Raw genomic sequence first — 70,929 nt, forward strand, 5'->3', positions numbered from 1 at the left:
TAAGATAATATTCCTTGAACTTTTAACAAATTACAAGTAATTCCATTCTTTTTATTTTCCTATACTAATTTTTCTTTAAATTTAAAAAATTACATTAACATCCCTTTATATATGTAGAAAACTTTAAACTACCGCTCCTCTGACACTATTTCAAATCTTACATTAACACTAAATATGTGTAGCTCTTTGAATGAAAATTTGTATTTTGCTTTACTATTTTACGAGAAACTAGTCCCTTCCGGTAGTTGTACTAAACTAAACTTGATTGGTAGAATTTAAAATCTCGAGTATACCAACAGGGTTTATGTAAATTACGTAACGTGATACATATATTGAAATTGAATGAAGAAAATTAAATTTATTCTGGGACAGGACACGCAATAGGGAAGAGTACGAAGAGAGAATTTGGGATGGGTGGGTAGGGTCCAAGGAGAACACGATAGGGCTAGCGTGGGGCCCAAATGGGAAGAGGTGCCTTCACTCCAACCGACTGGGCCTCAGCCGTAGGGGTCAAGCCCATAGTTGGTGGGTCGTGATAGTGACACCCATTAAACCAAGGAGAACCATCGAACAGCGTATCTTTCTCGATCTCAAGGATTGTGAAAGCTCCACAATTTTGAAATACAACCTAATTCACTTCCACTTGGGAACATTATAGATACATGTAAGCAACACAACCTAGCCTTCAATGTTTCATAGTGAGAGAGATGTGGACAAGTACCGGTAGACCTAAATTGGAGCCCCCCCACCGTCCCATGTGCATGTGAACATGTTCCCATCACTCACTCCACTGCATGTCTCACACTCTCACTTCCTCCTATTCGCCAATTATTTCATTTGACCAGTCACCTAATGTGCATTACCATTTTCAATCTAGTTAATTTCCCTTGCCTCCATTGCTGCCTAATTCAATCTAAGCCATAATTAGAGGTGCTTAATTGTTTGATATTCGTGTGTGTCTCTCACGCACTTTGTCAAATAACTTTGTTTCCATGTGGTCGCATTTGCACCCAAATAGAGTTTGCAGTAGTCAATGGACGGCTGTGTAGATACTAATAATTAATCACAACACTTAACACACAGCTAGTCATAGTTTTTTTTTTTATTGACAAGTGTTAGTTTTGCTAATAGAGATTATCAAACATCCAATTCATCTTATATCTCCTCACAACTAGTCATAGCTAATCTCGCAGTTGTAGTAGGGCCTGCAGTGTTACGGGATGATGCTGTGATGAAGAAGAGCAAATTAACTTTTGAATAAATAGCAGGCATATGTTGCTGACCAGGATGATAGGGATTTATAATATGTGCAGTGAAGTGCGATTATAGTTTTGGCTTAGCGGAAAAAAAAATTAATGGGGTTTAATTAGCAAGGTACAGGGGTCCATGAATAAATTTTTGTCCAACCAAATTAGTTGGAATAGACTAATTAAGGGGGTGTCCTATGTGTTTAATTAAACGGTTGAACTGTGCCTGCCCCTACTACTATGCCAAATTGCCAATCACATAATCATAATAATAACACGAACTAGCATTTTTGAATCTATTCATCAACTCGAGGGTATGCATGTGTACTCGATGGTGCTTGTCTTTGATGTCAAACTGATTTGTCCAATCAGTTTTCGTTAGGGTAATTTCACTTTGATGTAACCACTTATGCTTGGATGTGGTGGTCCTTCTTGCCTGCTCCTTGAAATAACAGGCGGAAGGAAGAACGGCCATAGTTTCAATTTGCAAAACGATTCCAAGTTTTAAATAATAATCCATATGCATATCTTAAAAAAATGTTCCAAACATATTCTTATTTTTCCTTCTACTTAACCTTGATTTCAACTTAACTATTAATTTTTTAAAAATAATATTGTCCTTGATAGTCGTATAGAAGTTATTCTCTGACCTAATGCAAAACAACATGAATACTAACAGATCGATTGACTAATGAATCAATTGATTATGAATCGATAAGAATATACAATTCAGTAGTCTTAAGTGCGTAAAAACATGAAAAAATTACATAATAAGAGAATCGGTCCACTAAAAACAAATTCGAGATGGATGAAGAATTTATCTATGGATGATCCATGGGATACACAACTCTTTAATCTCAAATGCTTTAATATCTTTTGCATGTCTTTTTTTTATTCTTCACAAAAATTCAAGTTAGAACCAAAATATAATCTATTACTATACTTGTGGGTGTGAACTTTGAACTTCTCATATTGCACGCCAACATGCCTCTGCATGTTTTTTTTTTTTCCTCGCAATAAAATAGTTCCTCACCACACCTTTCACTATCTTCATTTCTTCACCCTTATCACTTCATAGATTTTCTAACTTACAAAAATGTTTTTGATGTAAAATCTAGAGGGTAATTACATTCACTTCTATTGATATTAGTAATAGTTGTAAATTTTCTATTTTATTTTAAAATGTAAGAATAATATATATTTAAGAAGATGCACATTATTTTTAATTATATATAGGTTCAGGTACCAAAAGTGCAACCAATACACTCTCTAACATATTTTTCCTTAAACATATTCTATCATTGATTAGAATTTAACATTTTTCTATATAGTACTTCCTCTGAATTTATATATAAGTAAAAATAATTAATTTTACATTAATTAATAAAGTTAGTTGATATCATTTAATTTTCTTAATTTCAAGTAAAAAATAAGGTCATTTTTAAAATATTTTTCATTGGAATTTGTTATCATAAATAAAAGGGACTCATTAAAAACAAAATTAAAATTAAATGAAGAATATTTTAGAAATAATAACATTAAATAAAATAAAATAAATTTATTTATATTTAAATTTAATCGTAAAAGATTATTTTTTTTTTATATATGAATTAACAGGAAATATATGTAGTCACACTTATCTCCATTGAATTTTGTGGATAAATTCCTTCTCTTGGACCAATTCCCTCAAGCAAGTATTGACCAACTAGTTGAGGATATATTTTATAGATATCCATAGACTCTAAGTAGCTGTTATCTCTGCTTCAAAATCATGGCCAAGCAATGCTCATACATGGGTTGGACTCAATTAATTAGTTATTGTACTCATACGATGCCTGAGACCAACAGGATATAATCTTAAATATGACATTTAAATTAAATACTTGTAAAAGTGAATAATTTTATCATAAATTGAGGATAAGTTTGATTATGAGAAAAGAAAATAGAATGAAACAAAGTAAAATAGAAGAAAAATATTTGAATTGAAATTATTTCATAGGTAAAAAATAAAAAGTGTGAAATCCACGTTGAAATCCAAAAAATTTCACACAATTCTTCCCAACAAAACACTTACACAATTCTCTTCCTTTGTTCTCTTTTTCATCGTAACAAAACAAGGGATGATTGTCTGTTAAAAAAAATGTTTTTTAAAAAAATTATTTATTAACTTCTTAAAAAGATTTTTTATGAAGAAAAAAACAAAACTCCGTCGTATGCATGCATGCTCTAAGAAGAACGTTAATGAAATGTAATATATGAGGAGGCTTCAATAATTTTGTAAACATAGGAGGAGAAGCGAACGAGAAAGGTACATTTTACGAAAGAAGGACATGTGAGCAATAGAAAGAGGCAACGTGGGAGAGGCTGCACCATTTGTTACACAGAGACACAGTCAGTTATGTTATTATGGATAGATAGATATGCATAATGCATAATGCACACATTTCACAATATCAAATATACGACTCACTCACTCTCACTGCGACCCAGGGTGGCCGACAACACAACGCAATGGGACAACTGGTTTTGTGGATTACACCTTCCAACCACCCCTCCCTTTCGCCCCTCAAATTCAACTCTCTTCCTTTTCATTCTTATTCTTCTTCTTTCTAACTTAGTACTCTACTTAAATATATATTTTCACTCTTTTTTCTTTGATTTCTACGATAACAATAACAATATATATATATATTCCAGTCTTGAATATAGAAAAAAAATAAAATAAGGTATACACTAATAACTGAAACAATTTTATATAATCATCTACTAACAAGTTATCAAATACTGTTTTTGTCCTTTAACATTAATAATTATCCTATAAAAAATTATCTTAAAATAATTATTATTTTTATTTTTTAATGTAATATTAATTCTTACGTGGGCTCCATACTTATTTTACTTGGTTAAAAATTTTGTGGAACTCAAAAAATATAAATATATGTAGATTTTGTACCATCAACAATTCCTCTTTCGTGGAAAGTGTTCTTCTCTCTAACGGTGTTATGTGGCTCTTTGAGTTGCTCTCAAAGTGTTAATTCAAGAACAACTCCTGGTTGAGTTGGCCTTAGTACACCCATTAAGAAATTTAAAGTAAAAACAATCTTATTAAGATATACAAATTTAAACTATTCATGATTATTTTTCATTCTCATATGATTTTTAAAATAAATACTTCATCTTTATAGTCTCTCAATTAACAAGTGTCCTAATAACACTTATTTTGTAAGCAATATCCATATATTATTTAGCAGTAGTAAATATTTGTATCAGTTAGAGTTTAAGGTTGGGGTTCTAATATCATTTTAATAGTTTGACAATTTATTCTTCTATTTTAAGATGTTATATCCTCACAGCATGTCTCTATGTTAATACTTCTATCAGTGTCATGTTAATATAAATTGTTAGATTGAAACTTGACAAAACAAAATGGTACAATTACCATACTTAAAAGATAGAAACACATAGTATTATTTAAGCCTAATTTGTACATAAATATTTCATCGTTTTTTTAAGAAAAAAAATTAATTTCACACTTAATTAGTTTATTTTATTAAATTGTGTCAATTTTAATAAAAAAAACAAACTTTTTTCTTTTAAATTACTCTTCATTGGAATTAGATATTAAACACAAACCACATATTAAATCAAAAAGTATATTGAATATAATCTCATTAAATAAAAAAAATCAAATTTTGTTTATATTTAAGAAAAAAATTTGATTTTTTTTACTTTGAAAACAGAACGGAAGGAAAGGAGTACTCATTATACATCAAATATTTATTGCAACGAGTGTTTAATTAAATTACTCAAATAGTAGTAATTCCTTCGTTTTAAAATATAGGACTCTTTTTATAGTTTTATTTGTTCTTTTTTTATGATACTTTTTTAAGTTATCTTTTTGCATTAATTATTTTTTGACACAAATATTTTTTGTTATTTTACAATAAATGTTATATATTTAAAAGATAAATACATTATCTTTCTAATAAGGAATGGATAAAAAAAATAGCATACATTAATTAATTAAATGTAAAAACAATTAAATGGAAGAGAGATTATAAATTCCAATAAATTTAAAGATAATTTTGATAAAATAATATACATTGTTAATAAATTTAATTTTATTAATTATATTAATAATGTTTCTTAAAAAATATAAATGAATCTTATGTGTATCAACCAGGTAAAATAAGTATTTAATTGGGATATTAAATGAGTTTAGAGTCCCTTATTTTCTACTCGTTAACTCTTGCGTAAACTTTTTTTTAATAGGTTATGGGTAAATTTTATAAGCTCTAAATAAATTCAGTAGACTTTCAAATTTATTACTGAGTCAATAAGTTAGCAAGTCAAAAAAATTAGATCAAAATATAAGTTAATTTTTTTATTATTTTTTATCTATTTAATATTCAACATATATTCATTTAGCGTGTTATTCTCAAATATAAAATTCTTAACTTTACTAATATGAAATTTTTGTTCTATAATAACATTAGACTATCAATCAAAATGATATATCATTATTATAACTTCTACAAATTATTATCTAATAATAATATATTATTATTATATTTGATTATTTAAATATTTTACTGTTTTACTTTATTATATTATTAAAATATTTAATTAATATATTATTTATATATATTTTATTATTATTTTTATATAAAGTAGATTTTTGTACGAGTAAATATGTGGAAGTCTCCCAAATAACCTTGAGTAGAGTAAGTAAAGGATATTTAGGTGATATTTAAATAAGTCCCTGGGTTCGGCTGCGAAAGTAGTTACGGCTATGTTAAAGGGTTCGTTGGGTCAATTCACTTCCCTCCCCGACCCAACCCCAAAACATAACATTAACATTAGACAATAGAGAGAAGTACGTTGTTGTTGTTGTTGCAGTTGCAGTTGCAGTTGCAGCGCAAGGATATTTGTTTCTCACTCTCTCCCTCAAACCCCATTCGCATTTCGCATCGCAATTCTCACCTCTCTCTCTCTCCGTACGCTCTCATGTTCACTCCAACAACACACTCACTGACATAAACACTAGTTTCAGGTGCTATCTCGTCATTCTCATCCACCAAATGCAGGAAATACACACCATGGGCGGAGGGAGGTTTTTCTCCGGCGACCGGAGGCTCCGACCCCACCATCAGAGCCAGCAGGCCCTGAAGTGCCCTCGCTGCGACTCCCTCAACACCAAGTTCTGCTACTACAACAACTACAACCTCTCACAGCCCCGTCACTTCTGCAAAAACTGCCGCCGCTACTGGACCAAAGGCGGCGTCCTCCGCAACGTCCCCGTCGGCGGCGGTTGCCGCAAATCCAAACGCTCCTCCAAACCCACCAAAACATCCTCCCAAACCGCGTCACCGGACCCCGACCACCACAACAACAACACCAACTCTCACTCCAGCAGCGGGAGCTCCAGCCTCACCGCCGCGGCCGCCACCGCCACCACCACCACCACCACCGAGGCCGTGTCGGCGCCGGAGACTCTAAACTTGGATTCCAACAACAACAACAACAACATGCAAGAGTCAAAGTTGTTGATCCCTGCTTTGGAAACAAATCCTCTGGAGCACGGAACAGGGGACTGCGGTGGTATCTTCTCTGAAATCGGTCCTTTCACCAGTTTGATCACTACTACTACTTCCACTAACGAGCCATTGGCGTTCGGGTTCGGTAACTCCACTCTCCCCGATGCGTCGTCGTTTCAGTGGCTCCACCAGAAAGTTAGCAGCAGCAGCAACGAAGAGTTGAAGTTACCCGAGAGTTCCTTGCTCGATCACACCGTTGATTTTCATAGTAAAATCAGCCACGGGGGAGGATTCGGATCGTTGGATTGGCAGGGCGGTGCAGATCAAGGTTTGTTTGATCTTCCTAACACCGTTGATCACGCTTACTGGAGTCACACTCACTGGTCTGACCACGACAATTCTACTCTCTTTCATCTTCCCTGAAAATGCCTTCACATATCTCATCTCACCTTTTTTATTTATATAATTTAACTTTAAAGAAGAGTAAAGGAAATTGGAAATCAAAACCAACGTTAGAAAAGAAAGAGAAGGTGGAAGGACTTGGTATAATTAATAACGAGGTGTATATTTTTTTTTAATTTATAAATTTGGGGGGTGATTGAGTTTGATTTTAATTAGTGATGTGCATGCACAACTAACTTCCATGTTAGTTTCTCTCCTTTTGTTTTCTGGGAGTTCGGCGTTTTAATATATATATATACACACACATATGTATGTGGAATTTGATTGATTAACAGAGAAATTATAGCAGGGTGTTTTAATTTTATTATTATCCACCCGTACTTGTTTATTTAGTTGGTTGTTTAGATTTGTAATCGCATTTTTTGGTTTGTTTTGTGGCGCTAATCACTCCGTACCATTACTCAACAGCAAGATTATAGCAACACTAGCTCTTCAATATTATTATATGATAACATGTTAATAATGAATTAAGAAATGAGAGGATGAGGTAGGAAGAAGACATTGTATTGGTTGTATGTTAGTAAATTTCTAATCTATGTCCATTATTTATTGGCTTTCTGTTGATGCGAGTCTGGTATGTGGGGATTTTATTAATGAGATTAAGATAAGATGCAGAAAATGAAAGTAGTAAGAAAATTTGGGATTGGGAGGGAGAGGGGTAGTGGGAGAGGAATGCAAAAATGTGGGGACAGGTGGGTTTGGGTGGCAAGACAAGAATGTGATGGATCATAAGAACAAGAAATATAGATGGAGTGGTGGAGATGGAAGATGTAGCTAAGCTAGTACATTCATAGTGGAGTATCGACTCAACCACAGTTGTGTTGTGGGGATATGCATGGAGACGCTCTTCATCACTTGAAGGTGACGCTGGTGGGGCCATGCTGCAAGCAAGTGGCAGCGTGATGAACAACCACTCCACCACCATTCCCCCTATGCTTCTAACTTGTAAAAAAATTACTGTTGTTTTTCCCCTCTACAAGGCTTACCGGATTTGTCACATGTGGTATTTCCTTGCACTTTCCCAATACACTCACAAAGCCAAACTAGTAAAATGTATATTCAAATTGATCTAGGTAGGGCTAGCGGGAGTCATTGTCAGCTAGGTGTGGCTTCATATACTTGATAGTATAGTAGTATAATATTGTTTGTTTGCATTCACAGTATTGCAAGTTGCAATCTGACTCTCAAACATTAACAGTTTGAACCCGAAAGTCACCGTGAATGATGCAATACAATTAATAGCCAAACCACCGACCAATTTCGCTGTATCTATATACATACCATTCAACGTCGATGTTAGTTAAATGAGGAGGGTAAGAAACTAACCAACACGTACTTACGCAACGCAAGCCGAATGGTTCAAATCAAAGTGATGGGCAAGCAATGCTATTGTTACGGGTTTGTTTTGCAGAGTTAGCCCATATTGTTTGCCAAAATAGGTAATGGAAGAATGGACTGGTCCATGGCGTGGCCTTTTAATGTGACAGAGCAGCGTGGAATGATACTGCACCCATGTTAGGGCCTCAGAACTAGGCACATGGTTTTCGTGGTCCTTCTTTCCTCTCCTCGCCATTGTGTTGTGTTGTCATATCTGCTGCCCCCCTATTCAAACCTTTACGTCTCAACTCTGAACTTGTGCATTGCACCATTATTGCTTTCCTTACACCCTCTTACATCAAACTTCAACCAATATTATATTGGACTGTGGAACTGAGTCAGAGTATAGACCATATATGTCTGGGGATGAATGATTTTAATGTTAGGAATGTATTCCTTTCCTTCATATTCTGCCAACAGATTTGCTACGATCTTTGCCCTTTATAATTAATTACGTTGCGTACAAGTGCGGCTACTTATCTTATTTACACGTACTTGTGTGCTCTCTGTAACAATCCATTGAGAGTGACTTTACTCAACTGGTGTGGGCTCATTTGGACGAGGTTCTGTGGCTCAACGACAAATCCATATTTGGCAGAAATGGCATCAAAATCCAATATTATTAATTCTATGCTTCACCCTGTTGAGCATGCATATGCATACTGCATAGACTCTCCACTCTTCATAAATTGTAATACCTTTAGCTCTTACAATATGTGGCATTGAATTTGAAGGAAATAAGGAACCGGAGTTTTTATGTACCGGCTATCAATTGAGCTATGAAAACATTGCACGGGTTTGGTTTAGTGGTGGGAGTTTAAGTGCATATTTGGTTTGTGGTTGAAATTATTGTAGTTTTCACCAGATTTTCAACCATGCTATAAAATTGCTTGTTTTATGTGGAAAATTGGATGCCATGCAAGTGCTGTTTGATAGGCACCGTGGAAAAAAATTAATGGATTACAGATTACAAATGACCCACCGCCACCCCCAAACACCCCAAATTGACAGGTGGGTTCGGAGAATTTGTAAGCATGTTTTACTTCTGGCGGGCCACTTTCAAATAGCTTTGGGTGTTTTTTTCCTTCAAAGTTCAAAGGGTGGTTCAACGCCAATCCAACCTTTTGCTTCAGAGTTCAAACACATTCAATTGGATGGAAAGATGTGCAAATCTTTAACAAGCACATAAAAAATGGATTTAACTCTTCCTAAAGGGTAAAAATGGATTTAACTCTTCTTAAGAGAAGGAGATTCATTTTAGAGGATAAAATATAATAATAACCATTAATTAAAGAATCAACATTTGAGATTATGATTAATTTTAGATTTTGTTAAATATATGTTTGATTTCACCTTAAATTTTAACCGTTAATCTTCTAATGGACGATTGTAAGAACACTTTATCCTCTTAACAGTTAAATATATTTTTTTCACCTTGATCTTTAAATTTCTATTTGGTGGATTAATTAGATTACCCACTAATCAAGGTAACATGAGTTATTGTAATCTCTTTAATATATGTTTTCAATTTCTACTAATAAAAAAAAAATAGATACCCACTATTGTGACTAGCACCATAGTTGCATGACGAGCTCCAACCTCCTGCATAAAACGCCATATCAAGAGTCATAAATATGGTAACGCCAAAAGAAATTACATGACCACTAGCACCCTGACACCATGAAAGTGAAACATGGAACCGCAAGATTTTCTGCATGTCGCACAATACACAAAAGATAGATGTCCACGGCAAAAGGATGTGAAATAACTCCCCCCTCTGTGTTAGAAGAATAATACATATTACTTCTGGTGTAAATGACCACCGAGATTCAAGAAGATCTATTGCACAAGAATTCTAGTGAATAAATTGAGTTTAGTGTAAAAAAATTATAGTCGTTGCAAAAATAATTAATCTCTTGGTCTAACGAGATCAAATGTAGAAGCATGAGATCAACATGTTTTCGTGGGGTGGTTATTTCTTCTTTCTTAAATCAAGCTACTTCTCCTTCAAAATACTTAAACTGTTCCGAGATTAATTAGTGCTTAATTCTCTGTAATTCACAAAGCTAGGGAGCAAATAATATGCAACTAATGTGAACGCGGAAGGAACCTAACCCAAGCATTTTAATCCCATTGCTGTGGCGTCATGGCCTATGAATTTTATCCAAGCCCAAATAGAATTGGACCACTCAAGTTAATAAGAGGGCTTGCTTGCCTTGTTGCACCTTCATGTATGAATTAGTCAGTTGCTTATTCATTCCCTCTAAGTATATAAAAGGTGTGTTTGGTTTTCATTTGTTTTTATTTCCTGTTTTCATTTTCTGAAAACTATTTTTATTTTCAAAAAATTAGAATTCTGACAATATGTTGGTTTGACTTCTTATTTTCTGTTTTCATGAAATAAAAATACTGAAAATTTATGATATATTGACTTCTTGTCTTTTTGTATTTTTAGATTTGCTTAAAATTACATTCATTGTCATCACAATTTCATTTTACTCGAAATGAGGTTTCTGTTCTCAACTGAAAACAAAAATTTATTGTTTTCATTTTCTGGTTGTTTCCTGTTTTCATTTTCACTGAAAATGTTTTCAGAAATCCAACCAAACACATTTTCATCACTGTTTTCTGTTTTCAGTGAAAATGAAAACAGAAAACAACCAAACCAAACACCTCTAAGAGAGTGCATCTTTTGAAAAACAAATTAGAAAGGAGAGTGGATAAACAAAGAAAGGAAGTGAATATAACAACCCCAACAATAATTGATCGTGATCAACAAGAATTAGATCATTCTAACAAATCCTACAACTTAGTCTTCTAAGAGACAGTTGCCTTTACTAACTTTTTTTTTTTGAGTGTGCAAAAGGGCAAGAGGCCCCAAGAAAAAACTATACAGCTTGTATATCAAGACCAAACTTAGACAATGTATCCGCTACTTATTTGCCTCGCAACACAACCAGCACTGAGAAGAGAAATGGTAATTTTTGGATCAGATTCTTTAAGGAGGGATTTAAAACCTCTTTCCCAAGCTAACTGAATCCGAGTCAGAATTGCCCATAGTTCCACGGCAAGAACAGAACAGCTTTCAATGTGACAAGCATAACGAGGAACCATATTACCGTTGAATGATTCACAAGCACATCAAATTATCTAAAGTAGTAAAGAGAAAGAAGTTCGAGTATTCACATGAATTTTGTTTGTATCTACATGACTGAATATATAATTTTCAAACAATAAATAAATTAGTTTAAAAGGGTGTGAAAAAAATAAAATAAATTGGAATGAAATTAATTTAAATTAAACAAGAGAGGAATCAAATATAAAAGTAAATTAGTTAATTAAAATAGAAAAGATGAGAGAAGTCCATATTATTGTACAAGTTAATTTAGAAGATGAGAATGTTGGAAGCTTAACCTATTTTTGATGTAATGTTAATGATTTTTCTCTATTTATGTTTATTCTAATTTTCACTTGCATCTACTCGTATACTATAACCATGATCTTTCAAGTGAAAGAGCTTAATTTATTTATTTTTTTCTCCCAAATCCCTTTAAGAGGTAAAACAGTTAAATTGCATTAAGAATAAAAATGTACAACATGCTAAACAAAATCAACCTATCCCTATTGATGAATTATTTAGATACTTTTTTTCAGTTCTATTAGAAAATAACATTTTTTAATGTTACCCCTAAAACTTACCTTAAAAATGGGTGATCAAGCCGCAAACAATAAAATTAAGCACAAAAAGATAATAAAAAAGTAATATTCATAGATAGATAGAAAAAAAAATTACATCAATAACAAACACAAAAAGGGGTTTTAGTATCCTATTGTCATGAGAGACTTTACAATTGCAATAAGATAATATTTAGAAAATGGGTATTGAGAAAGAGAATGCAGGAAAAAAATGACTTCTAATGATTATTTCTCTTACTTCTTACATTTATCTTCTATAAGAAATTATATTCTCTTAAATTTTATGTGTCCTTTCTCCTTCTTCTTCTCTCTTATTCTTTTATAGGTATAGTTCAACCTGATTTTCACGCAATCTTCCCGCTAAGTGCGATTGCCGCCCTTAACGAGTATGACAGTAATTTCACGTTCAGTGCATGACTCGCGCTAAGCGTCCCTTCACGATCCAAACTTCTCCATACTTCCTAGTGTTAAACAACTGCATCGCACTGGGCGCTTGAGACACGCTGAACAAACATATCTTTAACTTTTTTTCTTTAGACTTTATTTTTTTTTTCTGCGCTAATTATTCATTAAGCACGATAAATTCATAACTTTTAACTTAAATAATGTAAAAATTCTAATTATTTGCAAAAAAAAAAAAGAAAAAATAAGAAAAAAAAATTTAACAATTCTTACATAATTTAAATCTAAAATATACCTATCCATAAGGATTTTCAATTACCATAATGGTCTCACTCTACACCGAGTATATGGCAGCATGTGCAACGCTAAGCAAGAGCAAAATGCGTAACAAAATTGCTTCACTCTTTGTGCGCACGAATAATCATAATAGTACTATAAAAGAAATAAAAACAACTATTTGTTACTTTGCCTTTCTCATAAAAAATAATCAATTATTTCTCCTAATAAATCTAATCCAAAGTCCAGGTAAATTTTATTTTATTTTATTCACCAAAATTAAAGGAAGCGTATATATTTTTTTACCAATGTATATATTTTTTTTTAAGAATTTCTGAATACGTTTTATTAAGTCCATAAGAAGAATCCTTCCTCTCTCTTCTCTCTCTTTTAATTAATGTTCTTTTATTTTACTAAACATTATATTAATACTATATTAATACGAAATAGTCTTTCAATTAATATTTTTCTTCTCTTTTGTCATCAATATTAATTAGGAAAGAAGACCAGTAGTAATTCCCTCTTCATCTAATTCTAATCCCTATAAAATTTTATAAATTCAAAAAATACTGTCAAATTACTTGCAATGGTTTTTAGTCAAGGGTATTTTGTTGGAAGATTAAAATCCTACTTTAACGAGAAGAGCTGACCCTAGAATCTCCATGGAAATAAACTAAGATGCAAGGTATCTCCAATGCAAGTTTTTTAAGTAGGAGAATTTTTTAGTACATGTAAAATTGTGTTTTTGTCCCAAAAATGTCATGTTATTCTTAAAATATTCATGCATAATTTTGTTTAAATGATAAAATACTCATACACATATTGATTGATGGAGAAAAATAAATTTTAAGTGTTAAGAAATGATTTTTATTCTAAAAAATCCACAATATCACACAAACTCTTTCTAATAGGATTCTTTGAAAAAATAATTTCTTCTCTTAAAAACTCACCAAATAGTTCCTATTGGAGATGCTCATAAGCCTAGTTGAAGTGACAAGAAATTTTAGCCGGCCACACCACAACGTCACTTTCTTAAGTTCTTACATTATGAAAGGCCAATTAATCAGAAATTGCCATTTTAGCAAAAATTACTATATCTCGCACTTTATGAAAGTGTGGTGGAGGGGTAAATCCGTCGTTTCAAATTTAATATCCGTTGTTTTGTCTGGAAAGTAGAGTGAGGCATTTTCAAAGTGCAGTCACCTCAGAGACATCATTTCTCTCTCTAACTTTCTCTCTCCTCTCCGCTCCGGCGAGTAAGAAAAATGCAGCATTTCGTGGATTTGCAAGAGAATTCGGAGTTGGGTGAGTCGAATTCATGGCTTTCAGCGAAAGAGCAGTCCGGTGCGGCACCCAACACCAATTTGGATCGCGTCCTCTTCAACGACCTCGTCGAGATTGTCCCTCTCGTTCAGTCACTCATCGTAATCCCTCTAACCCTTTTCACTCTTCTTTCTTCCATTTTCATTGCAACGCAAAAAAAAGGAGATTTATTTTATTTATGTGCAAGAGGAAAAGGAAACAAAACAGCAACTTGGGTACAATGTAATTTGGACTCTACTGTATTGGCTTTGTGTGTTGACAAACATACTGAAAGGAAAGCTAGTGACTTGTGATTTTTTTCCCTTTTTTTTTATGCTGATCTTGTGACAAGTGATGCTCTTGAATTTCAATTTAATTATAAGTTTTGTGTTGTTTAATTATGATCAGGATCGTAAAGCAAGCCGTTCATTCACGCGGCGTGGTTCCATGATCTACACCAAGACACCCACAAGAGAATCATTGTCCAAAAGAGTAAGACTGGGTCACTTTTTCCCAATTTGGTGTTTGAATTTTCTCAATTTTTTGTTCTAACTTTGCATTCCTATTGGGTTTGTTGTAATGTTCATAAATCTTGCTTGATGTGTTGAATTGTGGAAGCAATTAAGGGTTTCCTTCCATTTGATATAATGTGCAATATTTGACATTTTATACGGTGATACTTGCAATGATGCAGACTCATTTTGTGTTGTTTATATCTTTCTGTTTAAACTCCCACTTGAAAAGGTCAGACTTCAGTTTCAGTTATCAGTGTAGGCTTGAAGATGTAACTAATTTTGAGTCTCTGATATTATTGTAAGTGTCCTTGTGTAGCATGCTTTTGTTTGCCTACTCTGATTGTGTTTATGAGTGGGAGGTATAACGCAGGTTAAATATGAAAAATTGTGGAACTAAGCTATTTCCTTCTCAAGCACAGATACCATAAAAGTCCTGCATATTTCTATCATACCACATTGAATACTTTCTATTGCTCCTTAAATGCATGTTGCACATGTGTCCATAATCATAAATTAATACCTAGCCACATTTACTTCTTGGTAACTATTTGTGGATGGGTTGGTACTTGGTAATGGTATATGATAGTTATTCATGTAAATGACATATTTTGTTAGTGACATAACTTTTATGTGCTTTATTTTGTCTCTTCAACACCTGCTTTGAAATAATAATGTTAGATATTTGGACATTGAATATGAAATATAATATTCTTTTTATGATTTGTGTATTGTGAAAAATATCACTGCATTGCTAACAATCCTTTTTTTCACATCATAATCTCTAGAATATGTTCATGTGTATTATGACCTTTTACATACTTCATCACTTAATTAAAACACGCTGTTTGAATAGTAAAGTTTCTGTTTTTTTGGTCCCTTTTGGTGAACACACGAGGTATCTCTATTGGTTTGGCCCCTTTGAATTGCCCGGGGGACTAATCCCTGTTTGATCGTGGGAGCACAATGGTTATACTGCCTCTCTACAGCAGCTGCTTCCTTAAGAAGTTGAGATTCAAACCTCATGTTCTCATCCCAGGGGGTTGAAACTGCTACCACCTTGATTCACTCATTGTGGATTGAACCATTAAATTTCCATTACTTTAGACTGGATAACCTTCAGTAAGATGGTTTGCAGAAAGTTCTTTTTGTTTATAGTGTGATTTAGTGATGTTAGATAATACAAGTGAAGGACGCCTAGGCCAATTTGTATGACACTGGGGGGTGTAGGATTTTGTTACTCTAACATGGAGGTTTATCTGACTGTCCATATATTGTGTGTATCATGTAGTTCAAGTACTACATGCTTCAGTTCTACTTCCAAATGTTCAAGTTCAATTTTATAATATCTGTATCACTTTCTTACTCTAGATTGAACTTGCTTATTGTTATTGTTCCGTTCATATGGAAGTCTGAAACTATTCTTTCAAAAGAATAATGTCTCATATAACTGTTAAATTTGCTGTGCTCAATGCATTATGACTGACATTTCTTTTCTTTGATCATTGTACTGAATCATTTACATCCTCTGGTAGACAACAGATTCAAAAAGTAGGAATGTTGCCCAATCTATTCTTGCCAAAAAGAAAAGGGACCATGGAGAAAAAGAACAAGGAAAAAATGGCAGCAATGATGCTGATAACTATTCCATGTTTTCTACAAGAACTTTGGCTTCAGAAAAGGACATAGAAGAGTTAGGTATGTTGAAGGAGCAGGTAGAGGAACTTCAGAGGAAATTGTTGGAGAAAGATGAACTTTTAAAGTCAGCGGAAAACTCAAGAGACCAGATGAATGCTTTTAATGCAAAACTTGATGAACTTAAACACCAGGCTTCAGAAAAGGAATCTTTACTGAAGTATACTCAACAGCAGCTCTCTGATGCTAAGGTACTGATCAGCTTCCTTTTTTTAATTAATTAATAATTTGGCCCAAGGACTTTCTTAAGCATTTACAATTTGGGCAGAGTTCATCTCTTAGAATTAATGTTACCTATTCACTTAATACATGCACTTCATATATCTCTTGAACATGATAGGCCTGGCTTTTTGAGTTTTGACGGTTGTGGGAAGTTGGATTGTATTCTAGTGTATTTTAGTAGGCGTATGCTTAGAGAATGTTGGAAGGGTTCACAATTGCAATGAGTTTAACTTTCGGCAGTTTTTGTTTCTTGATTCTATTTAACATTAGTGTTATTCTTAGAAGTTTGGACTTTATGAAACCTTAATCTGATTGCCTTGAAATTATAATGTTGTGTTAAGATCTTATACTGCTTTCTTCAATCTTAGGTTCTGATAGATATTACAGGGGGGGAGGAAATGCTCATTTCATTGGGGGAGGGTGGGGAGTTTTAAAATATTTCTTCTCATATGCATTAACAGGTCTCCTTTTCCACAGATTAAGCTTGCAGACAAGCAAGCTGCTCTTGAAAAAATACAATGGGAAGCAATGACATCCAACAAGAAAGTTGATAAACTTCTAGATGAGCTAGGTTCCATGCAGGCAGATATTACATCATTCACGTTATTACTGGAAGGATTGTCAAAAACTGACACTGCTAAGTATACCAATGATTATGATGTCAAACCTTATGATTTCAGTCACCTGCCTAGTATTGTGAGTTTATGAATATTTTTCAAATACACAGCATATTTTTCCACATGTTGATATGTATGTATGGTGACAATTTCAACACAGCACTATGATTTGGATTGCCTTCCTAGTTCAAGACACATGGATATCTTGTTTATCAATGTGCATGCCTTCCACTTGTATATCAGTGATTTAGCATTTGTAGATTCTATCCCACAATAGATCTGTAGGATAAGATCCTTATATTTACAGCAGAATCATATACAAAGTCAACATATCTCAATGAATAAAAAATAGTATTGATGGCTACGCAAACCGTTGCTACTTCCTGTGAGGTTTTGACTTTTTTTTCTTAGTAGAGGGTATTTGGTAAAGAACTGCATCATTGAATGGTATGAGACTATACTTATCAGATTTAATGTATATCTTTGTTTCAAGAACAGAGTTGTGTTAGTATATTTGTAGAGATATCTTATCCTTGGATGTTGATCTTTTCAAGTAAACATCTGGTTGAACAGGATGATTTGGACGAGGTGGAATTGCAGAAAATGGATGAAGCAAGAAAAGCCTATATGGCTGCTGTTTCGATTTCCAAGGAAAAACGAGATGAGGAATCTATTGCTGCTGCTGCCAATGCTAGGTTACATCTTCAGTCACTTGTTTTCAAATCCAAAAATTTTAACCTGTAATATCATTGCTAGTTTTATTTAATGTGCTACATGTTAGGTCCCTTTAGTCAAAATGGTGAGGCACTTATCTTGTGTGTGAGATTTATTTGTACAAGCCTGTTATGAACAAATATATAAAGTTATGCCATTTAATGTGATGAGGTACTAAACGAGCATATTCAATGAAGTGAAAATGTGTTCTCTCGCGGGTCTACCTGCATTCAGAATTATACCAGACCTGTGGCATCGGGTTTTTCAAAAGCAGAAGAGTTAATCATTAGTTTCTCTTTGAAGTGGCATTCAGCAAGTTTCCTTCTAGCAGCTGATTCTGATTGGCAGAGGTTATATACTTGGTATTATTGATTTGTGGACTGCTTATTTTTCACTCCTGCTAACTGTTCCAAAGTATTTGTGTATGTATGTATATATTCCACTTCTTGTACCCAAGCTAGTTTTTGGTTCCCTACTTTCGTATATGGTCCATGCATGCATTATATCCACAAGGTGGGGATCTTGTTCCATTTATAAACTATGTTGTCTCATGTGGACAAGGTATATTTGTGCTTCTTGTATAAATTCTACTTAAAACTTGAAATATGAAAACCTATTCTTTATTTGATAATATTATTTTTTCCTGAATGAAAGAAATTAAATGCAACCTTAATTATAATCTAGGGTGATAAATGATAAGTAGCTTTTAAACATTTTTATTTATTTTTGGATTTGGCTCCTCTAAAGTGAGGGCGTGCACTTTTTTTTTTTGTAGACTTATTTGACGTTTATCTATTGGCTCTTTTAGTTAATGTTTTTAAAACTGGGTGACAGATAGAGGTATTTACTCGCGGTTTAATAATTTAAGCCTGGTCTAACCGTCTTTAAATTGGGTGTGTGTAGAATAATTAGGTGTGTATACACATACAGATATTAGTTTACAATGATAAGTTCTATAATTTTATATCAATAATTTTTCAATGAACAATTTTATCTCAAATTAATGTAGAATTAAAAGTTTATTTTATAAGTTTGTTTTTCATGCACTATCCGTAAAGTTCTTATAATTTTATAACTAATTTGAACTATACTTACGCGGAGTACAAGAAAAATTATAAGAGAAAATAAATTATGTATTTATGTTGTAAATACACAATCATTAAACTCAAACTTAAATATGAATCCCATTTTAAAATGGATTGAATGAAAGGAAAATGATAGATGTAACAAGTAATATAATGAGAAAGGAGAGAGATAAAAAAAAATGAGATGGAAATCGAACTAATTACTATTCTTATCATTCCTAGTTCTTGTAAAGCCAATGTTCATGTCCTTTAGTGATACTTTAGCCCAAGCGTAGGTTATAGACTCAACTAAGTCTTTGCTAAAGTTAACATGGTATTGTGTCAGCTTCCACTTAATCGTTTGGGGTGACATCAAAATAATTTTCTTTAACTGTCATTTGTTTGCTTTGATCACCATTTAATTGATTCTTTATTTTGTACTAGCAAATTCAAAAGTTCTCCACTCGAAAGATAACGTTTTTTTAAATCATGATAAACTATTTAATTCCGGAAATGAGTATTAATCAGGCAACCTTTACCGTTTAACTTGTCTTCCAAAATCCTTTTGTCGGTATGGTGGTGGTTGAACTTCAGTCCTGCACTTTAAAAAGTGGACAAGCAGAAACAAAAGAAAATTTTAAATTCACTCAAAATGAAATTCTACTTACCCTATTCAGTTCATGTTTAATAAGTCCTCCTTTCTAACTTTAGTGTTTATTTTTAGTTCTTTTTAATAAAATCTTTGACTTGGTCAAGTTTTGAGAGAAAATTATTACTCTATTATGGGGGGTGAGGGGTACTTAATTTTTCTTGTAGCAGTAGACAAACTGTTAGCAACAGAATATTAGGAACTAGATTTTGAGGTTTAGCACCTCCAGAGAAAAAGGAAGGAGCAGAACACGACAGAGTGAGGGAAGCTTTGTAAAATTCTTATTGCCTTTTGCTTGTTATTACAAGGTTCTTATAGAATTCCTAGTACAGAATGATTCTAGGAATATTACAATAACCAATTCTGATAAAAAGTTGCTCCGCAGGACCAACAATTTCAAGCAAGGCGATTTGGAGAAGATTTGGCAGAAGCTTCTGTTTTGACAGTTTCCTCAGACGAAATCCAGACGAAATCGTGAAGGTAAGTGGGCCTCTTCACCTGTGTCTTTTTCATCCTTTGTTGGTGTAGTTGTGTTCGTATCACAAACTCTGCAGTGTTTTTGTGTATATCATTATATTGTAAATTTGGAGAAATTACAAAATGTAATTGGAATCAAACTTTTTTTAAAATACAAAGCACACGTTAATTAGAGTTATAACTACAGGAATCCAGGATTAAATGTCTGAACCTTTTGGTATACTATCATGAACTTGAAAAGAAATTTTCGTACAAAGAAAAAGATAAGGGTGTGTTTGGTTTATATTTTTATTTTCTGTTTTCATTGATTAAAAATTGTTTTCATTTTCAAAAGATTAGAATTCTAGAAACATTTTTGGTTTGTTTGAAAGCCAATAAATAATGGAAAATATTTCCCAAATAGAAGTGATGGAATGTAACTAGTGAATTTTCGAGCAAACTAAAGATGAAATTATTGAAATGGGAAGAAATTCTGAATAATATTGATCAGTATTATTGATTTACTATGCACTCAAGAGTGACATTTGCTAACTGACTACTATCTGGACAAAAGAATTCAATCTTGGGGAGTTAAAAAAAACAGAAATAAAAGAATGTGCAGCCATCACATCAGAATCTACAACACTGAAATCGCATAGCTCGAGCCTTGTTCTTCCTTAAGTGCAAACCTTCTGACTTGGGCATTTGTACAGGGCTTCCAATCCATTCCCAACCTAACCTGTGTTTTTTTTCAAAAGAAAACAATCAAGTCCTTGACAACATTAGACAAGTACAATGTTTCCACCATTATACATACACACTTGAATTAAAATTCCAACAAAAAAATCTAATAGATGTAACTCAATTGATAACACACATTAAATTTGTGAAAAATAACATAAGTTGAATTCCTGTAAAATATACTCTTGGAAAATGATGAAGAGTTTTAAGGGTAACTAAAGACCAAACCGAGGAATTACAGTTGTTAATTGAATTTTTTTAACAAAAACAAAACACTATACATGATTAACTTACACGGGGAACGCAAAAGAACTTCTACTGCCTTCAGATTGGTCAGAGTTACTTGATTCTGCTCTTCTTATGTCATCATCATGGTGCTGATTAGCATTTGATATTTTCTCATGAATGTTCAGGTCACTAACTTGTTCTTCATTCTCACCATATTTCAGCTGCTTAAGTCAACCGGAGTAACAGGAAATATAATTCAATTTATCAAACAAAGCCCGATTGGGTGACCAATTTTCATGATGAAATGGCATACCTTGCAATTCACCGGCCTTGAATTTTTATGCACTTCATTGACACCTTTGTCACCTTTTGCCACATCCTTTCCAAAGCAAAACACTATGTAATCTTCATCCGCGGAGAGTGACCAACTTGAATAATCAAACTTGTTTCCAATGGGAACCCCACCACCATCTTTATCCTTTATTATTGGATTGTTTGAATGTCTCTTCTTGCTGTGGAATTTTTTGCTTGGCCGTGACAAATTGTTGTTACTGATACTATCAAAGCTTTTTTCGTTTTTCCTATCAAATGCCATGTTTTTCATTGTCCCGTGAGGGGATGAAGTCAGTTTATGATCATCTGCCAAGAGTTAAGGAAATTATGTGAAAATATGGCATAATAAAAGTTAAAAAATTGTAAAAGCTACCAAATATTAATCTAGAATCTAAAAAAAAATTGAAAATATATTAAACTTCACACTTTACCCAAGGGCAACCAGCAAACCGAGAAAAATGATCTGGCTAGCCATGTCATTGTACTCATCTTTGTGGGCTTTGCTTAGCTCTTTTTTTCTGTCAGAATACCGTTATAGAATGGCAAAATGGCTCACGGACACAAGATTAAAAGAAGGGAATTTAGGTTTTAGCATCTGAATTTTGAAAGACTCATTTAAGGCCAAGGGAGTTACAATTTTCAATCCACAATGAATAATGGCTCAGTTATGTTTGTATACTTGGAAAGGGTGACAATTTTTTCACAAAAACCGGGCTGTCATACTCATCTCATTTTCAATTGGCCAGATATTAAAAAGAAAACAATGCTAGAAAAACGTCATTACATACCATTATTTTAATTGCTACAATAAATTAACATAAATTACGAGTAGGCGTCCCATAATTTGAGCCTTAAATTCCTGATCAAATGTTTCATTTTTCTGAAATAAATTATGGATTGTTACAGAAAAATAACTAAAGGATTGTAGGTGCAATAATAATAATAATAATAATTCATTGTTGGGATATAGCTCTAACATTCTAAAAATATAATAATTATTATTAATTTTAGTTTAAAAATTATTAACATAAAAATTTATTTGAAATGATTGTATGATGATATATTAAATTTTATTTGGAATGATTGTATGATGATATATTAAATTTTATTTAAATATTTGAATTAAAAAATATATAATTATTTTAAATGTTTTGTTTAAAATTCATTAAGTTAATAATTATTTTATCGATAAAAAATTAGGTGGTTGATATAATATTAATAATTAGATAAATCTAGATAATAGATTAAAAAAATTAAAAAAAAAATTTGATTAGTCAAATCTTTTGAGAATATATCTCATGTGACTTAATCTTAAATCATATACTTTTGTACTTATATAATTATAGAGGATTATTTTCTCCTATAATTTTATGGATGATCTTACTCAAAAAATTAGAAGAAGAAAAAAAAGAAAAAAAAAATATTGTTGACCCACTAAATGGAGAAGATAAATCACAAGCAAATAGTGTGTGAAATACTATGTGTTTTAAGAGGCAAATTAAACAACATTATTTTTCTAAATTTCTATGGTATAGATTTTTTTGGAAATGCATATTCTTGAGTTCACCAATCATAAATCATTAAATTAATATATTGATCATTGCGAAAATTAATCCTTATGATGATAGTAAAAGTTAGGTTTCGTGGTATTCTTGTATGAAATTATTGAAGCGTGTACTACAATCATATAAACATGTAACTTTTCCTATGCATGGGATTTAATTTAATTTTACAAAAAGAAATCTTGTAATGTACAAATACGACATATTGAATCTTGGAATTTATTTGAAAATTCATGAATCAACTTGCTTGATTTTTGTGTTTAGCTATCATATATATCAACTAAAATATATTTTGGTACGCGTGTATTTCATTTCATAGCTATTAATTGACTTATATGATACTATAATTTGGGGTATGACTTTATGAGTTATTAGTGTATATGTAATTAGAATATTTATTTGGTAGTTATCTAGAATATTGTTTTATAATTATGTGTGAATTAGTAGTCACGATCTGGAGAGTGGTGACATATATATGTTATTGAGAATTGAATAGACATGAGATACCTTCATCTAAGTTAAGAAAAAGATTTTGGATAACTCTAGCATATATGATAGGAAAAAGTATTGAGATGTCGTTGCATAAATACGAGTTTATGGATCCATTCAAGAATTCCAAATCCACATAAATCTCTGAATCAAAAAATTGAATCTAACAATTCTAAAAGTCATTGATTTGTGTTGTGATATTTATTTATTTGTTCAAAAAAGTGGATGGAGAGATATATTGATGTTTATCTTTGGAGTATTATTTCATTGTGTGAATACTTATGATTGTTTATAAGTATGTATATATTATTTTTAATTTAATTTTAAAAATATCATAATTAAAATTTTCTGATTACCTTATCAGTTGAGGTGGAGAAAAGTTAAAAACTTAGTTCATCATTAGTTAAACTTTATAAATATTGATATTTAATAATAAAGTTATTTATTTATTTATTTAAGGAGTCGATTATTTATAATATTCTAAATTCTTATTTCATATACGTTCTAGGGGAACCTGACAGAGGCAGTTAACGAACAAACAGATGGGTTGGGCCATAGCACTACACGGCGGCGCCGGCGACATCCCGCTTTCCCTTCCACCGGAGCGCCGCCAGCCTCGCGAGGAGGCCCTCCGCCACTGCCTCCAAATCGGCGTGGAAGCTCTCAAGGCCAAACTGCCTCCTCTCGACGTGGTTGAACTTGTCGTACGTATCATATTCATATCAATCACTACTACTCCGTATTATGTATGTATGTATGTATGGTGATTGATTGATGTGGATGATGTGCAGGTTCGGGAGTTGGAGAACATTCCGCAGTTTAACGCGGGAAGGGGATCTGTGCTGACTTGCAGAGGCACCGTGGAAATGGAAGCTTCCATAATGGACGGCACCACTATGAATTGCGGAGCTGTTTCCGGCCTCACTACCGTCGTCAACGCCATCTCTCTTGCTCGATTGGTCATGGAAAACACGCCTCACATCTATCTCGCTTTCGATGGAGCAGAGGAATTTGCAAGACAACAAGTAGTACCACTTACTTCTTTATCCCTTTCTTTTCAACTTTCTTATCGTATCAACACTCGTCTTTATTCATGATTCCTTCTCAGGGCGTTGAGACTGTGGATTCAAGCCATTTTATTACAAAAGAAAATATTGAAAGGCTAAAGCAGGCAAAAGAAGCTAACAGGGTTCAGGTACTTCAATTTGCCTACTTCTGTGTTTATGGAGAAATTATTACGTGATTTGGGAATAACCATCATGGTTTTATTTGTGAGAATCGATCACAATGTCATCTACATAACATATAACTAAGTATTATTAATTTTCTTTTCTCGTAAATTGAAAATAAAGAATGTGTCTAGATGTTGACTAGGACCATATAGACTCATGGTCATCCCCCACTATTTAATAAATTCTCCTGCATCTTGTTTAGGCTTAAGCGTATGACAGAGATGCACTTACTTTAGTACTTTTGGAATTTGTTCTTCGTCAGAATTAGACTTTTATCTCAATAAACTTTGTTGGCCTTTAACATAGATCAAGGCTTTAAATTGCAGTCACACTTTTCTTTTGTCAGAGACCCCAAAACCCAATCATGGTCAAATACCATTCTTTTAAAACATTTGATGTAAACTTTTATTATGCAGATTATGTTAGCTTCTAATGCAGACTTCTTCGCAAACTATTGATGTCAAAAACAAAACCATAATTACTTAAGTGACTACATCTAAACTTGTTTAGTGTTACTTTAAGGACAAAGCTTATATGCAATATTTAGTATTGTTTTTTAATCAGAATTAAGGTTTCACTTTGATAATTTGTGCAATAAAAGGTTAAAAAGTTTGTATTAAAGATTAATACAGATAATAAAAGTAAAACCTTAATTTTAATTGAAAACGGTACCAAAAACACCTAAGAAAATGCATAAGTTTTATCCTTGCATTAATTGCCTGAATTTCCTTTTTTTCATTCCTCTTATAATGTTTGTAGCGTTTGTTCTTCACAAATATGTAGATTGATTATACGCAACCTATCCAAAATGATACTAAGAAAGAGACCGCATTGGCTAATGGTGATAGCCAAATTGGAACTGTTGGGTGTGTGGCTGTAGATAGTCTTGGGAATTTGGCTTCTGCAACATCTACTGGTGGATTAGTGAACAAAATGGTGGGTCGAATTGGTGACACACCAGTCATTGGTGCTGGTACCTATGCGGATGCACGTTGTGCGGTTTCAGCGACAGGCAAAGGTGAAGCAATAATACGTGGGACAGTGGCAAGAGATGTGGCTGCTCTGATGGAGTTTAAGGGTCTTTCTCTCGTGGAAGCTGCTAATTGTGTTGTACATGAGCGCACACCAAAAGGCACTGTTGGTTTGGTTGCTGTGTCTGCCAAAGGAGAAGTTGCAATGCCTTTTAATACAACAGGCATGTTCAGAGCGTGTGCTACTGAAGATGGATATTCTGAGATTGCAATTTGGCCTGCTGCCAAAATAGAGTAGTCTTTAGGCTTTACTGATTTCCAAGCTTAATGTATTCTGACATTTGATGATGCTTCACGCATGCTTATATCACAGGGAAATCTATCTGCTTTTCAAGGTATAAATAGTCGTTTGGTTCCTGATCATAGTCTTCCCAAGCGCCTCTTTATCCGTTACACTCTGCTTTTTATATAGTTTGTGCTACATTGTGAATATGATAACCTTCTATCATTACCAAGGTGTTTATAACCATCATCTTCCTTTACATTTTTTTAGTCCTCTGTAGTATCTATCAGTGATATGTGCTTCCTTTTGTTTTCCTTTATTTTATTTTTATTATTTGTGTGTTGGGAGAAGGGGGATGACAGCATTCATTCTTTATAACTACAGAATTCATTGCGTGTCAAGTGTCACTATTATATTGTCCATTCTGTGATGAAATTAATCTACATTTGAAGTTTAGCAGTGAATGATAAGTTCAGTTCAAAAATAGAAGTTGCTGAAAAGTTTTGCTAATGTGATAAAATGTTAGCTTTGGCGTGGTAAGATAAAGGGAAAAAAACTTATCTGCCATGGTTTATTTCTCCAACCACTGGTTAATTTAGGAATGATGAGATCGAATCAGATTAATTTGAATCTATTAATTATTGACAGGGAAAGTTGTGAAAAACCACCTTTGTCTAAAATGCCTTGCCACGCAAACTTCTAATAATGTGTGATAGAACTAGTGCCTTCAATGGAAGAGATTTCCCTATTTGAGAAAAGGACCAATATATAATTCGCTACCTTAAACCGAAGGAACTCTCATTTTATCTATTTGATTATGTACCACAGTAAGTACTAAGAACAAAAATTGCCACTAGAGTGACATTTAGAGTTAGGTTAAAGGATGAAATCCTAGGGTGAAGTGTTTTTGTTGGGTTGAGTTGTGTTGGCCCATTCCAACATCCTCAAAAATTTATGAGACTATCACCTATTTAATGAAAACCATCCCGTTCATCCATTAAATATTTTTAAGGATGGAAATCTAACTAATCCATTTGAAAGTATGTTATATTTAAAAATTTATTTTCAACAATTATAATGGTTTTTAGTAATAATTATAATGTTAATCGGTGAATCACAGTTTAAAAATACAATTTAAACAAAGATTATATATAACACATTGAGAGGAAACAAAGGTACAATTTAACCAAATATTAAGCTGACAACAAAACACAAAGTAGTTAACACAGTTTTGACATCATTCTATTATAAGTTCTGCATCATCATTTGAGTGATTTGACACGTTATTGAGTGTCGTATATGATCCACGACGTTGTTCCAAACATGCTATGTTACCCAGTTCTGTTATTATTATGTGAATTAAAACCGAGGAATTGAAATGGTAACCGTTGTTGTCATTGTCCTACTAAAATTTTCTTCCAGGTTTGTTCCTCAATCCTTCTCTTGTTCCAACAGTTGCCTAAAATCAACAGTGATATTAGATTCAGTTTTGAATTGGTTTGTCTTTTCCTTGACAATGATACTTATTTCTTAAAGGACTACAACACCCAACCAACAAATTATAGTTGGTTTAGCAAATAAAGATCCGGTCACCTCCTGGCAACAGGGAGTTACTGTATGATTTCTATAACGAATAACATGAGAGAGAAGGTGAAAAAATGTTTTTCATTCGATTACATTGCTATTTGAAAGAGCTGATAAATTATTACAAGAATTACTAAAGAACAATCATTCTACCACTTGCAGAAGGGGAAAAGATAGCCCCACCGGCCAAAAATGGATTCTCCCACATCTCTTCACCTAACGCATATCAACTTTGTAGTGTATAAGAAATCATTCTGTTCTCTTTCAAGACTAATTCAAAAGAAAAATTGGGGAAAAGGAAAGAGAAGGGGTGAAAAAATATTCCTAGCAAAGTCAAAATTTTCTACTTCTGACTCTACATTAAGGCAACCACAGATCAAGAATATAAAATAATCTGAGATTGCATAATCCATCAGATATCGAGAAGTAGTGCATTTCAACTTGTGACACAACCTTGAAGATGAGGGTGACTTTGATTTACGTACTTGTCCCATAGTGGCTTATACCTTCCTATAGCTAACTTCAACCATGGCTTCATGTTCCCATTGAAGTGAATAACTGCTGCACTTTCAATGAGGCGGTTGTCAATATTTAGGTCATAACCCAATCCTAAAACATGCCATCTTCTGTCAAGTGGCTCTGTCAAACCATAAAAACAAAGAAGAGCAGGAGGAAGTGTCCCCAGCTTCCAGAGAGTCCCATCAGCATTCTGCTCTTGCCAATAGTGATATCTTGTGGTCACGTTTGCCTTCCGCCATGCAACCAAGTCAAAAATGTTCATACCAAATGCCCAAGCACATGCCTGCGGATCAAACCTCGAGCTAATAATTGAGTTTGAGAAGTTGAGATACTTGTAGTAACGATGAAATGCTTCCAGACAAGTTTCAACTGCACCATTCACATTCCCATGCAAATCCAGAGAGAAAAGAGGGGTCAGATCCTTCTGGACAACAAGGTCATCATCCAGGAAGACAACCTTCTCAAGTTGCGGATAAATCTCAGGGATGTAAAACCGGAGATGATTCAGTAAAGACAAATACTTGGGATTCCGCATTTTGGGTTCATCATTTAAATCTTGATATGCTCCAAAGTAGAAGGTTTGTGAATCAGGATTGAGGAGCTGCTTGTAAAGAGGAGAATAAGATGCGTTCAACCAATGAAACTCCTCAATGTTTTGTACCTCTATGGTGGCTCCTTTAAAGTCATTATTTAGGAACCATGCTTGCATTGCTCCATAATTGATTCCATTAGTGACAATGTGAAAGACTAATTGCTTAGGATGATCCGCATTGGAGACAGTTGAGTTTACAACTACAGATGTTGCCAGAACATTATCTGAAAATATGCAGAAATGATATAGATTGTTGTCCACAAGCCGTGGGGAGTTTTTCCTCTCATCTGAGAATTCTTGCAGGGATGGCATCTTTAGCCAATCAGACATGAGTTTCACATTTAGACAATGAAGACTCTTAGGTACTGCTTCCGCTGCTATTTGACCAAACACAGTGCTTTGAACTATTGCTGCATTGGCACGCTCTTCAAGAGCTTGAATGTGCGATTTCATAGTCACTATTGTGGTTGCAATGTCATAATGGATATCTTGTGCCTTAAACATTAGAAAAGAAAGGCTTTTAATAATTGGCTCTGCTTCCTCCAATGTGACAGGCTCACCAGTCATGGCAGCTTTTGAAAGCAAAAGCTGACAACTTCTGATCTTTGAGCTAAGCTGCCAGGCAAGGTGAAGATTGTTGTGTTCTTTGGCAATAACCACATAAACCTTGGCCAGAATCATTTGTTCTGCTAACTGTCGCGAAAATGATGTTACACTTAAAATCTCTTCAGTAAAATTGAAACCCTCCTTAGCAAAATGTTCAACTCTTGCATTTCTCTCCTGCAATGGAAGTCACATGCTCCATCAGTATCCAAAAAGGGGAGATAAGGGAATACTTGTAACAACAGAAAGTGATAATAACTGAAGAGTAGCAACAGTAACTGAGATATATGGGCCTTAAGACGTAACTGACATAGTAGTGTGAAGAATTATAGAAAAAATATGAAGGTAAAATAAATCAAACATCTCTAATAAGTTAAAATCAAGTTATTCACCTCAAGTATTGGAGAAGTTAAATGAAAACAGTGAGGAGCATAAGTTGATTTCAATTTATTACTTATGAGAGAAGTTTGATTTATTTTACCTTTGTGTTTCCTTCTCCTATAAGTGATTATTGATAAGTTTATCCAGACTGAACAAATATTGATGAAGAAATTCCCTGAATAGCATGTCATGGTTTCAGATATTTTCCTGATTGATGGATGACTTGAAAGAGCTTGAGATAACTAGCATAATAATGGAAGATGATATAATACCAAACATAATAAATAACTCTAAAATTGCTAGAGTGGTGAAAAGATGATCAGATGGTATAACTAGATATCTGGAAACAGGTCAATTGAACAGGAGATACACAATAAGCGTGATACACAAGGCAGACAAATGGTAATAGGTTGATGTTGCAAAGTAGAATGACTATAGAAACAAGTCACTGGTTTTGGTGAAATGAGAAACTATGGCTGCATGTGAAATTGACATATAGCAATTTCTGAAGATTGGGTCATGCATGCGAGTGAACAGTTGCAAGGGGAATGATGTGCAAGTAAATACTGAACAGTTTACAAACCTAGTAATTAGTGCCAGTTTCTCATTTTAGTAGTAAATAACTAAACAATTTGTACCTACAGTAATCAGTTCTTCAGTCTCTTCCCTTTCAAAATTAAAAAAACGCTCTTTTTACACTTGTCCCTTGAAAATCAGTATCTTGGCTGATTTAACCACAACCATTTTTCTTGACCTCCCATTTCCAATTTCCAATAGGATTCAACACAAATTCCAGTGTACCCAAATCCAAAATAGAGTCCTAGAGGTTCAAAAACCCATCCAGCCAAGGCATAGATGGCATTGTGAAACTTATCCTACTAAAACTCTTGATGACTTACTTAAGGGCGTGAAGCTAAGGTAGTGAATGATGATTAAAATTAGGATCTAGTGGGATTCATTAAATAAATTAAAGAGAAAAGTTTTTGACTCACTGACAAAGGATGATGAAGCGGATCTTGGTGGTGGTGATTGTGTTGGAGAAGGAAAAGGAGCAAAGCGAGGATGGAGGAGAAAGCAAGGAGAAGCCAGATCCAATATGAAAACCTCCGTCGTGCCGGGCGCCGATACTCGGCAGCCCGTCGTCGCATCTTTCACCGGTTCACCACCCAATCCACATCCACTCCGATTCCAACTCACTCGGAAAATTAAATAATTGGGAAGGACACAAATGTGGATTCATTTGAGAGATCAAGTGAAAAACCTACATACACAACCAGACATTATTAACATCGCTCCACACTCTTATTTCTTATAATAAAATAAATCAAAACTCTTTTACACATTCATTATTACACAAAATAAATATTTATTACTAAAATTTATTTATTTATAATAAATACTTATATATAATATAAATATTAAATGAGTATTTATTTAATCAGTACTAACGTCTTAATCTTAATAATGTAGTAATATTTCATTTTTCTTATATTTCAATAAATACTTAAATATTCTAGTAAAAATAAATAAATACTTTTTCCTTACGTCAAAAGTATGTAGGTATATTTTAAATATTTAATAATAAATATTTATATTATATAAATATTAAATATTTATTTATTATAAATATTAAATATAAAAATATTTTTTTACATTTAATACATAGGTATATTTTAATAAATATATTTAATATTAAGAAATAATTGTCAATAACAAAAAATACCCTTAATTTACTGATGTATACACATTTATTTTTTAACATGAGTACATTTAACAATATACATATTTAGTGTATTTTAAGAGGATACGACACAATTGAATCTTTTTATTGAACGAGTCATGTTAGTTGATGAACCTTTATGAGCCACCAGGCATGCCCTCACATCACGTGATCGCATGTGCTGTCTTTTGAGATGGCATGGCATATTAGCACTTGTTCTTCTTCTTCTTCTTCATTTTTTAATCTTAACAATGGATTAAAAAAATTTGGGAAAACAGGAAAATATGTTAAAGTGGAAAAAAGAAAATGTCAAAAATCCAGAATCCATCCTTGTCCGTATGTTGGTCGAATTTTGTTGGCATAACAAATGAATTTGTGTCCATTTTATTAATTTCATTTGATTCGGCACTATGTTCATTGTCATTGCTCAACATCAACAACCAAACAATGCTTCTGAGTTTTTAGCTTTCTATTCTCTAGTTTCCAATAACGCACCATTTCCTGTTTTTAACTTCCTTTCAATCATAAAAATTGAATTTGTTCTTTGCCTCTTGCACTATAGCACCTTCAAGCATCACCACATTCACTAGCACCTTAAAACCCATCAACTCACAACGTGTTAATTACCTTTTGTCCTACATATATGCATGTCCAATTCACCAGAAGAAAAACAATAACACTCCTCCAAACTTAACTTACCCCGGCTCTCTTCATCTCGCACATGCTTTTCACATTAAACTTCGAACCAGATTCAGTTCCTTGGAAATTGGAACATCATTTTTAAACACAATTTTACTTTTTTTCTCTTGCGGCATTTGTAAAAACTTGTACAAAATTATCTTGTACACTCTCTTTTTAGTTTACAATAATCAAGCATCCAAAATAAACTCTCATGTCATAAAATCTTATAAGTATTTAATTCAAGACTAAAATACTCTCTCCATTCTTAATTATAAGACATTTTTTATAATATTATTTTCTAATTTTTAAATGTATTAATTATTTTTTCTACTTATCTTTACTTAATTATTCTCTCAAAATATTAATGAAAAATAATTAGATGGATAGAGAAATAAAAAAATATAATTTTGAAATAATACTCCATATAATTAAAATATTTAATATGATTAACTAAATTAATTATTTTTCTTAAGAAACATAAATTTATTAAAAAAAATCTTATAATTAAAAAAAAATGGATACACTTTTATTTTAGGTATTAATTTGCTTACTAAGTTTAAAAAATTCTATTTTGATTTTTTATGTTTTTGTTAGACTAAATTAGTACTCTTGTGAAATTTTTTGCTTATCATCTTAATTTTAACTGAGATAACAAAGAATTATTGATGTGGCATCTTTAATAGTTAGTTACACGTTACTAAATTAATCAAATTAGATTGATAAATTGATAAAAGAACTAATTTGATCTCAGAAGATAAACTGAAACCAAAAAGATTATATTTTATCCTTGATTAAATTCTGTCCATGTGCATCATAGTTTAGAATAAGGTGCAAACAGAAAACAATAGTATTACTTCTGACCTTCCCGGGTGGGTCTGGCCACATGAACAAGAACAACATTGTCCTGGCTCTGAAAAGTGTGAGAGAGAGTGCCCCCCATTCAAGAGCCCCTTTAGCTTCAAAGCTAGAATCCACAACCACCATTATCTTATTTCCCGTTGTCTCTGCCAACTTCGTGGTAGAAGCAGAGGAGGAAGATGCACAACAGGCTTGAACACGAGGCGTGGCCATGAAAAAATTGTATCAAACGCACTACGTGGAATGCCCCACCCAAGCTGCCTCAGCAAATTATCCACCTGCTGTAGCTAATTTGTGACCCTTATCAATAATCTGTAATGAAAATATATTCCACCTGATATGGATGAACATATAAAGTGATCAATATTCAATAAATTTTAAAAATCATGTTTATAATGTGTACAAAGTTAACAAATTGTTCTATGATATAAAACTAACATTATAAACTCAAATTTCATAATTCATTATCAACCAAATTATGCTTTCCATTTTATAACAATTACATAAAAAAAAAAAAAGTGTTTTTTGCACCAGAATGTTCTCAGCCTTACTGCCCTTGACTGGAGAGGCGGTTTTCATCTATTAGAATTTGTCACAAGCAGCAACCTTACTATATCCATGCTTGTTTATGGATGCCAAATGTTATTCCATAGGGCAATGCATGAAATTATGAACTTACAACATTTGTCTACACGAGAATGTAACTGCAATCTTTGTAAACTTCCTTGATTCAAGCAGCATAAAAATCAATTCATCTCTGCTTGATGTGGAGACTATGAAAAGGACATCAAAATGAAACCCAAAAATGATGGACTTTCTGTGGCGTAAATGAGTCATGGTAATCTAATTGATTTTCAATGTCCTAGATATTCTTTAAACAAGAATGCAAAGTAAAATCGATACCTTTCAAGCGTGTAAACATCTCAAAATTGGCAGACAATAAAGAAATAATGAAATCGGACAAATAGGTATATAAACGTGGATAACTCACCTCAAGAAGCACCAAAATAATGTTGATAAAGTTTTGACTATCAGCTCCTAAAAGGTCCTTATCAAATCTGAAAATTAAAGCATTTCGTTAATCAAACCTGCTTGTATTGAAAGCTAATATTTCAAAAAAAAAAGTTAAATTAATTTTTTAACCTCTAATTTATATTTTAAATTTAATTTGATCTTTTAATTTTTGTGGGTGTTCAATTTGGTCCTAGCATCTAAATTAAATCAATGGTATTAAGAAATTATATTGATTTAAAATTATCATCAAATGATTTTAAACTGTTAGAAAATACAGATTCTCTAACATGATTAATTTAATTTAAACAAAAGAATTAAATTTGAATCAATTTAAAAACTTAGAAAACTACATCAAACTTACGTAATAAATAAATTAGAGAAAAAAAATTAATTTAACCAAAAATAAACCTTTTATACTTCCTCACCTTGCAACCACTAAAGAAAGCTGTCATGCATAAGTTTGGCTTCAATCAAATCATTTCTAAGTGGCAAAAAACTTAACCAGGCAGGAACCATATGCAAGTATAAAAGGTTAAAAAAAATAGTACTTTCTTTTCCTTATTTTGTATATGGTCAGCGGTCACCAATTGAACAAACATAACTTGATCAGATTCAGATACATCATCATCTTGAAATCAGTAAGCTTAGTTCTGGCTAAACATAAAAATGGTCGCAGACCAGTAGTGAAATCTGTGTGCTAAGCTTATTCATTTCTCACTCACCCTTCTTTATTTCGTAATGCCTAGAGTATTAACCACGTAAGAAATTCATAAATTATGTTAAAAGGTACAAGCGATAAGTAATATTTATTATACATAATTTGAGTACGATACAACTGAAATCAAATTTCAGAATACAGACATCACGTAAGCAATCTAGGCCCTCCCAGCTAACAAGTGGAATTGCTGACTCACGTCGTAGTCAGAACTTGAAAAGAACTTTGTATGTTCTGCAGGGAGAGTATTTATACATAACAGGTGAATGCAGTCTACTAAGTAGAAAAAAAAAAAAAAACTTAGAATGGAAATTTTAATTCTAGATTTGTAATGTCAACTCTAACATATAAAAAATGGGATTAGTTGGGATCATAAAATCTTAATTAAGTTTGGATTGTATAAACAATTAGTGAATAAAATTGCTAAGTTTAGTTTTATTAGAGATTATACTGAATTATTTTCTGACAAAAAAAATTGAACAAAAGGCTAAGAAATAGCGTAACCTCTAAAGATGACAATAGACAGAAGAAAAATATTACCCTAGAGCCATCAATGCTTTCACGATGGAATTCACAAATACTTCCTAGAGCAGAAATTGCAATATCATGCGCTTTTTCATTAAGTGGACTTGGATTTTTATCAAAATACCGAGTTCTGACAATATTCCTAAAAAGGACAAAAAATATCTTAATTGTGAAATTATTAATAATATTGCAAATTATGGAACAAACGAGATACTATTGACAAAAGGCTTCAACTGATGTGTTCCAAGCTCTGCACAAATTCGAATTCCCCCTGCTGCCTCCTGAAAAAGGGGGAAAAATAAATAATTGGATACATAGAACAACTGCATTAAGAATGAAACCTAGATAGCACGAAGCTGGAAACCTCTCTGCTATAATAATTATAGTCCTTGCATGCTTCCAGTAAGATGAGAAGGTAAATTGCACAGTACCTACCAAGTAAAACAAACACTAAGTTTTCAAATGTATCATATCGTTTTGAGATCCATAAATGTATCCTGCATACAAGAAGCAAAAAGGAAGATTAAAAGGACTACTTGTGAGCCACTTCATGACTCAGTTGTGCAACTATACATAAAGTTGACAAAACAATACTTCTTATGACTTATGACATCACAAGCTAATAAAATATCACCTTATCACTTAATAGATTTAAACTAGTACAAATATTAAAAATAAAAAATTAAAAATATCATATAACAAATTGAAAAATGAATATATTACGGATATGAAAAATATATTTAAGTCTCACACACATTTATAATTTGCAATGTTTTGAAGATCCACAGCACATTAACAATGCCAGCAACACCTGAATTCCTAGAGAGCAAAGCCAGAGTTGGATGGTCTTGGTGCACTTGGTGACTTGGCATGGTACTGCATTGGTGCTTCCTTGTGGGCAAAGGGATACAAACTAGCAATCTCTGTCACTGCTCTTCCTGATTCCACGAGAAACGACGCCGGAGTCAACATGTCCATCACAGCCTCTTTGCTGTGGGATCAACCAAACCAAAAACACTTGCAACCATTAACTGCTCCTTTCTTTCCCACACTTCCATGGACCTGGCCATGTGTGGTTCCAATGGCTCTCTGCATCTCAGGGACTTCATAGTCCCATACGGTGCTAAGTTTGTTGATCTTTACATCGGGTGGAATGTGAGACCGGAGGAAGTTCATGAGGCCAATAAGCTCCTACAAGAGGCTCTAATGGTGCAAGAGTTTTCTAGGCTTGTTGCAGGTATTAGAGATTGTGGATCTAAACCCTCTACCAAATCAGTAGAAAGACTCAACTTGTAGATAGATGGTTGCAAAGCATGTTGTTATTAATTCAAAAGATCCTTCATCAAACACCCTTAATTAATGCCGCCATCAGAAACACCCTTAAGCCAACCGAGTGTTTGAAAATTGGAATAGATAAGTCATGAATTGTAACAAGATAAGCCATCTTTTGGAACTGCTATTCCCAATCAGTTTCGAGAAGAGCAGAGTGATTGTAAAAAGAGATACATATCAGTTTCACGTATGTTACTGTAAGTATTATGTATGATAATTTATAAGTCAATTTCCATTAATTATAGTTTTTATCAATTTAGTCGCTAGTAAACTTACGAAAAATAGAATTTAACTGTAACTGATTAATTATAAGAAATGAACTTTGGTTCAATGAAAACTGTAACTGATTAGGGGATGCTGAGGTAGAGAGATGAGGAGGAAACTTTAGAGGAGAAATCATTGTATAATTTCTGGATGCAGCAGCAGGTTGCAAAAAAATAGAAATTTACAAATTTGATGTTGGTGTAGGTTTTGAACTTAAGTTCCACAAATTTGACGAGTGTATCTGATAAAGAACTTAGATAAAACTTGCAAAATCTACCATCAGACTGAAGGTGCATAATTTTAGCAAAAATTCTGAGAAGTCAACTGCCCTTAACCACAACTAATTCTGGTACATAGATTTAAGTCATCATAAGTTGCCAACTATATTTATATTTACGTATATTAGTATCTCCCCACTATATATACCAAACTTCATATGTAGTGAAATAACAAGTTACACATACAATAGTACGTACATAATCCAAAATCATGAAACTAGTTAACAGAATAAAGTGACATGCACTGATGACATCAAAATTCTAATTACTAAATTAGTATTGGGGTGGTAACAATCAATGAAAAAGATTGTGATTACGTAGATTATAATTTTTTGTAACTGTGATTGAATTCTCTGCAACTACTTGTGGAAGCATATAGTCAGGATCATCAAGGTAATTCACATCATCGGGTAAATCGGCATCTATCCATTCAGACCAATCCTCATAATCAGTAGTATCCAAGTCCCATGACAACTCCTTTTCTTTTTGCATGCTGTTAACCTTGTTTATCAGAGTTAACAGCATTTGATGGTTCAAGGTCTCATAATTCCTGCATGATTAACAAGAAATTCTTTAAGATATAAAATTTACATTTGAATAGCCAACTTCTAATATTTGTACACTTACTTGTATGTGAAAATGGCATGTAGAAGTTGAACTAAAGCTGTTACCATGAAAAATAATCGGGCAATGTTTATTATCGAGGTTTGGTGCTCAATGTTATCACTTGTTAAACGGATAATGAGTACTTCCGCAAAGAGAGTAGCACAGAGCTCTGTAAAAAGCCAATGATATTTAGTCAAACAATTAATTAGAGGTTTATAAACTGAAAGCACTAATTGGTATACATACCAATATATAGGAATGGCCTGATATTGTATGTTTGCTTCGTACTTGTCAACATGAAGATGACAAAGATTAAAATGGAATAAACGAAGAAAGCTTTGATCATTCTTGATTCAAGTAACAAGGTATTTTGCAAAGCAAAAATCCTGTCTAAAACAACAAACATGGAAGCCTGCTTTGATTCAAAAGATTCCTGTAAAGTAGAAATAGAAATTCCTTGTTAAAAATTCATTAAGAATTCATTTATATAAAACCAATAGTCTACAAGAAATTCTAAACCTGAGAAGACAATATTTCCCTTGAGTTTTCCATTAAACGATCATGAAATCCTTGAATTTGTTGTTGACGCTGAATAAGCTCTTCATGTTGTCTATGCCCATATTCAGCAAAATATTGTAGGGTTTTCCTGCAATACATCAACGAGCTCAACATTTTATTCAAATATAATTTCTGAATTCAAATATTTTGAGAGTTAACTTATCTACCTGCTCTCTTCTAGTGCTTTGGATTGAAACTCAGTCAATGAGTTTAGGCCCTCAAGCGCTGTGGATTGTCCGTCTAAGAGTTGTTGCTGCTTATCTAAGGAAATCCCAGCCATATTCCCAATATCTTCAGCTTTGCTTTGCAGGTTGTCCATCCTTGATGACATAGCATCTCCAACTTTAATTACCTCATTCTCAATCTCAATGGCTTCATTTCTTAATTTTTCAATTTCTTTGCCCAAATAATTGTAAGAGTCTTTGAGCATTGCTACCCCATCCTCCAAGCTTCTCTTCATATTCTCTTGCCCTTCTTTTAATTGTATCTGTGATAGTGCAATTTTTGTAGTTTGCTCGTAAACACTCCTCGAATGTGTTAATACAGAATCAATGTGACCTTCCAGATTTTTAGCAGTTTGAGCTACTTGTTTTGTGTGGCTATCAAGTGAATTAAGAGAATCATGAATCTGTCTTGAGCCTTGTAATAGATGTTCTGATTTCTCTTCAATGCTATCTAGCTTGTCCTCGACATACTGGGCTGAAGTTTTTAATTCAGTCACAAGTCTCTCAGTTTCATATTTGAATGCGTGTGCCCTAAAAAAGTATATAAAACATTAGTCATGTTGAGACAAACAAATCAAAATAAAAAGAAAAGAACACAAATAAGAAAAGAAATATGAATTGGGAAAAGAAATTGCACTTAACTGCAACTGATAACAAATGGTGTTGGTTTCGAGGTAGAATTCAAGGTAAACCTTATGGGCAAGGTCATCTAAGGATCTTGAGCAAACAGCAATGGAAGATTTGGGTTCACAATGGGGAAAAGGAGACCTGCCAGAATCCCTCTGAAAGCAATCACTTAGGTGCCAAGCCAATCTAGACCTCTTCTCATCAATAGCCAAGATTTCAGAACATCCAGCAAAAAGATGTTGGTAAGCATTTTGCCAACACGAGTTTGAGCTAATCATTTTCTTCTTAGCATTTTGTATTAACTTCACTCCCTTATGGTCGTTGAAGGAATCAACAGAGAACTCAGCACTAGAACCTTTAAAATTGCCTGCTTGAGTCTTGTCACCAGAGGGAGTCTCCTTAGATGATGAAAACCAACCCCATGACTCACCTCTTAATAAGAATGAGAATAAAATTAAAACAAGAAGTCGACTCCTGTGATCCATTTGAGAAATTTATCAGAATTTTATGTCCAAGTTCTGCAATGACCAAGCCTGCATTATCAAACACACCATAAAATTAATCAACTTTTGCTACCATAAACTATATGTTTCATAACTTATGGAGATCATGTTCCACACAATCACTGAAAAAATAAAGGACGAAACCCAGAATAAGAAATAAATTGAGAAGCTGAAGCATGCCATATATGCTTCGCATGTGGAAATTAAGATATAAATTTGACCAACAAAGCAAAAGGTTGTTTTTCAGTAGAGGACTACAAAATCAAAATGTTTGTTTGGGACAAGAATGAATATGAATAATTTCTGGTTGGCTGCTTATATTATAAAGGGTGTAACGGTACACTGGGAATTATGACGATTGGTTTTCAATATAATTCACACTCCTAAATATTTACATTCAGTTTTGATTTAATTGCAAATAATTATTTGTTCTTTTTTTCTGGACAACACCCAGTCTTTTGATTCTTTGAAGACAAAGGGATTACTGGTTTGGTTTTCTATGCCAAAACCCCTTAGACCTTAGACCCATTGGTTGGATGTCTCGAACCTAAAGTAATCAACTGGGGCAAGTAAACCAATCAACCCATGTTCCATCGTGCCCTTTTGAGTTTTGAAAACGTTAACTTCGGGGAAGAGAGTGAAGATGGCTAATTAAATCTTATCGTGGTTTTCTAATTGTAGCAGAAGCAAAACTATAAACATTATTGATACCCACTTATTCTCTTTCCTTCTTTTTTAACGCGGAAAACAAAAACACAAATCTCCATGCCGGGTAGTATGCAGTATATGCACTTCACAAATCACAATTAAATTCAGAGAGAGACAGAATAAAAACTTGTAAGGAAAGTCTACCTCGGCAGATCCTCGATTTTTAATAGTGTGTGTCAATAATTTAAGATTTGGGTTAATGCTTGAAAGGGATATATAAGGAAAGAGAAACTTGGGAACCAAGAAATATAAAAGCTAGTTAACAACATATTTCATCTTTTTTTTTTTTACTAAAATTTTATACCCACTAATTTTCAGCTAATTTTACCAAATTAGACAAAAAAAAGTGGTTATGAGAAAACTTTCCTTATTTTCCTGAACAAGTCACTATCGTAAATCACAATTTTGGATTTCAAATAATCCATTAAAATATTTTACAACTTCACATGAAAGGGATCGTATCAATCAATTATCATTCTTTACGTAAATATAGGACCGAATTTAGTATTTCTAAATAATAATAATAAAAAATAGAAAGGAAGATAAAAAAACAAAACTGTGAAAGCATCCAACCTCAAACACCCGTTACATAATTCTTTTCAATTAAAATAAAGTGACTGCTATACAGCGACAACTATTGAATTACATAAAATGGTATCAAAAGGATTTCCAAACAAAACCAAATAAATAAAAAAAGAAATTGTTAAGAAGAAATATTTCGTATCTTTTTATGCTATCATGCATAAACGTGAATTTAGAATCTGGATTTTGAATTTGATGGCTAAATAACTAGTAAATTAATATCGCTCAACTGTGGCACCGTTTTGCCGCGGCAATATCAAAAAACGACAAGTAGAAACTGCCCGAATGAAAACCAAAAAGATGAAAAGGGCCCTTAAAGTTTGAGACGAAACACGAATGTACGAAATTTCAAGTCAAGCAGCAAAAAATTGTTCGAGATCCCACATTGATAGAGTTGAAATAATATATAAAGAAATAAATTTTATTTTATAAGTTAATTTTATAAGATTAAGTTAGACTCAAATTGAAATTTTAAGATAGATATTGAATGAGTGAATGAAACACAAATGAAAAAAAAAAAAAAACCCAAAGACTAATTTTCACTTCTTCTGTGCGAATGCACGTATCAATCACAAAGTGTCAAAGTGAAAAATGCATTTCACAAAACTATGTGTTATAAATTGCAAGCACCAAAAAATTAATAAAAGATAAAAATACTATATATGCTGTTATTCTCAGAGAGAGAGGGAGAGAAACTAACCTGTAGAATGGAAAGGGCGCGTTTCACTGTGTGTTGCGTTTGAAAGATCTTGAAATTGAAGTGGTCAACCTTATATAGGAGGAAGGAAACAATGGACACAACTTTCTCCCGTTGAAGAACATAAACCAATAAAACGGTGCGTTCGGTCCGAAAAGGCGCGTAACCGTTACAAGCCTTTTCAACTTTCAAGTTTGCTCACGAAGCTGAACCACAATCACCTTAATGGTAGGGCCCCAGTCATAATAATATATTATATTAAAATAATTATTCATCTCTTTCATATTATTTAAAGAGTACAGGTCTTTTTTTTATTTATTAAAATGTCAGAATTTTGATGTGCAAATATAAAAATCTTAAGTATATCCAGCACTTTCTTTTTGCTGTTTTCTTATTTTCTTTCTTCTGTTCTAATCTTATTCTTTTGTCATAATTTCCTATTTTTATTAGGTTTCTAATTGCTACAATTTTGGTTTTCTTTTTTTAATGGTTGTTTGTTTCGAGACAGGATTTCTCCTAAGGTTAAAGATCTCTTACACTAAACTATAAAAGTGTATTATGTTCTTATTGTTATTTTCGATAAGACGTGATTTATATAAAATTCTCTAATTAATTATAATTTATCTCCATAAATCATAAAAATAAGATATAATCAAGTAAATATATGATTATATCTTTAATATATAATTGGGACAAGACATGTTGTTAAAATATATTTAATACATGATAAGATAATACTAAGCGCGATCTATCGGTAATGATCGGTCCATGGTCTGTTGGGCTAGACCTGGTCGACACATTGGGATCAACCCAATGAAGACAAGAGGTTACAGTTGTAATGGAGGATTTTAAAATCAATATTTTACTTTTTTTTTTTTTCTACATCTCCAATACATCCTAAATTTTGTTAGCTTTCTTTACATTTTTGTAATGCTTTCTTAGCAATAGACAATGATTTAAGGAAATATATATATATATGGATGGAAGCTAACAAATTAATAATTAATATTTGTTGATAAAAAAATTCTTAGAATCTAATGAATAAGATTAGTAATTTATTACCACCATTAGATTTTAATAAAATGAATTATAAAAGTGATAGTGTGATTACCTACAATAAATTTTGCAAAACACACCCAAACACACAAAATATAACAATTCCTTTGTGATTGGATCAGAATGTAAAAAAACATGGAGATGCTGTCAGTTCAAATTTTCCGCTAACAAAAAATATTAACAATACTAAAAATTAACATGTGCTGATAAAAAATATAAAAAATTGAATATATTAAACTTGATTCGGTGTTGTTGAGCTCGATCTGGGCCTGAATTTTGTGTGTTTACCATGATAGAGAAAATCAATTTTTAGGGGTTACAAGCTGCCACAAATAATTTAATATATTTCAAACAAATTTTTTAAGTATTTTTTATGGTTTTTTATCATCAGAAAATGAGCTTTATTAAATAACTAAAAAATTATACATATTTCATTACATGACATAACACAATTGACGTATCAAATTAACGAATACGTTAACAGTTAACAAATCCTACTAACGATAGAAACATAAACAAAAAAATTTCAAATATTAGGAAATAAAAAAAAATATCTAAATAAAATTAAAATTTAAGTATATATTAAAAATCACTAACATATTTAAACCTACTAAATAATAAAGTGTTTTGAAGAATTTATGCAGAAGTGAAAGAAAAACACGTCATGAATTAGACATTTGGATATAAGTCAAAACTTCAACCTTTATTCAAACTCAATTTTATATCAGTATCATTTTATATGTAGATCATTTAATATACCTAGCAGCATTAAATACAATCCAGGTGGTATAGTCACCGTCAAATGCCTCTGATGATGTATATAGCTAGCCTTTGTACAAGTGGTATTCGTATTTAACAAGAATAGGCTTCTATTCATTTGTAGGAAGAGGCATCAAAGGGGGAAGAATGGTTTTAGGTCGACATGAGGTTGGAGTTTCTTCATTAGATTTGACTTCTGGGGAGCCTCTGCATCAAGTCATTTAGGTGATCACTTAATTAGTATTATTAGTTGCAAATTCAAAAACCAGAGATCAACTAATCAGGTGGATGTTAACAACTATTAATTTGTTAAAATACTAGTTTTGTTAGCAAAATGAATTCAACTTGTAACCTTTTTTCCTTTTTTTTTCTCTCTCTTTTAACTATCCATTTCATCTTATATCTACTTCAAATTGAGATTAATTAACTAATACCATTTATTTGGTTGACTTGACTTTTCCTCTACGTTTCATTACCCCCTTGTAAGTATTAAATATCACTTGACACTTTAGAATAGAAATGAGTTTATTATTTATTACTATTATGATACACCCACTCTTTTATCTTATTTTCATCTCTATTTCTCATCACTCTTCTTTTTCTTTTTCTCTATCTCTTTTTTCTTTTCATGTATGTACTTTATGGGGTGGAAATTTATCATTTTCCATAGCAATTATTAAAAGGAAATAATGTTTCTTAATAAGTGTATAGAGGTGGTGTATTACAAAACAGAATAAATAAATTAAAGATAACGAGATAACCAGCCAGGCACACTCATTTGGGTTTTTACATTTCATTTATTTATATCCTCATAAATGGGTTAAAACTATAAAGTCATAATGATATATGATGAGGGAAAAAAGAAAGAAAGAAAGAAAGAAATACCAATATAAATTGAAGACTCTAAAAAAGAAGAGTAAAAAATTCAGCATTCATCCTATTCATTGGTTTCATGCATCCAACTTGAGGTGGTATATACACAAAGTAGCACAAGATGGAAGGTTAAAATGAAATCATGCATATGCACATACACGGTAACAATTCATGAATATACTCACACACACTCTTAAGAATAGAGTTTGGAGCATTTCAGTTATACATCACAAAAAGATACTAACCCAATAGTCAGGGACTCCAGTGGTTGAGTTACAAGGACAGAGCTCACATCCATGTTATTTTGCAGTCCTTCTTGCTCTTGTGGGGTCAGCTCCTTCTCTTTTTCCTTTATCTGTTTTTCACTCAAACCATGTTGTTGTGTACGGTAAGATTTTTGAAATCCAAATTGCACAAACTGAATGAGTTGTTATAAAACAAAATGGTCATTACCTTCTTGGAGAGCAAGTTGTTGTGTTCACGGAGTGTCCTATCCTGCATGATGAAATACTAAATCATCATTTATACCGAAGGCAGCTGATCCAAAACTTTTGGTCAATGAAAACAATGTGTGCATATTGTTACTGAAAATTAATGTTAGAAAGATATGTATCAATTGATATTCAGCAATTTACAATTCTCACAAAAACAATGATTAGCCAGTGTTCATTCTCAGAAATTTAGAAAATAGTACATTCTCAAGAAACTCCTTGAAAATGTAGAGAATTAATTCATACCTTTTTTGGTTGGAACATGTGTGTACTAGTTTCAAGCCAATCGTTCACCCTTCTTTTAAGGGAAGGAGAAAAAGAAACATTGTTCACTATCATTTATGCAAGGGCAAGAAAGACTCACCTTTTTCTGAAGCTCAGAAATAGATTCATTCATGGCTTGGTTCTGCACGTTAACACCCAGAATTACAATGACATTCAATTCATTTCAAATTATATTAGGTGAATTTCATGTAATTATATACTTGTAGATATTTAGGAAATAACAATCAAGTCATATGAGGAGATTTTAGGCACAAACAATTAGGAGATTCCTAGTAATTTTAAGAGTTTGTTATCATTAATTACGGTTTGTATCTATTTTAAACCATTATTATTGAAAGGTACGAAGAAAATAAACAAACAACAAAACCTTATCCCATAAAATGAGGTGACACAGTTAAAAGATACTGAAAAAATATTACAACTATGCTTGTTTTGGTATCAAACCAACACGACAACTTGATCATCGCGTTATCATATAATGAATGGTAAGAAGGGAAGTGGAGACACCTTTGACTATACATGCAGCACCACACAAGAATTAGCACTAAAATGGGAGAAAGAGAAATTTCATTACACTGTGAATGCTGTACAAATCCAGCAAGCACACACGATACAAAGGGAGTCACAGATAAGTGTGGGTCCTTTCTTAAGTTGTGTAATAGCTACAAGAACTTTTTACAAGTAAATAGTTAAAATATCTTGTCTTGTCCTATTAGGCTATCTAAGGGAAGAAATGCAGTTGCAAATAAGAATTAATGGAACAATAACTTTTGGGGAAGGCATGGTCTTAATTCTTAAACATGTTATACATGTTCCTATTTAAACTTGTATCTTATTTTTGTCTCCCAATTGATACATGACTCACATTGGGAAATCACCTTTTGTACAAATTATGAGGGAAATAGGACCATAATTCGAGGAGTGATTGACGTGGGTGAGTAAAAAAATGAGGTCTATCATTCTCACGCAGTGACCATTGTGCATATATGCATGTAAAACAAGTGGAGTTGATTCCTTTACCATGCGGCAATGGCATGTATAGGACATCCTTTAGATCAAATACTTCGTTTAATTACTTCCTAGCGCTTATGTTGGTGAGGGAAGACATATAAGCGAATTTGTGATATGTGCTAAAGAGCTAACCAAACAAGAGATGCATTTATTCGTAATAAGAACAAAGCCAATAAGCCTTTTAATTTAATGCATTATGATGAGTAGGGTCCTTTTCGTGTTCACTCTTGGGGTGTTCCCCACTTGACCATTGTGGGAGATTTTCTCATCATATGATTATATTCAATCGCAGTAAAGAGTCAAGTTAAGAAGACTCACGAATTTTTTTGTTATGTTGAGTAAATAGAAAAGTTAAAATTGAGAGAAGTGACAATGTTACTAAATTCAAGGTCTTTAAGACCTATTTTGTTAAAATAGAATGTTTCATCAAACCTTCATGATTCACACCCTGCAACAGAATAATTGTTCAAAAGAAAACATAATTTTTTTTTTCGAATAATTTTTGTAGATACTCAATATATTATAATACACCTAGAGAGAAAGAAAAATAGAAAAAAAATATAGATATTATAGAATTTATGATGTGATAGAAAGAAAAAAATAAAAATAAATTAAAAGTGTTGATTGGGTGTTCAATTAAAATAAATAAATGTTTGTGTATCATTGTTTTTTTTTTAATGTTGCTTAAACTTTTCATTTTCAAGCTAAGCTACGTACTAATTCAATATTGGGATGAATCTATCCTTATTGCAAGATACTTGATAAATGGCACCCATCCATTATACATATAGATAAAAGTTCCTATGAAAGACTTTGGATACAGGGTTAAAAATGCTTTTGAGAGTTTATTGAAAAAAACTCTATATTTCCTTAACCAAAGCTCGTCAAATAACAATTAATCATCAATTGAGTAAGTTAGGCATTTAAAATCTTCATACACTAACTTATAAGAGAATCTCATATGGTCATGTATATTTGCAAGTATTTAGAAAAATCATTGATCAAGCCATATTCATGCATGCAGTATTTAAAAATTCTGTACACATTTAAGAAATCATGGTCAAGTCGTATCAGGAGAGATTCACAGACTATTAAGAGGATATCTTGCTGTAATTTAGGATTTTGTTGCCCTTATTTATAATTTGGATATATTCTACACCTCTATTATTGAAATGTACAAGTTAAAACTTGCAGGTTTAATAACCTATGTAACACCTAGAGTTGCAGTAACCTTCCCATTTAATTCTTATATATAGTTTATAACATTTCATTTTTGTTGTTATATTTGCAATTTTTTTTTATCTTTCCGTACTCATCGTCTAAAGTTGCCTAATACCGTTTGAGGTAAACATGGATTAAATAAGAAATATCACATTCACGTTATTCAACAATTGACAACAAAAACCTTAATCTAAGTTCATTTCAACCGACGTTAGTCAACTTTAGAAGATAAGAACTAATAAAAAAATAAAAAATTACTACTATAAGAAAGAAAATAAGATATTTTAAACTATAGAAATAAAAAAGAAAATTATTGCAACTTAAGGATAAAAAGGTAATTAAACCAAACTTATAATGTCATATTTGTTTAATGACATCACCAAAACACTCTTGGTTGCACATGTAGTTTTACCTTTCGTGATCTAATGTGTTTGAGAGCGGAATCAAGTTGTTGCTCCAAACTCTGAAGTCCTCTAAGATTTAAGCTGTCCAGATCTTCTCCCATAAAATTCCTGAAACAAAGCAGTAAACCTGTCATTGCATATTTTATTACACAACAAACACAAGTAGCTCTAGCCCATAATATATTAATACCTTTGATTTCTCTGTAGTACCTCCACCCTAGCCTTGAGCTTTTCATGTTCTATAACCCAGTTTTCCTAACAGTGCATGCAGATAATTAAATCAGTATTCTAACGCGTCTAATCTACTGTAACAGTAGCAAGTCCTGTCTCTTTTCCGTATCTTTTTAATGTTTTAAACTTTCAAAGTTTATTTAATATTTTTTTCTCAAATATACTCTTATTTAATATTCATTAGTAATTAATAATGATGTTATTAAAGATCAAGATATTAAATAAGAATATTTTAACTTAAATATAACAATTTATTAATTTCATTTTTTAATCTGTATAATAATCTTAAACATTAAAAGATATGAAAATAACAATAACATTCCTTAATTATCCATAGACTAGAAAAATAAAGCTAATGGGCAAGTAACAAATTATTTTAGCGACTTTATTTGTCCTTGGGACGGACATGTTTGGAAAACGTGCAATTGTGCATGGATGTATGTCTTGTCAAGGAAATGTCACTCGAAATTATACCATGTCAAGGAAACTTTGTAGAAAAGAGGATTTGAAGTTGATGAATTGGAAATTTGCTACTAAATTAGTTAACCAAAAATCTAAACTGCCATCGTCTTCACTTTTATCCAAGACTAATTCAGCTATAATGTAAAGAATATTCTAGAGATTATTTTGGGGACATATCACATCTTTAATTTGGTGATAAAATCTTTAGGAAGTGATGACTTAACTCAAGGGATTAATTTGTGAGGATTTATTTTAGAAAACCAATATAATGACACCTGTAACTTTGAAGAACCAAATTAAGAATTTTGGCATAAAATAAATAACTCAAAAGTGAATGTATATAAGTTGGTTTAGCTAGTAAAATATGTTAAACTAATTAAGTAGGGACAAATGATCAAATCACCCTCCACTGGGAGGGTTTAGAGAAAGTAAAGGGCCAATTTACATCAATAAAGCATAAAAAGAAAAGGTTTAAAGTTCATCCAGAAGAAATTGAAGGCTTACATTTGGTGGTTGATCATCTCCAACAAGTTGCCTCTCCGCATACGAATACCTCTCATACCGTTCAAGAATTCTTTCCGTACTGTTGACTCGGGAAATTAAATTAGCAGTGAGCAAAGGTTTTATATATGGGAAGGAAATTATTTAGAGTTATGCTAATGAGTGTCCTGAATTAAAAGAGAAAAGATTTTACTCAAAATCATTTGAAAGCACATTAAAAAAATTATATATATTTTTGTGCACTAAAATATTTTTGAAAATCACATGAATGAAAAACTGGATAATAGAGTTTATAATAATTTACACATCTTATTTAATCAATTGAATTAAACTATCTTAACAAAGTTAATTGAAATTGAACCAAAATAAAAATGACTTTTAAGTGATTTGCTTTTCTTACTCTTCCATCCCATTATAATTGTCAAACCTACAATAAATAAATGAAATAGAATAATAATATTATAAAATTAACCTTATCATAATTCATGTTTAATTTTTGTTGTTCATATACATGATATTATAAGAGATATAAGTGAAAAAAATATAATCAACGTTACATTGAAAACCTAGAATAATAATTATTTTGATATAAAATTTTCTTCTTACATGATGATTATGATAAGACGGAGAGAGTATCTATTATGACTATTTGGTAAGATATTTCTGTTAATTTTTAACTTTTTTTATTAGTTGAAAAACTTGTTTGCTTATTCGGTAAAAAGTCTTTTTTTAATAATTTCTAACATTGTTATGAAACAAAGAAAATATTTTAAAACGTTAGCTTTCGGTTTCTAGCTTTTTATATTTTTTTTTTATTTTTATCCTCAATTCATTAATTCAATTTCCTTATTATTTTTTTAATAAATTATGATTTTATTATTTTTAAATCATTTTACACTTTTCAGTTACTTCAATAGTTAATTTTATCACACACTTATAATTTAAAAAATTAATTTTTCAACTTTTAACTACCAATTAATTTTTCAACATTGAGCTAATTTTTTAGCTTTTTTTTTTTTTCAACATAGCTTAAGCATCACGTATTGTATAGCATTGACTCGCGCTATTTTTTTTTACTATATTTTGTTTCAATATTTACCCATATCCAACCTGGAGCCTAGAGGTATGATAAAAAAACGAATTATAACAGCTGTCCCAATTTTTACGGTTTGGTGAAAAATTGTCAACAAAATTATTTCCATTATAAATTTGTTGAAAGATTATAAGAATTAATATAAAAATAAATGTTGGAATAGATTAAATTATAATGAGGTAGTTTTAATACTAGAAACTCTAACATTTTACATTAGATATTTTTGTTAACAACAATTTTAATCAGATTGCATAGAATAGAATGGTGTAATTTAATGATAATTTGTTCATGCATGCACCTTGTGCTTCCTTCGTCTATCTGTTCTCAGCTTTATAGTTCTCTACTCATTAAGGAGCCACGAGCCCACAAATTGCTCGGCATATATGTGTGTGTGAGATTCGTTGAACTTACAGTCTTACGCCCTACTTGTTTTTTTAGACGGTAAGCTGATAAATTATAATTATAAATTTTTTAAAATATATCATTTATTGATTTATTTTTCTGAAAAAAATAAGTGAATGTATGTTAATAAATACTCATGAAACTTGTTAACTTACACAACTTATTTTGTAAAATGAGTGAATCAGCAAACTATAAATAAAAATTTTCTTAAAATATATTCAAAGTGCATCTTGCTAATTTAATCTTTCTTAAAAAACGAGCATAAGTAAGCAAATCTCTATAACTTGTAAAGCCATGTAAGCACTTAAAAAAAATTACATGAGTTTAAAAAATTCATATGACGTGTGTTTTAATATCTTAAACATTTATAATAAAATCTAATGATGAATAAGTATTTATCTTTTTCTCCCATAAAAAATAATAGCAATATACATATAAGTAACTTGGAATGTAAAAGGTAAAGTTAAGTTTAAAGCAACTACGTAAAAAGGAGAAGTTTTTTAAAGAAAATTTCTCTTAATTGAGAAAACAGAGAAAGGAACTGGTGATTTCTTCCCCTTCCGGTCAAAAAATTGTTATAAGATTATCGCAAGGAATAAGGAATAAATAGGAGGAAGTGAATCCTTGCATTCCCTGGCACAATGTATAATGTATCTATTAGCAAAATCAGAAATTCGCACATCCACCAAGTGGTACAATTGAGCTCTCCTAAGATGCTCTGTTGACTATTGACTAGTTGTTGTTTTGTCTCATTGTGAACATATTTTGATTTTCTGTTTTGCTTTTTTTATCAATTGTATTTGTTTTCATATTTACTGTCATTTCCCTTTTAATCTTATCCTTAATTATAGGCACAGAGAATATATATATATATATATTCTCTCCTATGTAATTATTTGACTATGAATGAAAAATATGTTTTTCATGCATTCTATTATAGTCTTTGTGGTTTCTCTCTTTTTCATCCCTTATATCCAAACTTCTTTGAGTATCCTTGACCGTGATATTAATTTTCGAGTACTAATTTGATTGGTAGCACTAACACCAGCGTTTTGTATTGTTACATACTTTTCTATGTTGAATGCAATACGGCACGTTTCAGTTTTCAGTGATTAGTCTCTTTACTCAGAGACGGTGTGCCTAGGTATGTCAGATGAAGATGCCTCCCCCTCCATTCAAAATACCAAATCAGGTAAATGTAAATTAATTACTACGCTATCAACCACTAAGTTAGTGGTACTACGTACTATATGTTCTGAGATTTAAAACTATGACTATGATAGTTGAATTTTAAAATTTTGAATTTGAGTTTTGTTGATGAAGTAAAAAATAATTGAGAAGTTTTCTTTTTATAAAAGGTGATCAATTAAATTTTTTAATAAAAATTAATTATCATTAAAATTAATGAATATTTTATACTAATAATATTATAATAAAAAAAAATACTACTATATGGTCCCGAGGGAGAATATTCGACTTCTCTAAGTTAGATAACAAAGTTATATTGCATTATTACTTGTCCTTAAGTTTTTTAAACAAGTTACACCATATCAGATTTTTTTTAACTAACTGGTTAGGGTTCAATTATTGGGGCCCGATTCTTTTAATAACAAGTTGAGTGACTTTACCAACACCATATATACTCAAATTAACAGTCCCAAAGGAGAAATGATTAGGCAGGGCCGGCTGAAATATTTAAGGCTTTTAAGTCCTTGTTTTAAGTCTTGGAAAAAACTACAGTATTTAATATTAGTATTCATATTACTTTTTATTATTAGTTGATCTGAGGCTGTTATAATTAAGTTTTTTTTTCCTCTGGTAAATGAGGTTGAACCTGTTATAAGAAAAACTAATCTCCATATCATATGTAATTAAGTATTACTAGGAACAAAATATAGACGCAATACTATAAGTGCTGTTGAGTTGTTGATACTGTTCTTTAATTAGATTTGAAAATTTTCATCTTGGTAATTTGTATAGTAATAAAGAATTCTATCACTGATAAAAAAAAATCTATTAAATGTCTAGATGTATTATCGAGATATTACCGAAATAATACCTTGATTCTAATTAGAGAATAACAACAACTGTGTCTATGATATTGCACATAAGTTTTGCCCAAAATTACCTAATAATTTATACCTACAAATACACACTTCCTCACTCGTACACACTTGATGGGCATGTAAAGGTTCCGTTTCAAAAAATCAAGTATAACTAACTAAACAAGAAATATAAACCCATATGTGCTCCTGCACGCTGACAATCTTTAATTAGAAGAATAAGACAAGGAATAAAACTATACGAGATATATGAAGAGTAGAAGGTGAAATCCTAATGAGAAAGTGAGTAGTGTAGATTACATGAAACAAGTGATGAACTAGAGCAAATATTAGAGCATTGACAAACAAGGAATGACAGCACATGCATATATATGAGTGATTGAGTGCAAATTAAGAAGAGAAGAGAGGGAATTAGTTAGGGGAGGGACGTACCAAGGTTGGTTGGAGTAGTCCAAAAGCTTGCCTTTGGTGGAGAAGACGATGAGAGCCACATCAGCATCGCACAGCACAGAGATCTCGCGCGCTTTCTTCAGCAAACCAGACCTTCTCTTTGAGAACGTCACTTGCCTATTGATCTTGTTCTCGATCCTCTTCAACTCCACTCTTCCCCTCCCCATATATACACTATCAAATATTAATTCTCAATATATCTCCTCACCGCTAACACAAATTCTTCCGACTCATGCGCATGGATTTAACCCACGTATGCTTTACCCTCTCTCTGCTGTTTGATTTCCTTCTACGCTCTGCGGCAGTGGCGGAAGAAAGAAAGAAGAAGAAGAAGAGGAAAGAGGAATATTAGGGTAAGGACTATGAAGTCAAGGCTTTTTTTAGCATGTATTACATACCACAACTGGTTTTTTTTTTAAGGAAAATATCATTGGTCAGTATTTAGAATATTTACTACTTATACTTACTGTACAAATAAATAAATGTTCGGATAGAGAAACCGCTGATCGGATCTAAAACGTGGTTTTGAAAAACCTGCGTGGTTTTGTCAAATACGTTGTCTAGTTATGATTGGGCAGAGACACTATTCTGTCATAGTAGACTTAGACTGGTCCCCACCGTTTCTTCTAGGCGCTCGCCCACTCAGATTCTTAGGACATATGTAAGAATATTTGAGTTTGAGATCTTAATTATATTTTTTTAGGATTTCATAATATTATATTATTTTTAAGATTTTTTTATATTTTTTATTTCAATAGATTTTATTTTGAGATTTTAAATTATTTATTTAAATTAAAGGGATCCATATTCTAATATTTATTTATAATTTATTTTAAAATAATTGAAAATAATTAATTATATATTTTATAATTTCAAAAAAAATATAACGAAAACATAAAATTTATTAATAATCAAAATATTTATTTATCAATATAATTTAAACTTACGACAATACATAAAATTGATAAAAAAAAAAATACAAGCATCAACATTGAATAACAAAAATTAAATTTCGTCATTATTCTGATCGAAACGTTTCCAAATATACTTCACTAAGTCTGTTTGAAGTTGTTGATGAATTCCTCTTGTATACATACAACATCTTGTTTGTAGCAAAGTCACGATGAGTACTAGGAGATATGTCAATGTTTGAAATCTCTTCATCAATATGATCATAATCAACATCAATGTTATCTCATTCATCTTCAACAATCATGTCCTGCTTTTATGATTTCTTCGTTAGTGTTGTCTTCAAGTGCTTCATCAACAATTTGTTGCCAAGTTCTATCGAAGTCAAAGTTTTGAGTCATCTCATGACTGAGTAAGGGTAGAAAAAAGATAAAAGAATTTTGAAGAAGAAGGTGTGTGCATGGATAAAAGGAAACTAAACTATTAAATAACATCGTCAACAATGACTAGTTTTTACAATGGCTAATTTTTATAATGACTATTTTTTAACAGGTAGTTCTTATGACTGACTTGAAAGTTACTCGTTAACAAATAACTTATGTAATTAAAAACAAACTTCATCATTCATTTGATTAAAAATGTGTTACAACATAATCAATGATAACTAAATACATAAAAAAAAACAAACTACTAAACTAATAAAAAAACTAATTAAAAACAAACTTGAACATACAATTAATTAACGATAACTTAAGACATAAACATTAACTTCTAAACTTTTTTAAAATATATTTATAAGTGATTTCATGTTTTTTGCATTGATCTTCAGTCATGTTAGATGTGTCATTCATAAGAATATCATACATCTTCACGATGTTATCGGATTCCATTGCCTCTGCTAGACGGAGGATGTTGCGGTTTCTCGTTAGAAGGAGGTTATTGTTAATTTTGCAACAAATTCATATAAGTTTGTCAATTACATTGATTTAGATCCATATGACAAGGAACAAATAAAACAAGATTTAAAATTGAAATTGGAGAATCTGAGAATGACAATGGGAATAAGAGTGAGAATGTGAAAATCTTGTGCCAAAAAAAAAATCCTGTAGCAGCCAGTTTATAGGATCCAATTTTTACAAAAATTTATTGTAATTTTTTATATAAAAAAAGTTAACATGAACAAGGTACAATCATGTTAAAAAAATTTGACATAACGGTCATAAAAAAGGTTGTCAAGCTACAATAATGTTTGGAAAAAATTGACTAGCTATAGCAACGTTCAAAAAAAATGTTAAGCAAGATTAAGTAACAGTCATAAAAAAAAGGGGCAAAAATCTATTTATTCAATTTCTCTTCTTTCTTTTTTTTTTCTCTCTTTCCTTCCCCACGCACCTCTTCTGCCCCTTTTGTTTTTCTTCTTCCTTTTTTCTTTCTTTCATTTTTCTTGTTTTCTCTCTTTCCTTCCCCACCCACCCCCTTTGCCCCTTCTCTTCTTCCTTTCTTTTTTTTCTCTTTCGTTCCTCACCCACCCTCTCCGCCCCTTCAATTTTTAACGACTATTTTTTATAATGACTACTTTTTTAACCGCTAAACGGCTAATTTTTACAATGACTAGTTTTTATGACAACTTAAAGGTTACGCATTAACAAATAACTTACGTAATTAAAAGACAAACTCATCATTCATCTAATTGAAAATGTGTTACACCATAATCATTAACTTAACATATAAAAAACAAACTACTAAACTAATAAAAAAACTAATTAAAAACAAACTTGAATATACAACTAATTAACGATAACTTAAGACATAAACATTAACTACTAAACTTCTTTAAAATATATTTACAAGTGATTTTGTGTTTCTTGCATTGATCTTCAGTCATGTTAGATGTGTCCTTCATAAGAATATCGTATGTCTTCACGATGTTATCAGACTCCATTGTCTCTGCTATTTGTTTTTGGACAATATTTCTTTCCTTCATTTATTTTTCAATGCCAGACAAGTCCACAATCGGTGTAGAAGAAAATGCTCCTTTCCCTTTGATCTTCATTTGATCGCCTTTTGTCCTATTGGGCGAGCTAGTGGTGTAGGAGTGTCATTTTTGGAAACTTCAATTGATGTCTCAAGGTTAGATGACGATGAGTAATTCCAATTTTTATTCATCTTTGTTCTTTTCGAAGGAACTTTTTTGTATTGTTCTAACCATCTATGTTGATCTTTTAATAGTCGCTATGCATGCTCCAATGTGAAATCCTTTTTTTCCTTCGCCCTTCCAAATAACATATGCATTAACCATCACATCGTTCTCTATGTAACCGCTTTTCTTCGAAGCAACAACTTGCTTGTAACAACCATTGAACGACATAATGAATTTTTGGCCATAGGATTTTAGTTGATTGATTGATCTTTCACTTAGATATCCACAATGTGTGTTGTAATTTTCTATGATTCTTTTCCAAAAAGCCTCTAATTTTTTACCATCACAGACGATTGAATCAAGTGAGGCATTAAGCCATGAACTAATGAGAAGTTTATCTTTTTCAATTAAAAAAAAAATATGTGTGCCCTTTTTCTTCCTTGTAGAACTTCCTCCTCCTTCCTCTAGTGTAATATTTTCTAACTCAATTTGAGTAAAAAATTGTGAAAAGTGTGTATCAACTTGCTCTGTTGAAGGAGTTTGTATACGACTACAATTATTGGGAGGCTTACGGAACATGTTGAGGGTATTTTGTGGCATAGAAGGAAAGGTGTGAGAACTTTGGAAATTTTTGGTAGAAAGGGATTGCTTATAAATTACTGGTGGTGGTTGTGGTAGTGCCAAGTTCAAAATGAAATGAGGAGAATTATGAGAATTTTTGCTCATTAATAAAGGTGGTAGTGGCATGTAGGCAAACAATGGAAGAGGATGTTGCAAATTCTTGTTAGAAGGAGATTGTTGGTAATTTTGTAACAAATTCATATAAGCTTGTCAATTAAATTGATTTGGATTTATATGACAAGGAATAAATAAAAGATTTAAAATTAAAATCAGAGAATCTGAGAATGACAATGGGAATAAGAATGAAAATGTGAGAACTGTGTAAAAAAAAATCCTATAATGACTAGTTTATAGACATAATATAACAAGAACAAGCTATAGTAAGTTAAAAAAATTGACAACTACAGTAACGGTCACACAAAAAAAGTTGTCAAGCTACAATAATGTTTGGAAAAAATTGAACAAGCTTAAGTAACAGTCATAATAAAAAGGGACAAAAATCTATTTGTTTGATTTCTCTTCTTTCTTTTTCTCTCACTTCCATTCCCCACCCACCTCCTATGCCCGCTCAGTTTCTCTTCTTCCTTTTTTTTCTTTTTTTCTCTCTTTCCTTCCTCACCCACCCTCCCCACTCTCCCTCCTCCCCTACCCCTTCTGCTACCCCTCTCTTCTTTCCCCACTCACCCCTCCGTTCTTGCCTCCTTTTCTTCCCCCACTCACCCCCTCTACCCTTCTTTTCTTTACAAGATTAATTCTCAATCACATCTATTGATCTTTAAATAATTATTTTAAAAATCATATAATCTACAATTTTTAATTTGTGGTACAGTACATGAAATTTAACTTATATCAAATGTATTAATTTGTACATTTTTATCACATTGTTTATGTTTTAAACATGTTTATAAATTAGTTTTTTAAATAGTAAATCACCAATTTAATCATTGAGATTTTGATATTAAAGAAAATTATACTTTTTTACTTCTTTGTTATATTGCTTCTAGATGGACTGTTTTACAACGAAATGAAAAAAAAAAAACATCAAGAATCAACCGGGTTGCCCTATAAAAGTAATGAACTGAAACCAACAACTACATAACGAAATCTAAATGGTTACTCTCTAGAAGACTTTGATTAGTTGCTTTGATGGTTGTGATTTTTCTGCGCTAAGGTTATTGGTTGTTAATATGATCATGAAAAGCCTTGAAAAGGTTTTATTTGGGGAGGTTGAAAGCATAAGTCCTCCAAGAGCTACGACAAGTATTTTAGGTGGTGAAAGTCCTCAAGCCTCAACGACGGTGTCGTCCCCTCCACCACCAACTACACCCAAGTGATCCTCTATGACGCCTCCTTCAATTGTCACTATCTAATACACACAATTGCAAGTTTTGATTATTCACGTCAACCACCTCTCCAACTTTAACGTCGTGAATCGATACCTAATCGTGTTGTATTACCAACTAGCAAAAATGGGCAATCAATTAGAAGAAGAGGACTAGATCGCAACACAAGAGTACATGTCTCCAAAAAAGAGAGGGGAGATTTTTTTTCCTGAACAAAAAAAAATAAAGAGAATTATAAAAGAGAAACAAAGACAAGGATAATTGAGGAAAAAATTAAAAAACAGAGGTGTATAATTAAAAAGGGGAGGTAAGAATAACATTTGCCAAAATCAAAGTAAAAGGGGGCGGGGTCCATTGGGCAGATTTCAGCCCAACTAAGAAGATGGGGAATATCGCTACTGTCCACAATTTATTGGGATATTATCCATCTTTGTAAAGATTCCTAGTAAGGCCTAAATTTTTGCATAGATGGCAGATAGCCAGCTTTCATACATTTTCACGATCGAGAAGGGTAAATCCCCTATTAGCAAAAAAGGAAAAATCGTTAATTCCCTATATAATTGTATCTCTCTTTACAAGAAGAGAAAAATAAATTTGTTTGTTTTAGGGTTGAGCCGATATATATATATATATATATATAAAGTCAATGCTTTATTTGTCTCAGGTTGGCTATGCATTTGAAATAAAAAAAGTCAAAAAAACAAATAGATGCTAGGATAAATTATATTTTATTTATACTTTCTTAACTTATTCCCTATTATTATTATTGTTAAAACTATTTATAACGAGCTTATCATTGTAATTAAATCAAGCAAAAATGAGATATAAGATATTTTAGAGATATTAAAAGATATAGATAAAGAATTAAGAAAAAGAACGTGAAAAATTAAAGGAAAATCATAGATTCAAACCTAATTATATCAAAGGATAATGGATACTCATCTCATGCATAAAAGCTTAAAGTTTTAAATCTATTTGAGATAAAAAAATATTTATATCATTTCATTCAGAATAAAAAAGTGAACACAATCATAAATATGCTAAAAAAACATGATTGTTAACTGTGAGTGACACAATTTGTTTGACTCCTAATAGAACTCACCATAGAGTTTCAAAAAGGAAAGAGGAAGCAACTCTACATTTTGATAGAATAACATAAAAATCAGAAAAAAAAAGCAGTAAAATTTGCAAAAGGCCATCAACTACACTTTTACAATCATGCTCAAACACAACATTCTGTAAACCAAGTTCAGTGACTCATTGGATGGCTTAAAGTTTTAACTTCAATACAAATATACAACGTTTTAGGTTCATAAATTTTTATGATAATACTACTCGCAATTTTTATTTATTCAAACATTGATAAATGATGCACAACAAAAGGAAACGAAAACATATATATTATGGAAGTGTTCAACACATCCATGACTAGTTTTCTTTTCTGTTCTTTATGGAACATATGTAAATTCAATATCATCAAAGCATCCACCCAGAGGCGAATCCATGCATACTTAAGGATGAAGCTCCTACGTTTGTATCATCAGGACCAGTCTGGTTGTACCTGTAATCAATAAAACACGCACTTTGTAGATAGAGTACCACAAAAGGGGGAAAAAGGGAATGAAGCAAATTAAAGTAAAAGAACTTGATAATTTTACGCACAAAATTATTTAGGGAATTAATTTTTGTGGAATGACTTTACCCAATTTGCAAGGTGGGGTTCACTCCCACTGGCTCGAAGAACCCCTCTGATTGAGGTGGAAAGTTGGTGTATTGGATGCTAGGCCCTCCAGCTTCCAAAGCTAGACTTACTTGAACTTGTGAGTGATCAGTTTCTTCCAACTGTTTCAACAGAGATTATATTACTTTTATCAGAGATTATATTCTAAGGAAAAGAAGTTTAGTTCAATCAATTATTATAAATTTTTAAATATATATCTTTGATTTTTATAGAGATAAAAAAAACAAGCTAAAACTAAGTTGTAAATCAGTAAATATCACAGATATTTTTTATATTTTTATTTTCTACACATATCTTCTATGAGAAACAATTAACTTGATTGAGGCAATAAACACTAAATATAAAATATGAAGGTTCCTCATGATTACAATTGAAATCATGATTCAACACATTATAAGGGTGTAATTCCTTCTACTAAATATCATCCTCATTCGTCATTATTATCATGGTAACTATGGTCCAATTACTAGGGGAAAAAGGTCATAAGAAAATAAAAACCTGAAATTAATGAAACTAATATCATCTTGAACCCTCCAAAATAGGTAATATTGATTTAAAAAAAAAAAGGCTCATTTCTTCGTATCCTTGCAAGGCTAGCTAGCAACTAGCCAATATCTAGAATGCTTCAGCAAATAAATGGAGTTTGGTTAAATCATCTATACAGATGCATTAGTACAACTAATAATCTAATCAAAACTTTAAATAGAAATTTGCATTTGAATTGGAAATAATTGTTACCTTACTCCTTAACACGTTATTAGTTTCAATAAGCAATGTTTCCTGCATTGAATTTGTAAAAACCAAGGTTACACCAAAGAATAGGATGGTATCAGAATGTTCTAAGGAAGAAAAAACATGCACCTACCCGGTGGTGAAGATCAGAAAGCTGGTCAAGCATGAATTGAGTCTGAAAAAAATTGTAAATATATGTTAAAATCTATCTAAGAAATTAAAAGAGATGTGAAAGCATTTGTAAAGAGAAAGAACACTAATCCGAGCTAGCTAATCAAGAAATTTAACAGGTGTAATATACTTTAGAAATAAATATCCCCAAACCTCCTTTTCTTTTGCACTAAAACTGATATTTGAGAAGTGCAAACTAAAATAGAATACTGATTATTGAAATTGAAGCTGTCCAGTGTTACCTTTGTTGACCTAATATTCCTCAGTGCTGCCTCCAGTTGATTCTCAAGCTGCTCTAGCTCATTTGTATTCATTTGGGCAAGATCTTCCCCGAGTAGGTTCCTGCATATTATTTAGAATCAATGACACAAAAGATTCTTGAAACTTAATATTCAATATAGTATAAAGACAGAATATATAGAATATCAACTTTATGTCTGAACACATAACAGGTAAGTTAATTACCTTTGAGAACGTTGCAAAACTTCTACCCTTGCTTTTAATCTCAAATACTCCTGATAGTTCTGTAAGTAGTGGCATATTTGTTATTAGCTATTTCATATACGACTAGAGTTCATAAAGTCTATGAAACCTTTGTATAAGAAAATTATTAATTATAAGACTTAATTACCTGAGTGTCGTTAATTGGTCGGGTGGTCTCCAGTGCACTGTAGCTGTACTTCTGGTACTTCTCCAGTGTTTTCATCATACTGTGTCATCAAGAAACAACTCAATCAGCATATGGGATCATTCCTTTGTAAATGAGAAATTTTGATAATTTTTTGAACGAAAAATTGCAAGATAATTAAGTTTAAAAACTGCATATTTGGAGTGAGAAAATACTGTACAGTGTACACCCTAAACCCTAAACAAAGAAAAATTAAGGCATGTGTGTGTATGTCTACGCATGTTCTGCAACATTGTTAATTGGTAGCAACTCAATAACTATGGAAGTGGAACCATAACTGCAAACCATCTATAAATTCCTACAAAAGTTTTAATACATATTTGAACAAATTATTTGATTATGATCTATTGACCCTCATAAGATACAAAAAAAAAAAAAAAAAAACCAGATACACTACACACACACATAAAGAATTTGTAACCTTGTGACCTGCTAATGTCTAGCTTTACTAGGGATTAGCTATTCCAAAGGGTCTTCTCTAATAATAGAATCATAATGATTTTTCTTTCTCTTTTCTTTCAAGTTTTCAGAAAATGTAAACTCGCGTGAGTTGATCAAAAGTAAGCAACACGAATCACAACAATTATGATATATGACATTGCCTATAAGTCAATTGGCACAAATATATACACAGAGCAAGTAAACAAAAGGCTGTGACTGTAGCCACCTGCATTATTATTAGAATATCGATCCTACGGTTTAAACTTTAATATTCCCTTTAATCAAATTTATCTGGGAGAGTCATTATTTGAAAGGAAAAGTATGATGTCCCTTTAAGCAGCTAAAACACCACTACTGATTCACTTCCAATTCTTGCAATGCTAGATCTCAATAAAACTTACTGATATGCTTTAATTAACAAAACTGCCTATACTTCATTATACTTTGCATCTTTTCTTGATTTAATAAAAAAAATGTCGGCTAAAATGATAGGTTGTCTTCCAGACGACTTGTCATTATCATCGTTAAAATTAAGAAAAATCCTATACGACAACAATACCAGAAAACATTTTTTTATATATATATTTATCCAAAGGTTGCTTGAGTTGTATGCGTACGTTTAGTTAAATAGAGAGATTATGGGTCATATAATAAACTTATTACATTATATACTGCTTCAGTCTTTTTCATTTTTCTTTTCTACCTTTAGCATCTCCTGCTGGTCATGTGCTAAAAAGCCTATAAATGCTAAAATCCAAATTATTCAGCATGAAGGTATATTATAAAATGAGTTTTGATTTATCTATTGTTAATTAGGGTAAAAAAAGTACTTTCACCCAATCCCATGCTATTAATTAAATTGAATAAGTTTAATATTTCAAACACTTAATATTATAAGTATGTTCTTTTATTGAGATTATTTGATTATAATATAAAAATTATCAACAATGAAAAATTAAATTTACCAAAACAAAATTTAATGACTTCAAGTTCAAAATTCTTTCTTGAAAGATATTAAAAAAAAAAGCAAAACCTTTTACTACCTAGTAGATTTAAATTAAAGAAAAAATACTTTAACTGGACATATAATATATGAACAAGAACATATATTCAATATGTCAAGAAAGTAAACCATAAATACAACTTTAATTTATGCATTGACAAATCTCCGTATCTACGGCTGAACAGTTAATTAATTACACATTTTTTAAGAGGCCACACAATGACCCAATGGTCATACAAAAATTACAATAACCATTATCCATTGAATTGTTGAAGACATTAAGAAAAGTTGAAAACAATGACGCATCTAGATGGAACAGTACACCGACAACTTCATCCATATATATCACCAAATTAAGTCGTGAAAGCCTAAGATAGAGCTTTCTAACAATCAAGCAAAACTTACTACAACATGGGTACCAAAATCTTTCCATTGTATATATAGGAGAGATTTCTATTTAAAAAAACAAGAAGAAAGTTTGATTTACAAGCTCATTCATTGAAGAAAAGAGAAAGTGGAAGGAAGAAAATGTATAGATTAATGGATAAGTCAAAGAGATCAAGATAGTTCAAATTAAATGTAGGAGTTTTGGTTTGATTAGTTGTTATTTGCTCCAATCATAATGTCATGAAAATAAAATTGCTCCAATTAAAATATCCTATTATTTCATTTGAACCATGTTAAGTCATTTTTTTCAAAGGCAACCATGTTAAGTCATTAACCACTATATTTAATTTCATTTGAACCATATTGTTTGATTGTTCCTGCAAATAGTGAGAACAGTGTTTTTGTCTTTAGTCTTGTAGATCAAACCAGCTATTCCACAACGGTTTTGAGGATAGACGTTGATTTACAGCCTTAGAAGCTAAAGGACACTGTCTCTCTCCCTCTCTGGGTCTGAGCAATCCTTAAATTGTAATGCAAAGTAAAACATGTTTTCGTATCAAAACATCCCATCTCTGACACCAAATCACTACAGTAAATCCTGGTCTGGACGGTTAATGCTTTATCTCTAATCAGAAATTAAAAAAAAATAATCAAATCAAATGGTTATTATTAGGCCAGTTCATATAGTTTTTTTATCTTCATGATCAGAACTGACCCAAGTTAAATAAAGTTAACAAACTTTGGCAAAAAAAGTTAAGATGTCGTTTATGGAGCCAAGTTCATACAATTTTCTTAAAACGAAAGATTAGTGATTTTTACACTCTTCTATTACAGAAATGATCTTGCCCTAGTCCAGGAGGGTATGTATGTCCCAGCTGAAATAGAAGCAGCAAAGCTTTTTTCTAAACAACATCTAAAAAAGACAAACGAAAATTTTCCCACTTTGACTTTCCTTAGAGGGGTTAAAAGATAGAGCTTCAGATCTTCACTTGAAGTATTGGAACTCAATAAAACAACTTCGTTTGTTGTATATAAAATTGTGAAAAGCAAGCAGAGAGGAAAGATCGGAGCTTTACACTTCCCACAAGTCAGGAAAAAGAAAAAATAAATAGATGGAAAATTTTGGAAGGCAAAAAAGACCTTTAAATTTTGAAGAAGAAGTAGCACAGATCTTGCACAAAAAATGCTCCAAATTAATTAACAAAAACATTTGAACACAAAAGAGAAGTCATTGCCAACATGTTTGCACTTATGCACTCATTTAAAAAAACATGGCACACACATAAGCAAATTAAATAGAGTTTATATATCTATGTATGAATACCTTGAGGTGCTGCTGAACTCATAAAGCTTGCCACGGTTGGAGAAGATGATGAGGGCAACCTCAGCATCACAGAGTACTGAGAGCTCATAAGCCTTCTTGAGCAACCCATTTCTTCTCTTAGCAAATGTGACTTGCCTGTTAATTTTGTTCTCTATCCTCTTCAGTTCAACTCTCCCCCTTCCCATCTTTTTTGTTTCTCTCTCTACCTCTCTTAAAAAATCACACACACACTCTCTCTCTCTCTGGAAACTCCCTTTCCAGTATTGGTTAAGAGATGGGAGTGCTTTCTTAAATGGTCTCTTTGCTTAGGGTACCAAAAGGGATAAAACAATAGTGCAAGAGAGGAAATAAAAGAAGAAACCTGAAAAAGGTTGCCTTATGATGTTTGGTTTTCATCTCTCTGCCGTATAGCCACTATAATATGTTTAATCAGCTAAACAATAAAATGGAAAACTTTTTGTGCTTGCATACTAATTTGACATAGTTTCTCATATATCTCGTTTGTACCTTATCTTAGTACCCCAAAAAGTTGAACTTAATCCTTGTTTGTCCATTGTTAGGCTACAAACTATATAGGGTCCCTAGGTTGCCCAAAAAAAAATTCTAGGTCATTAACTTACCACAATTCCACAGTATGATGCATCACATTGGTCACACCCGAAAATTTATTCGCTAACTGCATGACTTATTTACAATTTCATTGGACTTTGGTTACGCTTGAATAGGAAATATTTAGTGTTACTAGCTCGGTTATGTCCATTATCATCACCAACCAGCTTTAATATTTGGCACACATGCGATACATGTGTCAGGTTAAGAAAATCATTCTTTTTTTATTAGCAAAAGGAACATTAAATTTCTAGCTTGCTTGTTTGCTTTCTTAATTTTTCTATTTTATTTCAAGGGTGAAAAAAGGAGCATTATATTCTTACTTCTTAGGTGCAGGACATAAAGAAGTTTAGAGTATGGAGGCTTAATTGAGCTTATTTGTTGCATAATTGCATTAAGCCTATATTTGGATAGGCATTGAAGGCAGTCAAACTCAAGTATGGAGGCTATCAAACGTATGTACATTTTATCAACAACAACAAAAAATGTTGTTTCATGTTTGGTTGTCTCAAACTAAATTAGCTTTTGCTCCTAAAAGCAAGTGTAAGGGTATGTATTAGATTTATGTTGATTAATCAAAATCTTATTGAAATATCATTTGATGTGATTATCGATGTACGTTTGTTTGGTCATATATTGTGGTATTGATTACATGTCAAAGATTTATTTTTTGGAGTTGAAACTAATTTTTGTAATAGATATAAAATTTTATATTGAATTTATAATACTAATTTACTTTTAGAATAAAACATTCAAACCTAAATCATTTTACTTCAAATTCAATTTTAACCAAAAATTAATTTAAATAGAACTAAACAAAAGGTAACTTTTATATCATGAGCGAGAATGTCTTACTTTTATTACAAACTTGCTAATAGAAGTGAAAAAAATGTAATTTTTGTGTTGAAAGTGAAAATCATTTTTCCTTTACTACAAACTTACTTTTAGAACAAACATTTTCAAATATAAATTATTTTACTTTAAATTTAATTTCAACTAAAATAACTTGTTTAAAACAAATTTCATTTAAAATCAATTTTGTAACCAGTTATTATTATTATTATTATTATTATTATTATTATTATTATTATTATTATTATTATTATTATTATTATTATTATTATTATTATTATTGTTTTTGTTTAAACAAATTTCATTTAAAATCTACTGACTACTTTTAAAGGAGTCTCATCTCTCAACTTTTTTTTTTTTTTGCACACATGACTCGAACCCCTATACTAAATAAATGAATTGTTAAAGCAATAAATTTCATATAGACTAGTTTAGTAGGTTTAATTTATTAATGTTTTTTTTGTTACTTTTGGCTAGTAAATTCATGTGCGTAAACTATTTTTAAATAAAACAAATATTAAATAAATTAAAATTTGAATGAATAATAATGGATAAATATATTTTTTATTCTTTATACTTTCCGTGAAACTTGATTTTAATACTCAAATTTTAACTTTAATCAATTTGATCTCTAAATTTTACTAGAATAGTGATTTTCATTTCTCTTCATGCTAAAAACAGTCTATGAGAAGGGACAAAAATTATTATTTTTTAAAAATTCAAGAATTAAATTGATCAAAGTTAATTACAGAGATATTAAAAACAAATTTTACCCAGTAATAGTAATTTGAGGAAACTAGAGGTGCATACCAGTGAAGTGAAAAAGAGATGGAAAGAAAAAGAAATTATGAATATAATAATAATGATGATAATAATAATAATAATAATTAAAAAGGATAAGATTAAAAAAAGAAATAGATAAATATCATGTGAGAAAATTAAATTCAAAATAATTCTACATATCTATTTGCTTTAGCATTAATCTATGACTATTGATAAAGACCATTTTTCCATTTCATGTATTTCCTATTCTTAATTTATCCTTAACTGTTTTTTCTATTACTATCAATTCATTAGAAAAAAAATAAAATAATACTACCACTCTCAAAACATGCTCAACATACTTAAACCGTTCCATTCTCGTTCGTTCTTCAACTGCTTTACCACTTTATAATATTCTTCAATCATCCTCATCTTTATTGTGTTTTTATTTTTAAAAAATATGAAAAAACAGTGAGGCACGAAAGTGCCTCATTTTTCCTAGTATATACATATAGGTAACTCGCTTCCTTCTTAAACCTCTATAAAATTCAATTCCTTAACACACTGTAACTTTTGCACTGAGAGTGATAGTTTCATATTATTTTTTATTACAAATCGATCAACTAATTGCAAGAGGAAAGAAATTGTGATGTCACTCAGTTAGACCAAATGACCTAACATATTATTCAAAAATAATTATTTGACATCTAATTTCTTTACACTCCATTCTTTGATGGTTATTAGTGGACAGAGGAAAGAAAATTTTCTCTGTAAAAAAAAAGGGAAGAAATTTTTTCTTTCCCTTTTTAAAAACATACAAATGAGGTGTGTCGATAGAATTGTGAAGAAATGAGATGTAAAATATCAAAGTCCCTTTTCTTTATTATTAGGTGTTGTATAAATTCTAGCCATTTGAGTGTGGATGTTGGACGTCGGTTGTTGATATTGCTAGGAAGTCATAACATGATGATCTTGATTAACAATTGAATTGTCATCAATAACTTGATTTACTAACAAAACAGATTGAGAATGCTTCCTTTCACTGAGAGCAGCCAGGCAGCTTAAAGAAAATTTCTTTGGCATGTCTAAGAACACCATAAGGAGCACAAAGATGAAAGATCTATTCTTTTTTATCCTTTCTTATCACCTTGGGAAAAGATGCACATATGCGGGTGGATCCATGACCAATTTCATGCATGTTGCTTTTCTTCTTGTAATTACAGGGGAAAAAGGATCCATTAATAGAATTTGACCTTGTACTTGATTAAAATTCAAACCTTCCCTTTGAAAAGCACAACCAATTTTAGTAAAAGGAAACATGATCATATTTTTTTTTTCCTTAATAAGACTCAAACGAGAGACCGATGAATGTTGGTATTTGGGAGGGACTTGGTCCCCTAACTTTTTGCAATTTTTTTTTTGTTTTATAGATTATATTTTTAATATTAAAATAATTATTTTTATTTAATAAGATTTGATTTTGTAAATAACAGTTTTTAACATAATGACACCTTTTCTTATTTAAATGAATATTTTATTTTTCCTTTGCAGAACTTAAAGTAAAGATAATTACATTCTTTTAACTTTTAAGACAAATTTTTTAAGTATAATTATTTTAGTAATATTTTCTTTTATAATTTGTTATTGTTATTTTAAAGGTTAAAAATAGTTTCATTTGCAATCAAATAACTTTAATTTTTTATAAGAAATAAAATAATTTTATTAGTGTTTCATTTAGGATTAATGATGTTTTTTATTCTTAAATTTTTTTGTACAATATAATTTTGCTTCCACATCCGAAAGCAATCTCGATTTCCAACGCTTGCGAATCCTACGAATCTTCCCCTCTATGTTTGAATCTGAAAAAGTGAGTCTTAATTAGTTGGATTGGATTTGTATTTGTGTTGTGATCGATGTTGGGGTTTTTTTATCATTTATTTTTGTAATGAAATTGTTTCTATTTTGTTGAAACTCAAAACAGGATAGTGCGTGGTAGGTAATTGAAACGCGGCGACGGGGAGGGCGGAGAGATCGTCAACGTCGTGGAGGAAGAAGACTCCGCCGGCGCTGTTAATGTTTTCAGCCCGCACTTGATATTTTTGTTTCTTTATAGAATTTAGATATTGAGGTTGTATGTTTCTGAATTGGTTGTTGAAAACTTGTTTTAGAAATTGTTGCATTTGTAAACTTAGTTCATGGTGTTTTCTCAAACAAAAGTTATCTTTTGGTTCATTCTATTAATATTATTGTCAGATCCCTCGTGAGTCATTTTGTGGCTGTTCAAACAGCCAGAAAATATTAATACATTACGCTCTCACTCACTTACATCATCACCTAATGGTAACAATTAGTGAAGAAGGACAAAAAATGTTAACTGATAAAAATATCAAAAACTAATATTCATCAATTTTTAGTTCATAAACTAAAAATAAAATTTTAAAAAAATTAGAGACTAAAAATATAATTAATTCTTTTATTTATACTAATTTAGTTTTATTGATTTGAAAATTCAAATTTATTTATTAACTTTCGTCAACAAAGAAAACTTATTATAAACATCCTATTATGAACTTGATTTGAAAATTTTAGTGTAAATTTAATTATAAACAATTTTTTATGATACCTAAAAGATATATTTTTATTGTAATTAATGTTTTATAATATATAACTAATAATAGTATTTCGTATAAAATTATATATGTATGCATTTATTAGATGAATTTAAATGTTTATCTTAAAAAACATGAATTTAAATTTTGGGCCACCCATTAGATTCAGCGATGACTACGCTACTAACTGTATTAACTTGAATCTGAATTTTTGCTTAAAAAAATTAAATTTAATACAACTTAGACTAATAATTTTTTATAAAAATTAAAAATAAAAAGAGATGAAATTAGAAAAACAAAATTTATATTTAATTTAAGCCTTAAAATATGTATAAAAGAAATGTAATGAGAGCACTGGTTCTCGCAATGAAACAGAACAGAAGGATGGGTCCAATCGAACGGATGGCATATAAAAAGTTACAGTGGATGCGACGTGTCTACTTTTGAGTGGGCAGGCTCCAATAACTTACAGTGTTACAGAGAAAACAGTGCCGTACGTTATTAACGGTTGTGTCGACAAGACACAAGTACAGCGCTACCGGACACGTGTCAATAACAAGGCAGATTATAAACCGAAGGTTAGTGATAGATTCCTCGTCGTTTCACTGCTTCACACACACTCACACAACTTTTTTAAGAAACAGAACATTCAACATTGTATTCTACTCCGAGGAAACACTTCTCTTCTCATCATCAAATATCCAACTCCATTCATTATTTACCTTTCACAACCTCCAAATGCGTTTTTTTCTTTTTCTTTTTTAGTCCATCAATTTTCTTCTCCTCGATTTAGCTTTTTGCGATGTCAAAAATATGCTTTCTTTTTCTTACAAGAGGAAACCAATCTTTTATATTCGATCATTAGCTAGGCTGTATGGAAAAAAAAAAGATTACTAAGTACATAATTAATAATTATTATTTTAAGAAAAGTGGGTAAAAATGATTGTTTTTTTAAAATAATAATATATAACTTCATTTAGATTTGACTCTTTTAAAATGAGAGAAATGTACTTTAAAGTATAAAGTGCACTTATAATTATTGATTAAAAAATCAGTGATTGATATTATAATAAATTTTCTCCCTTTCCCATTTCTTTGAGTCATGTTCCAAACCATGGTTACATAGTCACGCCTAATTAATTAGGACTAATTTTATTTTATAAAAAATAAAAATAAAATTTTCATAATAACTATTAAACAATCATTTCAAATTATTTATTTAAAAATTAATGTTTTTAACATTATTTAAAAAAATACAAATAGAGTTGGAGAACGTTTGGCATGGAGCCTTTTTAAAAATATTTTTGTAGAATGTCGAGGGGATTTTTTTAAGCATCAGTGGCGGAAAGATGAAAGACTGAATTTATAAAGCTTCCGTTAAGAAATTATATTGCAATGAATATAGAGCTGATGATAACTAATTCAAGTCAAGGTTTTTTGTGTTTAGTCAGTGCAAAAGGGCTTGTGACTTGTGGGTGTATTAAAGAGTATAGTTTAATTAGTTGAGAAATGTTTTTTTAACACTAAATTACATGTTTGGCTTTTTAAACTTTTTTTTTTACTAATTTGAGACGTAAAAATTACTCAATTAGATTCTCTTACCTGAAAATGATGAAATTAAACTAATGTACTAATAAAAAAAAGGGATCAAATATGA

The 70,929-nt window shown here is 31.5% G+C and overlaps 8 protein-coding genes and 2 pseudogenes across 12 annotated transcripts; 4 read left to right on the top strand and 6 right to left on the bottom strand.

Annotated features, from left to right (window-relative positions):
* Positions 1–6,022: 6,022 nt before the first annotated feature.
* Positions 6,023–7,615, top strand: LOC114411776 (dof zinc finger protein DOF5.4-like). The gene has a single exon (XM_028375464.1). The coding sequence runs from the start codon at positions 6,329–6,331 to the stop codon at positions 7,205–7,207; it is 879 nt and encodes a 292-aa protein (XP_028231265.1). The 5' UTR covers positions 6,023–6,328; the 3' UTR covers positions 7,208–7,615.
* Positions 7,616–14,152: 6,537 nt separating this feature from the next.
* Positions 14,153–18,597, top strand: LOC114411777 (protein MICROTUBULE BINDING PROTEIN 2C-like). Its single transcript, XM_028375466.1, has 5 exons — positions 14,153–14,421; positions 14,708–14,791; positions 16,347–16,697; positions 17,206–17,424; positions 17,919–18,597. The coding sequence occupies exons 1-5, from the start codon at positions 14,263–14,265 to the stop codon at positions 18,087–18,089; spliced, it is 984 nt and encodes a 327-aa protein (XP_028231267.1). The 5' UTR covers positions 14,153–14,262; the 3' UTR covers positions 18,090–18,597.
* Positions 18,598–20,074: 1,477 nt separating this feature from the next.
* LOC114411779 (protein BREAKING OF ASYMMETRY IN THE STOMATAL LINEAGE) lies at positions 20,075–22,258 on the bottom strand. The gene is made up of 5 exons (XM_028375468.1): positions 21,962–22,258; positions 21,511–21,836; positions 21,264–21,418; positions 20,918–20,967; positions 20,075–20,320 (listed from the first exon to the last, which is right to left on the bottom strand). Exons 1-5 carry the CDS (start codon positions 22,017–22,019, stop codon positions 20,169–20,171), a joined length of 741 nt encoding a protein of 246 aa, XP_028231269.1. The 5' UTR covers positions 22,020–22,258; the 3' UTR covers positions 20,075–20,168.
* Positions 20,158–26,326, top strand: LOC114411778 (isoaspartyl peptidase/L-asparaginase). Its single transcript, XM_028375467.1, has 5 exons — positions 20,158–20,252; positions 24,090–24,285; positions 24,373–24,606; positions 24,690–24,776; positions 25,597–26,326. Exons 2-5 carry the CDS (start codon positions 24,124–24,126, stop codon positions 26,080–26,082), a joined length of 969 nt encoding a protein of 322 aa, XP_028231268.1. The 5' UTR covers positions 20,158–20,252; positions 24,090–24,123; the 3' UTR covers positions 26,083–26,326.
* Positions 26,327–27,706: 1,380 nt separating this feature from the next.
* Positions 27,707–31,030, bottom strand: LOC114411780 (probable galacturonosyltransferase 11). Of its 2 annotated transcripts, none has more exons than XM_028375469.1 (2): positions 30,739–31,030; positions 27,707–29,542 (listed from the first exon to the last, which is right to left on the bottom strand). In XM_028375469.1, exons 1-2 carry the CDS (start codon positions 30,892–30,894, stop codon positions 28,088–28,090), a joined length of 1,611 nt encoding a protein of 536 aa, XP_028231270.1. In that variant the 5' UTR covers positions 30,895–31,030; the 3' UTR covers positions 27,707–28,087. The 2 variants fall into 2 exon arrangements, with proteins under 2 accessions (XP_028231270.1, XP_028231271.1); XM_028375470.1 differs by lacking the exon at positions 30,739–31,030 and adding an exon at positions 29,847–30,675.
* Positions 31,031–31,984: 954 nt separating this feature from the next.
* Positions 31,985–33,218, bottom strand: LOC114413775 (annotated as a pseudogene).
* Positions 33,219–33,833: 615 nt separating this feature from the next.
* On the top strand, positions 33,834–36,563 carry LOC114413776 (annotated as a pseudogene).
* Positions 36,564–37,341: 778 nt separating this feature from the next.
* LOC114411781 (protein GAMETE EXPRESSED 1-like) lies at positions 37,342–41,929 on the bottom strand. Of its 3 annotated transcripts, none has more exons than XM_028375471.1 (7): positions 41,642–41,929; positions 39,164–39,681; positions 38,465–39,052; positions 38,259–38,385; positions 37,986–38,172; positions 37,761–37,908; positions 37,342–37,683 (listed from the first exon to the last, which is right to left on the bottom strand). In XM_028375471.1, exons 2-7 carry the CDS (start codon positions 39,631–39,633, stop codon positions 37,428–37,430), a joined length of 1,776 nt encoding a protein of 591 aa, XP_028231272.1. In that variant the 5' UTR covers positions 39,634–39,681; positions 41,642–41,929; the 3' UTR covers positions 37,342–37,427. The 3 variants fall into 3 exon arrangements, with proteins under 3 accessions (XP_028231272.1, XP_028231273.1, XP_028231274.1); XM_028375472.1 differs by lacking the exon at positions 41,642–41,929 and adding an exon at positions 40,504–40,533; XM_028375473.1 differs by lacking the exon at positions 41,642–41,929 and having other exon boundaries at positions 39,164–40,236.
* A 1,447-nt stretch (positions 41,930–43,376) lies between these two features.
* LOC114411783 (truncated transcription factor CAULIFLOWER A-like) lies at positions 43,377–53,336 on the bottom strand. 2 transcript variants are annotated; one of them, XM_028375474.1, is made up of 8 exons: positions 52,923–53,334; positions 48,936–49,014; positions 47,929–47,993; positions 47,747–47,846; positions 45,182–45,223; positions 44,780–44,821; positions 44,572–44,681; positions 43,377–43,660 (listed from the first exon to the last, which is right to left on the bottom strand). In XM_028375474.1, exons 1-8 carry the CDS (start codon positions 53,105–53,107, stop codon positions 43,564–43,566), a joined length of 720 nt encoding a protein of 239 aa, XP_028231275.1. In that variant the 5' UTR covers positions 53,108–53,334; the 3' UTR covers positions 43,377–43,563. The 2 variants fall into 2 exon arrangements, with proteins under 2 accessions (XP_028231275.1, XP_028231276.1); XM_028375475.1 differs by lacking the exons at positions 47,929–47,993; positions 48,936–49,014 and having other exon boundaries at positions 52,923–53,336.
* Positions 53,337–59,192: 5,856 nt separating this feature from the next.
* LOC114411784 (MADS-box protein EJ2-like) lies at positions 59,193–64,891 on the bottom strand. Its single transcript, XM_028375476.1, has 8 exons — positions 64,441–64,891; positions 61,229–61,307; positions 61,063–61,121; positions 60,840–60,939; positions 60,560–60,601; positions 60,433–60,474; positions 59,656–59,795; positions 59,193–59,514 (listed from the first exon to the last, which is right to left on the bottom strand). Exons 1-8 carry the CDS (start codon positions 64,623–64,625, stop codon positions 59,430–59,432), a joined length of 732 nt encoding a protein of 243 aa, XP_028231277.1. The 5' UTR covers positions 64,626–64,891; the 3' UTR covers positions 59,193–59,429.
* Positions 64,892–70,929: the final 6,038 nt, after the last annotated feature.

This window comes from Glycine soja, chromosome 5, assembly GCF_004193775.1.
Source record: "Glycine soja cultivar W05 chromosome 5, ASM419377v2, whole genome shotgun sequence".
Classification (NCBI taxonomy): domain Eukaryota; kingdom Viridiplantae; phylum Streptophyta; class Magnoliopsida; order Fabales; family Fabaceae; genus Glycine; species Glycine soja.

Bases quoted from the DNA above. Each gene is read 5' to 3' on its own strand.
- LOC114411779 (XM_028375468.1), bottom strand. From the start codon at position 22,019: ATGAGTACAATGACATGGCTAGCCAGATCATTTTTCTCGGTTTGCTGG. The intron at 21,837-21,961 runs GTAAAGTGTGAA...AACTCTTGGCAG, and splicing joins GGTTTGCTGGTTGCCCTTGG to ATGATCATAAACTGACTTCA. The intron at 20,968-21,263 runs GTAAGTTAATCA...AAAAAAACACAG, and splicing joins AGTTCTTTTGCGTTCCCCGT to GTTAGGTTGGGAATGGATTG.
- LOC114411781 (XM_028375471.1), bottom strand. From the start codon at position 39,633: ATGGATCACAGGAGTCGACTTCTTGTTTTAATTTTATTCTCATTCTTA. The intron at 38,386-38,464 runs GTAGATAAGTTA...GATGTATTGCAG, and splicing joins AAAGCACTAGAAGAGAGCAG to GAAAACCCTACAATATTTTG. The intron at 37,909-37,985 runs GTATGTATACCA...GGCTTTTTACAG, and splicing joins CAGGCCATTCCTATATATTG to AGCTCTGTGCTACTCTCTTT.
- LOC114411778 (XM_028375467.1), top strand. From the start codon at position 24,124: ATGGGTTGGGCCATAGCACTACACGGCGGCGCCGGCGACATCCCGCTT. The intron at 24,286-24,372 runs GTACGTATCATA...GATGATGTGCAG, and splicing joins TCGACGTGGTTGAACTTGTC to GTTCGGGAGTTGGAGAACAT. The intron at 24,607-24,689 runs GTAGTACCACTT...ATTCCTTCTCAG, and splicing joins AGGAATTTGCAAGACAACAA to GGCGTTGAGACTGTGGATTC.
- LOC114411776 (XM_028375464.1), top strand. From the start codon at position 6,329: ATGCAGGAAATACACACCATGGGCGGAGGGAGGTTTTTCTCCGGCGAC.
- LOC114411783 (XM_028375474.1), bottom strand. From the start codon at position 53,107: ATGGGGAGGGGAAGAGTGGAGTTGAAGAGGATCGAGAACAAGATCAAT. The intron at 44,682-44,779 runs GTAATGACCATT...AGTGAAAAACAG, and splicing joins ACAACTTGCTCTCCAAGAAG to ATAAAGGAAAAAGAGAAGGA. The intron at 43,661-44,571 runs GTTAGTATCTTT...GACTTGATGCAG, and splicing joins CTGGAGTCCCTGACTATTGG to AGGCTCCCCAGAAGTCAAAT.
- LOC114411784 (XM_028375476.1), bottom strand. From the start codon at position 64,625: ATGGGAAGGGGGAGAGTTGAACTGAAGAGGATAGAGAACAAAATTAAC. The intron at 61,308-64,440 runs GTATTCATACAT...TTGATGACACAG, and splicing joins GAGTTCAGCAGCACCTCAAG to TATGATGAAAACACTGGAGA. The intron at 60,475-60,559 runs GTAGGTGCATGT...AATTCAATGCAG, and splicing joins TTTCTGATCTTCACCACCGG to GAAACATTGCTTATTGAAAC.
- LOC114411780 (XM_028375469.1), bottom strand. From the start codon at position 30,894: ATGCGACGACGGGCTGCCGAGTATCGGCGCCCGGCACGACGGAGGTTT. The intron at 29,543-30,738 runs GTGAGTCAAAAA...CTTCCATTGCAG, and splicing joins CGCTTCATCATCCTTTGTCA to GAGAGAAATGCAAGAGTTGA.
- LOC114411777 (XM_028375466.1), top strand. From the start codon at position 14,263: ATGCAGCATTTCGTGGATTTGCAAGAGAATTCGGAGTTGGGTGAGTCG. The intron at 14,422-14,707 runs GTAATCCCTCTA...AATTATGATCAG, and splicing joins CTCTCGTTCAGTCACTCATC to GATCGTAAAGCAAGCCGTTC. The intron at 17,425-17,918 runs GTGAGTTTATGA...CTGGTTGAACAG, and splicing joins TCAGTCACCTGCCTAGTATT to GATGATTTGGACGAGGTGGA.